Here is a 72,089-nt window from a genome sequence, read left to right as displayed (position 1 = left end):
TGAAAATTAAATTAACTTTAAAAATTGTTTTAAAAATTATTTTAAAAATTAAATTAACTTTAAAAAAAAATATATATATTTTAAAAATGAAACTAACTAAAAATTATTTTAAAAATGAAATTCCTTTAAAAATTATTTTAAAACATTTTCAAAATTACTTTAAAAACTCTTTTAAAAATCAATTTAAAAACTTTAAAAATTCCTTTAAAAATTATTTTTAAAACATTTTAAAAATCATTTTAAAAACTCTCTTAAAAAGCATTTTAAAAAAATTCTTTTAAAACATTTTAAAAATTATTTTAAAAACTCTTTTAAAAATCATTTTAAAAACTTTAAAAATTCCTTTAAAAATTATTCTAAAACATTTTCAAAATTATTTTAAAAACTATGTTAAAAGTCATTTTCAAAACTTTAAAAATTCTTTTAAAAATTATTTTAAAAAATTCTTTTAAAAGTCATTTTCAAAACATTAAAAATTCTTTTAAAAATTCTTTTAAAAAATTCTTTTAAAAGTCATTATCAAAACTTTAAAAATTCTTTTAAAAATTATTTTAAAAACTCTTTTAAAAGTCATTTTCAAAACTTTAAAAAATTCTTTAAAAAAAAAATTATTTTAAAACCTTTTAAAAATTATTTTAAAAAATCTTTTAAAAGTCATTTTCAAAACTTTAAAAATTATTTTAAAAGTCATTTTCAAAACTTTAAAAAATTCTTTAAAAAAAAATTATTTTAAAACCTTTTAAAAATTATTTTAAAAAATCTTTTAAAAGTCATTTTCAAAACATTAAAAACTCTTTCATTTTAAAAATTATTTTAAAAACTCTTTTAAAAATCTTTTAAAAACCATTTAAAACTTCTTTTAAACCATTGTAAATTTAAAAAAAAAAAAAATTTAAATTTTTTTTCCTTAAACATTATTTTTTTAAAACTTAATTTAACCTAACTGAATATTAAAACTTAAATTAAAACTTAATATTGAAATTTCAATTAAAATTTAAAATTTAACTTAAACTTCAAACTTAAACCTAAATTAATCACTGATATTAATTTTAATCTAAAATCAAAACTGAATTGAACGTATATTAATTGTCATTAAATAATTATAAAAATCATTTTAAAATCCTGTTAGAAATCCCTTAAAAATAATAATTATTATAAATTCATTTAAAACTTAGACACCTAACTTAAAAACTTAAATTCCGTTAACTTTAACTTTAAACTTAATTATGTAATTAATAAGTAGAACTTAACTATTTAAGTTTAACTTTATTTGAGAACTAAGCTTGATTTGATCAGAACCTAGGTTTAACCTTAGTAAAAATATTAAAATTACTCTAAGTCATTTTTCTTAATCAACCTTTAAAATATTAGTTATTTTTATTAAAACATAATTAAAGTTTGACTTAAATTGAACCTTACTTAACCTTGTTTAATAACGAGTTTAACTTCAAATTACCACCAACTTTAAACTAAGTCAATCCAACTTAAAAGGAAGTAAATGAAAAGTTCAATTATAACTAACACCTTCATCAATTAATACAAAATTTAGATTATAGCAAAATTTAATCAATAAATTATTAATATTGATCAATTATTGAATTAATAACAACTTATCTTACTTAACATTACACTAAAGGTTAATTTATTTCAACTTAATCTAACATTAATTACGGTTAGTCAAATTTAAATGAACAATTTTATAAAGATAATTATACAATCGTCTAAAACACTTAGGTACAAAAATATGTTACGGTGGTAAAATTTTATATTAAGGGGAAGTAATAAATAAGGGGATTAATAAATTAAAGGAGTATCAAATTAAGGGGGAGGTTTATTTTTTAATTATCTCCTTAAGTGTTATTTTTTAATCATCTCTTTAAAATCTCTCTAGAAAATTCTACCTCAATTTAAAAATAAATATATATATATATATATATATCTACTTTGAATATTTTTAGCAAATATTTTCAAATTTTATGTCAGGTTCAGGGGGAGGAATTAATTAAAAATTTCCCTTTATATAAAATATTTTAAATTTTGTTTGAAAAATATTTTCTTAAAAATTTATTAAACCTACTTTTGAAAACTAACTCTTATAAAACTAAGTTGTTTTTAAGAATTGGATTTTACTTTTTATTGAAAATTGATTTTGAAAATTAGATTTACCTTAGTTTTGAAAATTGTGGAAATTAGATTTTTCAAAACTTAAGTTTACAAACTAAGCCTCTCAAAATCATTTTCCTTAATTTTGAAAATCAAAGTTTAAAAATCCATTTTCAATATCAACTTGCTTAAAATTATGAAATTTTTTTCAAAATTGTTTGTTTTAAATCACAAACTTTTTATCCTTTTTACTTAGTCTTTGAAAACTCAACTTTTCAAGTATTTTAAACCATGGTTTTGAAACTAGTACTTTTGAACTTTAAAATTTTGATTTTTGAAAATTAGATTTAATTATTTTACTTTATCAAAATTAGTTCTACCAAACTCCTTTGAAAACTAAAAGAAAAGTTCAAAATCAATATTTGCAAACTGAAATTTGATTTGCAAAAACTCAGTGTTGAAAATTATGAAAGTTAGATTTTTCAAACTTAAATCATTGTCAAAACTTAAGTTTTAAATTAAATTGTTTACAAACTTAGAGTTGAAAAATAAATCAGTTTTTGGAAAAATAAATTTTTCAAACTTAGTTTTTGAAAACTTATGTTTAAAAATGAAACTATCTAAACTTAGCTAGCTTTCTAAAAGCTAAAAAGCTAATGCTTTAAACAAATTTTCAAAAGCTTAAATTCCCCCCAGTCAACTTGACTATTTTTTACTTGGTGTTAAAAATTGCACTTTTATCTTTCAAATTTTGACCAAACTTAGATATTTTTTTTACCTGTTACAGTAACTCTTCACTATGATTATTTACCTCTGTTCATTTTTTTGATGAATGCCAAAGGGGGAGAAGGGTTAGGTGGTTAAGTTAGCTAAACCAATTTGAAAACACAAACTAACTTTAAAACCAAACTAACTTTAAAACCACACAAATGCATGTTGCTTCTTGCATATGTTTTCACTAACTTAAACCAAGTTGTCATTCCATCAAAAAGGGGGAGATTGTTGGTGCGGGTAGCACTAACGGTCTAACCCAGGTTTTGATGAATGACAAATAGGTTAAGTTAGTTTTGTTGTTGTCTGACACTTTGATCAAGTGTGCAGGAAAAGTCCAGACAGGTCGACGGGCTGACCGGCTAGGTCGACGGGCTGACTGGATAACTGGCGAGAAGTCCAAGCGGGTCGACGGGCTGACCGGACGCTTGGCGAGAAGTCCAGCTAGGTCGACGGGCTGACCGGATAGCTGGCGAGAAGTCCAAGCGGGTCGACGGGCTGACCGGACGCTTGGCGAGAAGTCCAGACGGGTCGACGGGCTGACCGGACGTCTGGCAGGTAAGTGAGGTAAGTCACTGGAGGGGAGTGACTGCGAGGACGCGTTCCCGGGAAGGGAACATTAGGCGTCAATCCGGCTTAGAACTATTTCGGATGTCTAAGTCGAGATCGTGACTAGATTCCGGTCTCGGAAAGACGGAATCTAAGTCATACTACTTTTACTAATTCATACTATTATAAAATGTGCTAACAATCTATGCACATTTAAAACCAAACTAACTTTAAAACCAAACTAACTTTAAAACCAAACTAACTTTAAAACCAAATTAACTTTAAAACCACACAAATGCATGTTGCTTCTTGCATATGTTTTCACTAACTTAAACCAAGTTGTCATTCCATCAAAAAGGGGGAGATTGTTGGTGCGGGTAGCACTAACGGTCTAACCCAGGTTTTGATGAATGACAAATAGGTTAAGTTAGTTTTGTTGTTGTCTGACACTTTGATCAAGTGTGCAGGAAAAGTCCAGACAGGTCGACGGGCTGACCGGATGTCTGGCATGAAGTCCAGCTAGGTCGACGGGTTGACCGGATAGCTGGCGAGAAGTCCAAGCGGGTCGACGAGCTGACCGGACGCTTGGCGAGAAGTCCAGCTAGGTCGACGGGCTGACCGGATAGCTGGCGAGAAGTCCAAGCGGGTCGACGGGCTGACCGGACGCTTGGCGAGAAGTCCAGACGGGTCGACGGGCTGACCGGACGTCTGGCAGGTAAGTGAGGTAAGTCACTGGAGGGGAGTGACTGTGAGGACGCGTTCCCGGGAAGGAGACATTAGGCGTCGATCCGGCTTAGATCCATTTCGGATATCTAAGTCGAGATCGTGACTAGATTCCGGTCTCGGAAAGACGGAATCTAAGTCATACTCTTGTTGTTAATTTTTATTACTTAGCGTATCTATAAAAAATGTGCTTACAATCTGTGCTGCAGGGTTTTATTTTGCCTCGGACTAACACTGTTTTGCAGGTAGCAGGAGAAGGACTTTCTGGCGAAGAGGGGTCCGGGCGCCCGGAGGCAAGTTTTATCCCCAGAGCGACGTTGACACTTGGAGCATGCTGGTTGGGAGTGTTACGTCACATTCCAGGCGCCCGGAAGGGATCCAGGCGCCCGGAGTAGCATATAAAAGAAGCCCCAGGCAGGAGCTTCAAGACATCAGTCTTCTGAGAACTCTGAGTCCAATCACTCTGTTGCTCTGCGCTCCAACAACGTTCACAAAGCTCCGACGACTCACTCCGGCTCTCTTTTTAATTCATTGTTTGTCGGTTAGCTTTGTTTTCTTTCTTTTCATTAGCAATATTTGTACGTAAATTGTAATTATCCGAATTGCTAGTGAATTGCCCAATGAAAGTACTCAAGGAGTACGGGCCTTCGAGTAGGAGTCGTCACAGGCTCCGAACGAAGTAAAAATCAACAGTGTTCATCTCTTTACTTCTTTACTTTTCCGCTGCGTCTTAACTCGAGATTTTCGAATCGATATTCACCCCCCCTTCTATCGAATCTAACGGTCTTACAAGTGGTATCAGAGCAGGTACCGCTCTGATTTGGTGCAACCACCAATCAGACAAAGAGGGGGGTCTTTTTAAAGAAAAATTATATATCGTTCGTTTTTAAAATAAAACCTTACGCCTTTCGTTTTTTCCCTCCAAAACTGGTTTTGAAAAATACATCGTCATCTTTTCACTATTATTTAGTATCGACAAAATATTACATTTTCAAAAATTTGAGATAATATTTTTTATTAATATTTTAATAATATTTTATTATTTAAAAAAAAAATTTGTAGTGAAATATTATTTTTTTCCAGCACTGCTAATCCAAGACCAAGTCTTGGGATTTTGTCTTTGTTTCATTGTGTGCAAGAACAATGTCTTTTCAAGAAGGATGGAACCCCAATGAACCACCACCGTACGATGAAGATTTCAACTACTAGAGGCGAAGAATGGAATGCTTCTTAGGAAGCGTAGATATCGATTATATGCTAATATTGAAAAAACCTTCTCAGAACTTGGAGCTGAATAAAAACGTAAGTAAAATTATTTATAATATTTTACCTAACAATATTATATGTAGACTAGAAAAATACAAGAATGCATATGAGCTATGGACCCAGTTGATCAAGCTTCACGAGACGCCAATGGAGCTAGAAGATCAAGTTAAAGTTGAATCCGGACTCGAGTCAGATCCAACGGAGAAGCCTGCTGAATTAGGGGTTGCGCTCAAAGTTAGTAATAATTACCAAAACACCCTTGCTAGTAGTAGTTTAAAATATGTGCATGTTAATTTGGATATGTCTGAAAGTATATGTGAAAATAGTATACATGACAATACTTGCGAAAATACCCCTAGGATATTTTCTGATAAAATAAATATAATTAATTTAGAAAATACAGAAAATCTAAAAATAATCAATAAATCTAAAAATTCGAATTTAAGCCTAAACAAATTTGAAAATTCGAACAAAAAGGATGACAAGGTCAATATTAATCTAGACATAATTAATAAATTATTTAATAATCTAGACAATATCAAGCTGGAAAATTCTATCCAAACCCAAGATAATTTAATTAACAAAAAATTAAATTTTAATGATAAGACTTATTTAATAAATTCCACTAATTATATCAACTTAAAAGGTAAAGAAAATATAAGGATAAAATCAAACACTTTGATAAAATCAAAACAGAATTTAACAAACTTAAAATTAAATGTTAAAGATAACATATTAAACAAAAATAATCTAGAAATTTCAAAATTAACAATTAATAAAAAGCTAAAAGATAAACCATTAAGAAAATATAATTCAAACAGTTTAGTTAATTCAAATTTAAAAATAAATAAAAACTTAAACTTTAAAAATAAGCTATTAAAGAAAGATAATTCAATTAACCCAATAAAATTGAAATTGAAAGAACATTCAAATATTAAATACACTCTCTTAAAGAAAGATAAATTGACCAATTTAATTAATTCAAAATTAAAAACTTAAATTTAAATTACAAATTAAACATTACAACTTAACTAAAACCAACTCTAATTATACAAAAATCTTAAATTAAAGACCAATGATTTAGGGGGAGGCTCCAGAATAGCTGGCACCTCCAAAACTAACATACCCGACAGGGTAACCCAAACAAACTAACCCGGCAGGGTAATTAGGATTAGTTAAAAAGAGACCAAGTTTAACTTGAATCATGGTACTGGTGAAGTTTTTGGATGATAGTACGTTAGGGAAGCTTGGGCATCGCATGTCTAGAAAGATATGGTTTCGATCTGGTGCATTTGGCCAAGTGGAACTGACCGAAACTACCCTCAAATGGATCCTAACTAGTTAGACCAAGGTTTAATACTAAGCTCCGTGGATAGGACTATTCGGAAAACCTCGAAAGGTTGGCTACTTCTAATGACGTCCAAGTGACTCACCAAGCTTAGAAGTTTATCCGAAGAATGCCTATTTGTTGAGACCAAAGCTAAACCTGAATCTAACAAAAGTTAAACCAAACTCTGTAATTAAATCTAATTCATCTCACAAAATTATAGGATTCCTTGATAGATAATCTAGATCGGGTGAGATGAAAAGGATCAAATTAATTTTCAAATTAAATTAAAATTAATTAAAATTAAATTTCAAATTGAAATTCAACCAAATTGAATTTCAAATTAAAATTAAATTTCAAATTTCAAATTTCAAATTAAATTAAAATTAATTAAAATTAAATTTTGAATTTCAAATTAAAATTAAATTTTGAATTAATTAAAAATTAAATTTCGAATTAAAACTAAATTAATATATATATTAAATTAACTTTAAAAATTACTTTAAAAATTAAATTAACTTTAAAAAATTATTTAAAACAAAAATTAACTTTAAAAAAAAAATTAATTTTAAATTTAACTTTAAAAATTTTATATTTAACTTAAAAATTTTATTCTAAACTTAAAAATTATTTTAAAATTATTTCAAAATTTTTTAAAAAAATTATTTTAAAAACTCTTTTAAAAATCATTTTAAAAACTTTAAAAAAAAATTCTTTTAAAACATTTTATAAATTATTTTAAAAACTATTTTAAAAATCATTTTAAAACTTAAAAATTTAACTTAAACTTAAAACTTAAAGCTAAATTAATCATTGATATTAATTTTAATCTAAAATCAAAACTAAATTGAACGTATATTAATTGTCATTAAATTCCTGTTAGAAATCCCTTAAAAATAATAATTATTATAATTCTTTTAAATTCATTTAAAACTTAGACACCTAACTTAAAAACTTAAATTCCGTTAACTTCAACTTTAAACTTAATTATGTAATTAATAAGTAGAACTTAACTATTTAAGTTTAACTTTATTTGAGAACTAAGCTTGATTTGATTAGAACCTAGGTTTAACCTTAGTAAAAATATTAAAATTACTCTAAGTCATTTTTCTTAATCAACCTTTAAAATATTAATTATTTTTATTAAAACATAATTAAAGTTTGACTTAAATTGAACCTTACTTAACCTTTTTTAATAACGAGTTTAACTTCAAATTACCACCAACTTTAAACTAAGTCAATCCAACTTAAAAGGAAGTAAATGAAAAGTTAAATTATAACTAACACCTTCATCAATTAATACAAAATTTAGATTATATCAAAGTTTAATCAATAAATTATTAATATTGATCAATTATTGAATTAATAACAACTTATCTTACTTAACATTACACTAAAGGTTAATTTATTTCAACTTAATCTAACATTAATTACGGTTAGTCAAATTTAAATGAACAATTTTATAAAGATAATTTTACAATCGTCTAAAACACCTAGGTACAAAAATATGTTACGGTTGTAAAATTTTATAAATTAAAGGAGTATCAAATTAAGGGGGAGGTTTATTTTTTAATTATCTCCTGAAGTGTTATTTTTTAATCTTCTCTTTAAAATCTCTCTAGAAAATTCTACCTCAATTTTTTTAAAAAAAATAAATATATATCTACTTTGAATATTTTTAGCAAATATTTTCAAATTGTATGTCAGGTTCAGGGGGAGGAATTAATTAAAAATTTCCCTTTATATAAAATATTTTAAATTTTGTTTGAAAAATGTTTTCTTAAAAAATTTCTTAAACCTACTTTTGAAAACTAACTCTTATAAAACTAAGTTGTTTTTAAGAATTGGGTTTTACTTTTTATTGAATATTGATTTTGAAAATTAGATTTAACTTAGTTTTGAAAATTGTGGAAATTAGATTTTTCAAAACTTAAGTTTACAAACTAAGCTTCTCAAAATCATTTCCCTTAATTTTGAAAATCAAAGTTTAAAAATCAATTTTCAAAATCAACTTGCTTAAAATTGTGAAAAAATTTTTTGAATCACAAACTTTTTATCCATTTTTCTTAGTTTTTGAAAACTCAACTTTTCAAGTATTTTAAACAATGGTTTTGAAACCAGTACTTTTGAACTTTAAAATTTTGATTTTTGAAAATTAGATTTAATTATTTTACTTTATCAAAATTAGTTCTACCAAACTCCTTTGAAAACTAAAAGTAAAGTTCAAAATCAATATTTACAAACTGAAATTTGATTTGCAAAAACTCAAGTGTTAAAAATTATGAAAGTTAGATTTTTTCAAACTTAAATCACTGTCAAAACTTAAGTTTTAAATTAAATCGTTTACAAACTTAGTGTTGAAAAATAAATTTTTCAAACTTAGTTTTGGAATTCTGGTTTTTGAAAACTTGTGTTTGAAAATGAAAACTTAGCTAGCTTTCTAAAAGCTAAAAGCTAATGCTTTAAACAAATTTTCAAAAGCTTAAACTCCCCCAAGTCAACTTGACTATTTTTTAACTTGCTGTTAAAAATTGTAATTTTATCAGTATCTTTGAATTTTTAAACTAAACTTTTTATTACTCTACACTATGCTTGTTTACCCCTGCTTACTTTTTGATGAATGCCAAAGGGGGAGAAGGGTTAGGTGGTTAAGTTAGCTAAACCAATTTGAAAACACAAACTGACTTTAAAACCACACAAATGCATGTTGTTTCGTACATATGCTTTCACTAACTTAACCAGGTTGTCATTCCATCAAAAAGGGGGAGATTGTTGGTGCGGGTAGCACAAACGGTCTAACCCAGGTTTTGATGAATGACAAATAGGTTAAGTTAGTTGTGTTGTTGTCTGACACTTTGATCAAGTGTGAAGGAAAAGTCCAGCTAGGTCGACAGGCTGACCGGATAGCTGGCGAGAAGTCCAAGCGGGTCGACGGGCTGACCAGACGCTTGGCGAGAAGTCCAGCTAGGTCGACGGGCTGACCGGATAGCTGGCGAGAAGTCCAAGTGGGTCGACGGGCTGACCGGATAGCTGGCGAGAAGTCCAAGCGGGTCGACGGGCTGACCGGACGCTTGGCGAGAAGTCCAGACGGGTCGACGGGCTGACCGGACGTCTGGCAGGTAAGTGAGGTAAGTCACTGGAGGGGAGTGACTGTGAGGACGCGTTCCCGGGAAGGGGACATTAGGCGTCGATCCGGCTTAGATCCATTTCGGATATCTAAGTCGAGATCGTGACTAGATTCCGGTCTCGGAAAGACGGAATCTAAGTCATACTCTTGTTGTTAATTTTTATTACTTAGCGTATCTATAAAAAATGTGCTTACAATCTGTGCTGCAGGGTTTTATTTTGCCTCGGACTAACACTGTTTTGCAGGTAGGGAACAGTGAGGGTCCGGGCGCCCGGGATGGTTCTGGGCGCCCGGAAGTCCGGGCGCCTGGAAGGGATCCAGGCGCCCGGAGGCAAGTTTTATCCCCAGAGCGACGTTGACACTTGGAGCATGCTGGTTGGGAGTGTTACGTTACATTCCAGGCGCCCGGAAGGGATCCAGGCGCCCGGAGTAGCATATAAAAGAAGCCCCAGGCAGGAGCTTCAAGACATCAGTCTTCTGAGAACTCTGAGTCCAATCACTCTGCTGCTCTGCGCTCCAACAACGTTCACAAAGCTCTGACGACTCACTCCGGCTCTCTTTTTAATTCATTGTTTGTCGGTTAGCTTTGTTTTCTTTCTTTTCATTAGCAATATTTGTACGTAAATTGTAATTATCCGAATTGCTAGTGAATTGCCCAACGAAAGTACTCAAGGAGTACGGGCCTTCGAGTAGAAGTCGTCACAGGCTCCGAACGAAGTAAAAATCAACAGTGTTCATCTCTTTACTTCTTTACTTTTCCGCTGCGTCTTAACTCAAGATTTTCGAATCGATATTCACCCCCCCTCTATCGAATATAACGGTCTTACAAGGTGGTATCAGAGCTAAGTACAAGAATTGACAGATAAAGAAAATACCGACAATAGAATTGAAACAAAACCAGCACTGAGTCGGAGAGCTTTTCGTAGCGTCGCAAGAGCACAGAGCAGCAGATCTTGGATTCTTAGTTGATATAAAGCTCCACCCTTGCCCCTTCTTTTATATGAAGCTCAGGGCGCCCTGGATCCCTTCCAGGCGCCCTGGTGAGACGCGTATATAATTTACATTTCATTTCTTGAGTCGGCTGGCGAACTGATCTTCTGAAGATCCTGTTTGCTGAAGCTTTTCTTTTTCCTGGTGAACATTTTCCTTACCAGGTTCACCAGGTGTTCTTCGTCTTCAGAGTCTTGATCGGAATCTTCTTCAGATTCGGGCTTGTTCTTCTTTTCTTTAGATGAACCTGCAAATAAAGCTACACCTTTCTCGACCCTGACGTTAGTTTGCTCATGAAGTTCTAATTCACAAAAGAGTTCGTCCAATTTTAATTAGATAAATTTTTTGAAATTTTGTAGGCATCTACGATTGATGCCCACAAATTTTTTTGCGGAAAAGCATTTAACGCGTACCTGATTAAGTCTCGGTTCTCCATTTGGTGGCCTATCGCGTGGAGACCGTTGAGGATATCTTTGACTCTCGCGTGGAGCTGACTTGCCGTTTCTCCTTCCTGCATTTTTATATTAAAAATTTTATTTAATAGCAAATCTCTTTTTATTACCTTCGCGTCGCTTGTTCCTTCGTGCAGCTCGATTAGTTTATCCCAAATCTCCTTAGCGTTTTGATGCGGTCTGACCCGGTTCAGTTCTTCTCGTGTTAGTCCGCAGTGTAGAGTATTGATGGCTTTGTTTTCAATTGATGCCTTTTTCTTTATATCATTTGTCCAGTCTTCAGGGTCTACTATGTTCCCGGAGTTGTCTACTGGAATTTTGTAAGCCCTTGTGACGCTCATCCATTGGTCGTAGTCTGTCTTCATGTAGACCTCCATTCTCCTCTTCCAGTACGAAAAGTCATCCCCGTTGAATAGGGGAGGACGTACTGTGCTGAAGCCTTCTTGTTGAGACATCTTATCCTGCACACACTAAATTAACTGGAAAACAAAATCCCAAGACTTCGTCTTGGATTAGCAGTGCGGGAGAAATAGAAACTCTAAGTTGGTGTTGTACCAATTTAGATTTTAAATGCAACGAGAAAAAATCTTCCAAAAAGATAATAATATCAGTTTTGAATTGTTAAAAAAAATGATTTCACCCCCTGTCTGATTGGTGGTTGCACCAAATCAGAGCGGTATCGGCTCTGATACCACTCCCAGCTCGAGCACCATGACACGCTCCCCGCACTCTAGCCGACCGTATGACCGGACTAGAGAGAGCTATGGCGAGTCTCCAGCAGGAGAACTCTGACTTTCATCGGGACATGCGGCGAGAGGTTGCCGAGTTACGAGCTGCCGGAGTCACCCGACACACTGAGCTGATGACACTTCTTCGATCCTTGGGATCTGGACCACCCCCTTCATCATTGGGATCTGGACCACCCCCTTCATCATCTCAGTAGCCTTAGTGATGACCTACGTCTGTAGCTACACTACTTGTAAAATATTTTGGATTTATCTAGTAGCGTTTCAAACTTACATTGAATATGTTCTATCTTAATAGGCTAGAATCTTTCAAAAATACTTTCAAAAATGATTTTACCAACTTATAGGCTAAAATTGTTTGTTTTTCAAAACTTTCCATTCTTAGACTTTCAAAAACAGTTTTGGCCTTAGACTAGTTTTGAATCCTTAGAAAGCATGTGCCCATAAGTCTAGTTCTTGAGCATCTCACCAACACCTTAGGTTTACCTTGCTTGTGTTTGATAAACATAGAAAGGGGTGAGATGCATAGGCCAACTGTCTGGACTTAAGATGCTAATTTCAGTGCATCAACATAAGTCTGGACGTTAAATACAATTCAGATATTAATCAGATTAAAGTTCATCAGTCAAGTCAAACACTGACTGGTTGTAATTAACTTAATCTGACTAACCAAGTGAAAGCTACTATCTTTTGATAGTTAGTTAGTACCTAATTGGTTAGACAGCTGGTTAAAGTAATGTCAGGTTCAGGGGGAGGAATTAATTAAAAAATTTTCCTTTATATAAAATATTTTAAATTTTGTTTGAAAAATATTCTCTTAAAAATTTCTTAAACCTACTTTTGAAAACTAACTCTTATAAAACTAAGTTGTTTTTAAAAATTGGGTTTTACTTTTTATTGAAAATTGATTTTGAAAATTAGATTTAACTTTGTTTTGAAAATTGTGGAAATTAGATTTTTTAAAACTTAAGTTTACAAACTAAGCTTCTCAAAATCATTTTTCTTAATTTTGAAAATCAAAGTTTAAAAATCAATTTTCAAAATCAACTTGTTTAAAATTGTGAAAATTTTCTAAATCAACTCAAAATTGTTTCTTCACAAACTTTTTATCCATTTTTCTTAGTTTTTGAAAACTCAACTTTTCAAGTATTTTAAACAATGGTTTTGAAACTAGTACTTTTGAACTTTAAAATTTTGATTTTTGAAAATTAGATTTAATTATTTTACTCTATCAAGTGTTAAAAATTATGAAAGTTAGATTTTTTCAAACTTAAATCACTGTCAAAACTTAAGTTTTAAATTAAATCGTTTACAAACTTAGTGTTGAAAAATAAATTTTTCAAACTTAGTTTTGGAATTCTGGTTTTTGAAAACTTGTGTTTGAAAATGAAAACTTAGCTAGCTTTCTAAAAACTAAAAGCTAATGCTTTAAACAAATTTTCAAAAGCTTAAACTCCCCCAAGTCAACTTGACTATTTTTTAACTTGCTGTTAAAAATTATACTTTTATCAGTATCTTTGAATTTTTTATTACTCTACAATATGCTTGTTTACCCCTGCTTACTTTTTGATGAATGCCAAAGGGGGAGAAGGGTTAGGTGGTTAAGTTAGCTAAACCAATTTGAAAACACAAACTGACTTTAAAACCACACAAATGCATGTTGTTTCGTACATATGCTTTCACTAACTTAACCAGGTTGTCATTCCATCAAAAAGGGGGAGATTGTTGGTGCGGGTAGCACTAACGGTCTAACCCAGGTTTTGATGAATGACAAATAGGTTAAGTTAGTTGTGTTGTTGTCTGACACTTTGATCAAGTGTGCAGGAAAAGTCCAGCTAGGTCGACGGGTTGACCGGATAGCTGGCGAGAAGTCCAAGCGGGTCGACGGGCTGACCGGACGCTTGGCGAGAAGTCCAGACGGGTCGACGGGCTGACCGGACGTCTGGCAGGTAAGTGAGGTAAGTCACTGGAGGGGAGTGACTGTGAGGACGCGTTCCCGGGAAGGGGACATTAGGTGTCGATCCGGCTTAGATCCATTTCGGATATCTAAGTCGAGATCGTGACTAGATTCCGGTCTCGGAAAGACGAAATCTAAGTCATACTCTTGATGCTAATTTTTATTATTATAAAATGTGCTAACAATCTGTGTTGCAACACTGTTTTGCAGGTAGGGAACAGTGAGGGTCCGGGCGCCCGGAATGGCTCCGGGCGCCCAGAAGTCCGGGCGCCCGGAAGGGTTCCAGGCGCCTGGAGGCAAATTTTATCCCCAGGACGACGTTGACACTTGGAGCATGCTGGTTGGGAGTGTTACGTCACACTCCAGGCGCCCGGAAGGGATCCAGGCGCCCGGAGCAGCATAAAAAAGAAGCCCCAGGCAGGAGCTTCAAGATATCAGTCTTCTGAGAACTCTGAGTCCAATCACTCTGCTGCTCTGCGCTCCAACAACGTTTACAAAGCTCTGACGACTCACTCCGGCTCTCTTTTTAATTCATTGTTTGTCGGTTAGCTTTGTTTTCTTTCTTTTCATTAGCAATATTTGTACGTAAATTGTAATAAGTAGTACTATTTCCGCTTGGACTTCTCGGAAAGACGTAATCTAAGTCATACTACTTTTACTAATTCATACTATTATAAAATGTGCTAACAATCTGTGTTGTAGGGTAAATTTGCCTCCGGACTAACGTTTATCTTGCAGGACGGATTCTGCGGGAAAACAGGGTCCGGGCGCCCGGAGGTCCGGGCGCCCGGAAGGGATCCGAGCGCCCGGGAGGGAAATTTCATCTGATCGCGCGTCGCCACGTGGAGCTCGCTGGTTGGACTTGCCACGTCTCACCAGGGCGCCCGGAAGGAATCCAGGGCGCCCGGAAGGAATCCAGGGCGCCTCGAGCTTCATATAAAAGAAGGGTCAGAGGGGAGCTTCAGTACAACAACGAAAAGAAAAGTCTTCCACTGCTCTGCGCTTCTGCGACGCTAACAAAGCTCCGACACTACGTTCCTTTCTTGTCTTTATTGTCGGTATTTGTTTTTCATTTTCATTAGCATTTCTTGTACGCTTTTTGTAATCACATTCGAATTGCTAGTGATTGCCCAACGAAAGTGGTCAAGGACCACGGGCCTTCGAGTAGGAGTCGTCACATGTAACAGCCACTCTCCTTACTACTACTATGAAGGCGACCGTTACTATACTACTTATACTACTAAACTGGATTTCCCTTAACTTAAAGAAAATAAACTTGTCATGATATCTGTTGTTGTTGTTTGTTTTTTTTTTTTTTAGCATGCTATATTACTACTAATTATTTCAGTACTGCCAACAACCAAGTCTATCAATCATACTAAAATGTGTTAGCATGTTTCCATAATAGCATTTAAAACTTGTATGCATGTATATACTTGTGCATATTTCGGTCATGGCTGTACCTAAAAAAAAAACTGCATGCATAACAATTTATTACCAGCTCAACCTTTAAATGTTAATACTCTACAGTGTGCATAAGGAGAACTTCTGAGCATTTTAAAACCAAGCATTTTATCAAGCATCATCTATGCATTTAACCTTCCGAATGGTTCCCGAACCTACCAGCAGAAAACATCTGCCGACCAGTGATACCAGCAAATTATACCAAGCAACGTAATTCCAGCAGAAAGAATACATGCATTTCTTTCAACTCATATATTGCATTTCCAGTTTAACACATGAATACCCAGCAATGTAGAAATAGGGAAACTAAACTATGTAATTCCCACGGCCTCACGAAAACTGACAGCAATATAGATACCAAGCAGGAAAATTTTGAGCATTTCACAACAGGTTAAATCTTCCAGCAGTATCAAAAAGGCAATGCAATCAAGCGAAAAAGAAAAGAACTCTATGGTTTTAACTCCCACGGCAACACTAGGAAATTTCCAGATTTAAGCAATGCACCAAAACCGAATTTCATATAACTAAAACAATTCATATTGTACTCAACAGAACCAACGTAATTAATCAACTTCAAAACAGTAAAACAGGGAGAGCATAAAGAATCTAATTTTTATTAATTCTCCTAGTTATTTAAGAAGAAACCTAAATAATTTAACTTGCAGAAATTTAAAAACAAGGTCCCCAAATCTTCCATCACCGCCATCCACACACACATCACCAGTGTCTCCTTGTCGCCTTCTTCTATGCCATTTTAGCCTTTCCTTTATTTTTATCCATATCTGCAGTAGGAGGAAAAGTAGCATCTATAAGCTAAAAGCTTAGTGAGTGCTTTCTACTCACAAAATCCGATAAGAAATGCATATACGTAAAAGAAAACAGGAGGTACATGCTCAACATGAAATAGAAGTGAAACTACATCATGCATCTCTAAAGGAAACAACAATTTATCTTGTTAGAATCTTTCAATTTAGATAAAAGAAACTTGTTCTATTTGTTTCCAAAATTTAATACTTTTATACTTTAAAATAATACTCAACTTTACTTGGGCCTGGCATTGTACCACTTTGCGCGCCTTTCTTAATGAGAATTGAGGTAGCTAATCCCAAAACCATTAAGACACTTCTAGACTTTATGTCTAGGGGCAACTTGGAGCCCATCCCTTGGACCTTGTGTCCGGTACATGCCCTTTTTAAAAATAAAATACTTTTCTTTATATCTTACTTTAAATACTTCTTCTGATAAAATGCCTTGGCATATCTTTGAGCACTTGATATGCTACTAATCCCAATTCTTAAAAAGATTAGGGATTCTATTAAAAACTTTGGTCTCTTTTCTTTTTTTTAACCTTCTAACAGCAATACGGAAAACTAACTACAAACTCAAAATTTAATCAATCTATCTCATATTCATTGCTTATTAAAATCAAGCCAAAACTAATAAAACTTGTAAAGGAATATGAGCATTCTGATTAAGACTTTAATGTAGTTATCAACTAAAAGAATGCTGCTGTTATCATACTTTTAATCATGCACATTAAGCATATAAGGAACCAAAACCTAGCTCATTGCAAAATATTTCCTTAACTACTCTTCTAACTTCAAACTGTTCTAACATGGTTCTAAACTTAAGGAAATAAATTAAGCCATTAAAAGAAACCAACAGGACTCTCTCAAATAGGGTTGATCTACACCCATTGCATGGCACAAACTCAAATATGACTTACTCAACCATAAAATGATCCCATAATCCACCTAGCATATTCGGATTTAACAATTATGGCAGCAACCATTATAAACCAACCCGAAACCACAGAAACTATAGTTGGTTCTTCATAGATTAGAGATCAAAAATCTTGTATTAAGCCTTTGTCAAGTCTAATCGAAGAATTCTTTACAGATCAAACTCCACAAAAGGATTTTGTCTAACTCCTTAGAGTACACGGCAGTAAAACAGCAACCCTAGCATGCTTCACAGGAAACTCAAACAACCAGAAAACAAAAACAAATCGGAACTACTCCTACTGCAGGTGAGAAGCAACTCACCTTGTGTTCTTGAACTTACAACCGAAGGGGAAGTGCTCTACGGTTTGGATGAAGTGAAGGTCTCGGCGATCCCTTCCTAACCGCGTGTTCTCCTTGACGAGGAGACCACGAATCCGCGAACAACTCCCGGAAAGAAGTCCTCGCCGGCCGCCGGAGACGAGCCCTAGCGCCGTCGCCCCTTTTTCGCCCGAGAGGAGAAGGCGGCGTCGCGTGGTGAGGAGGGGAAAGTGATTTGGGGTTTTTAGGGTTCGGGAAGGAATTAACCTCCTTTAATAACTTGAGTGATCCGAAACTACCTATAACTCAAATATATTCGTTCACATACTTAATTAACAAAACGAGTTCAGCTCGGTTGGTTGGCCGTTTGCTGCTTGTTCCAAAGGAACTGGGTTCGAATCCCAGCTCCTGCACTTGGTTATTTCCCCTTTTTTTTTTTTTTTTTTGAAACTTTCTCCACTCGGTAAAAATACCAAACGGACTCCAAAAATTGCATAAAAATACTCTAAAAATTTCTAAAAATCTCTAGAATATTTTAAAAGCATTTTCAAATATTTTTAAAGATATTCAGAATTCAAAATAGGGAAAATTGGGTCGTTACATCACAGGCTCCGAACGAAGTAAAACAACTGTGTCTATTTTACTTTACCGCTGCGCCTACACTCTTGTTTTTCGAATCGATATTCCCCCCCCCCCCCCCCCCCCCCCTCTATCGAATCTAACGGTCCTACAACATATAATCTTCTTGGGCCTTACATGTGGAGTCTAGGTTGACTAACTCTGATTATTAATCTCCACATCACCTAGTATACATGTATAGTCGCTAGTGCCCCTCAATTATTAAAGTAACCATGTAATCATCCACTAATGACTCTTGTCAATCTTGATAGTAAATCTATTAGGGAAAAATTAGAAGGGAGCCTCTAATTATCAAGAGGTTGAAATAATACTTCATCATATTTTGATTTTTAAAATATTTTATTCCAGTGTTGTTATACAACTCTAAAGTAACTACTATAATGTCTAACAACTAGCATGGAGATACTACAATGTGTTAAAATAAATAATTTTTTATTCAACTTGGCCAAAAATATAATATATATAAACTTATATATAATTTTTTATCAAGTACTCAATCAAAATTAATTAAACTTTTTCAAAAAATATTTTAAAATTTTGCAATATTGTTACATTATTGTAGTAATTATTTTAATAATTATTATAATATTATAGTAGTTAGTAAATATCTACTATAAAAATTTTAAAATATTTTTAGCCTATTTTGATAAATTTAAATTTTGACCTAGTTATTAAAAAATATTTTATGCATAAATATTATATGTATAATATTTTTAATCAAATTGAACTTGTTTATTTTAATGACAAATATTAAACTTCCACACCATAAGCATAATTAATCGTCTACATCCATTCTTCATCTGTTAAAGGCACTTCTTAAATGGCAATTCAAAGGGTGACAATAACAAAACTTTCATAAACTTTTGCATTGTTTATGTAAAATCTTTTGATTTTGTTTTCAAACAAAATGTTGGAGCAATTCCAATGGTCCATGCAATCATATATTTTGATAATTGGGCAAAAAGTTTAAGTTAGAATTATTCTTGTATTTGATATGCGTATATGAGTGTACAACTTTGTAGGATACACATATGACTTAGTTTAATGGCTTCGGGTCCGGTGAAGGATGGAGCATCTGAGGGACCGTGGACAAGGCAATAAGGATAAGAGACGAGGGAAGCAACTTTGAGACATACGCGAAGGATGACATTGGGGACGAGCCGTGGGCTTGAATGCATTTGAGGGACGAGAGTTAAAGGAAGTATATATGCTTGAAGGCAAGAGGTCAAAGATAAGAAGAAGAGTCAAGTGAGTCGTAAGGGTTCGAGTGCCAGAGAAATATACTCGGGAAGGGAAACCCTAAATTTAGGGTTGTACCAGTCGATTGGTACTGAGGCCAGTTGACTAGGGCAAAGCACAGAGAGTTTATGTGCCCGAACGGCAGGGACCAGTCGACTAGTATTGACACCAGTCGACTGGTAAAGAGCATTTGGAGAGCTGTTGGCCAGACACCAGTTGACTGGTAATGGTAAAATAGTCTTGCTATTTTTTCCAAGCTCTATATAATGGAGCTTGGGATGACTGACCAAAGTTGATGAAATTGGACTTAGTTAAAGTCTAATTAGAGTCTCCAAACCTACATTGTAATCCGTGTGTTCTTGATCGAGTTGCGGCGAAGTTTCTCCATCGACAAGTAGGATTATGCTAGACGGAGTTTTCGGAGACTAATCCACTGATGGATAGGGATAGTCCACCTTACGGATAGTCGTGGAGTAGAATCCCTAATCTCCGAAGGTGGATTATCCCACGACTTATGATAATCATTTCCCACAACATGAGCATCCGACTTATGCTAGACGGATAGTTGTGGGATAATCATTTCCGAACGTGCTCTGATACGGCGATTAGGGCTTCTACTCCCACAACACGCGAGTCGTGGGCTATCCCACAACTTAGGAAATGATTATCCCATGACTTATCGATAGTCGTGAACTATCCCACAACATGCGAGGTTTCCCATGCATGTTAGGAAAAATAATGATAATCATTATGTAGCAATGAAAAATTTTAGTTTTAAATATCATGATAGAAATAGGGTCAATGTAGATCATAACCCCTAGGAAGCTTATGTATGATAAACCTAGACATGTTAGATTCTCATTACCTAAGGAAAAGAAGGTAATGGAGAACCTAGGCAAAAATCCCAAGAAGGAGAAACATATACCTAGAAAAATGGGTAGGTCTAGGAATGTCCAAGGTGGACATATTGACTCTAGATTTAGGAATTTAGAAAAGGAGAATCAAAATTTAAGGAAAAAACTTGATAAGTTAGAACAATTCATTAAGATATTCAATGTTGGATCTAAGGGATTAAGTATGGTATTGGGTAGCCAAAGACCTAACAACGATAAATCGAGTTTGAGATAAGATCTAGTTCCTCCAAGGTCAAGGAGAAATCATATGCTAAGGTGCAAATGATAATGGAAAGGGATGGTCATCTAAGGCTAAGGAAATGAAATATGCTAGGGTTGCATATAACTATGATAAGGATGATACGTCCAAAGTTAAGAAGATAAGGAAATCTTTTAAGGGACATCATTGTGATTTAGCCACAATAGATGAGTCACCTAGGGAGGTGACTAAGAGCTCTAAGGGGAGCTCAAAGAGTCAATTTATGAACCATGGCCAATGGATCTCAAGTGAATATTGCTTAGATTTCTAGATGAGCCATAGAATATGTCAAGTGATTTAGAGACAGACTTAAGTCTCAAACCAAGGGAATTGACACAATTGGTTTGTGTTTCATGCAAGGAAATATGACATTGAGGTCGTATAGCATGAAAATTGGTTTTGAATATATAGATGTCATGTAAACCAATGCTAGGGATGCATTGTGGTTTGGTATGGGCAAATACATCAAGAGGAAGCCAAAACTAGGACTTTAGGTAAAGGTTCAATTGAACCATTTAGCTAGTTTTGGATTTTATGTCAATCTTGGGATCTGAGATATGTATATTTTTAAATGTATTTTTTCCAAGTAGATACTGGTGAAATAGACCTCTCTACGAAATTTGAGGATTTTTGGATGTCTGTAGAATTATTAGTGCATTTATGAAGTTAGGTTCAGAATATTGAATTGAGCTGAAAAAGGGTACTGGTCGACTGGTGCAGTTACCAGTCAACTAGTAACAGTGTTTTTCGACCACATAATGTTTATGTGAGATTGTGTCGAAGGGAGCAGTCGATTAGTGCTTAAGGCAGTCAACCGATACCAGTTTGAAACTGTTTTTCAGCATTGATTTTGACCAGGTCAACTTGTATAAGTGTATGAGATCCTTGGGGGATAAAATATATGAGTTTAGGGTCAGGTTGATGATCAAGTTTTCGACAATTGAGATATTGTTGGAAGCTTTTTAATATTAGGCAAAGGAGGAGAAGTAAGGTTTAGTTGGAAAAACCTTAAGTATTTTTGCGTAGGAGGAGCCTTGTGATAGGTTCTTAAATATCTATGTGGTAAAAATTATAGCTTAATGGGGAGTTTAGGTGTAGGGGGAGCCTTGTGATAGGTTCCAATGCATGTTTGTATTTTTTTTTATTCGGCGGTGTAAATCCAAGTGTGTAGCCTTGGCAACGTAAGTCCATTCGGCGATGTAAGTCCAAGTCTGTAGCCTTAACAACGTAATTTTATTTGCTATTAGCATATTATTTTTACTATTATATTTTTTCTAACTTAAACGTATTGCTAAACATCAAAAAAGGGGGAGATTGTTGGAGCAGTCTCAATGATTCGTGCGACTATGTATTTTGATATTTAGGCAAAGGGTTTAAGTTAGGTTCATTTGATATGTGTATATGAGTGTGCAGGTTTACAAAATACACATATGACTTAGCTTATTGGCTTCGGGTCTGGTGAAGGATGGAGCATCACAGGAACCATGGACAAGGCAGTAAGGACAAAAGCCGAGGGAAGCGACTTCCAGGTATACGCGAAGAATGATATTGGGGATGAGCTGTGAGCTTGAATGCGTCGAAGGGACGAGCCAAAGGAATTAGGCTTGAAGACAAGAGGTCAAAGCTGCAAAGAAAAATCAAGTGATTCGTGAGGGTCTGAGTGTGAGAGAAATGTACTTGGGAAGGAAAACCCTAAGTTTAGGATTGTACCAGTCGATTGGTATTGAGACCAGTTGACTAGGGTAGAGCACAGAGAGTTTCTGTGCCCGAACGACAGAGACCAGTCGACTGGTAATGGTAAAATAGCCTTGTTATTTCTTCCAAGCTCTATTTAATGGAGCTTGAGATGACTGACCAAAGTTGACGAAATTGGACTTGGTTAAAGTCTAATTAGAGTCTCCAAGCCTACGTTGCAATCCGTGTATTCTTGGTTGAGTTGTGACAAGATTTCTCCACTGATAAGGAGGATTGTGCTAGCCAGAGTTTTCGAAGACTAATCCACCGACGGATAGGGATCGCCCACCTTATGGACAGTCGTGGAGTAGGAGCTCTAATCTCCGAACCACGTAAATCAATGTGTTGTGATTTGAATTTCCTTTCTTTAGTTAGTTTTCGATTTGCTTTATTTATATTTTCACTTGCACATTAACATTATAGAAAGAAGCGATCAATTAGGGACAATATCTATTCAACTATTTTTCTAACCGGCCACACAATCCCCAATGCAAACATCCTTGTGAGAGGGTGTTAGAACCCTTTAGCTCTAGTTCTTTAACTTTATATCCCAAAATTTACTTAGTCCAATTAAAATCTTTGTTCTCAAATTTCTTTCTTAAGCTAGCATAGTTGACTTGACTTTTTTTGTCCCTAGAAATAATCATATAACAAGAAGATAAGAACAAGTGTTACATTTCAGTTATAATTAAATTGTAATTTTCTATTTTATACAAAGACAATAATGCACTTAAATCTTTAAATGTAAAAAGTTACAAAAAAAAAAAGAAGATAATTTCACATACTAAAATTATAATTTTAAAAAAAGCTTCGTTAATTACTTTTTTTTCTTTTTTAAAGAGCATCTTATTAGGTATTCTTTTAATTGTAATTAACTAGAATTTGTATGCCATATTAATTTAAATTAATCGTTGAAGCCATATTAATTTTTATATAAAATATCATTTTAAATAAACTAATTGTGGAAGCCATATTAAAAATAATTTTATTTTTTCTAAAAATAAAAATCTTTGTTAAACCAATATCTTAAGAAAACATAAATTTAAGTTTATAAATTCATTAACAAATTTTAATTTAATTATATTTTTTATTTTTAGAAATCAAATTATAAAGTTATTTCAGAAATTTAAAGGCCAACTGATTAAAATTGTCATTTTTTTAAACTTGATTTCAAATTTCAATATTTAATGTTTTCTAAAAATTCTAAACACTAATTAATTAGTATAAAAATTTATAAATAAAAAATACAAATGAACTACGAGTAGAGCGTTTATGAATAAGCTTGGTGTTCAACTTTGTAAGAGCTTGTTTATGTTCGTTCAATATACACAAGATTAATTAAATAAAAAGCTTGAACAACTCGTTAAACTAAACAAATAACCGTGAACATATATGTGTTTAGCTCGTTAATGTTCGTGAACGACGTTCGTGAATAACGTTCGTGAACAATGTCCACGAACCATGTTCATTAATAAAACTCTTTTCAATATGCTAAATAAATAATACAATATAATAAAATAAATAAATAAGTTTAAATTATCAAGCTTAATAACCAATCAAACAACTAAAGTTTTCAAACAATCAAACAAGCTTGAATTGAGAGCTCAATAACATCTAAATAAACTAAGTTTGAATCAAGCTCAAGTCAAGCTCGAACCAAGCTCAAGTCAAGTTTAAATTGAGAGCTCGATAATATCTAAACAAGTAAAGCTCAAGCCAAGTTTCAAACAAGTTCAAATTCATAAAAAATAAACCAAGCCAAACTTGAACAATCATTTCAAAAACTTGGTTCATTTTAAGCTCGGCTCGATTATCTTATCAAACAACCTTAAACACCCTAAAACGCATACACAATGCTCCTATTAATAGATTGTTATAACACCTCTTTGATATTAATACCATTGTGAAGGGGTTTAAGATGACATGAGATGGGCTAGGATTGGCCCATTCCAAGAGTGTATTATTATTATTTTTAAATTTTAATTATTAAAAAATTCTAAAATTAAAATTAAGTAAAATGGATAAATAATAAAATATGGGTATATTTTAATATTATTATTATTATTATTATTATTATTATTATTATTTTTAAATAGTAATAATTTGATTTTTTATCTGCTTTTTTCGAGCTTCTATTTTATATTATTTTTTAATTTAAATTAAATTTAAAAAATATTTTTTAAAAAAATAATTTTTAAAATATATTTATTTAATATGATATAATTTTAAAATATTAAGATATTTATAAATAATGGATATTAATGTTAAAAGAAATAATGAAGGAAAAAAATATATTGTTACAGTAAATCTGTTTAATGGATTGATGTTTTTTTTTTTTTTTTTTTAAATGCGGCGATGGATATTAGAATGAGCGTGGGTGGGTTGTGGATGATTTCGGGTCGAACCCTCACCGCATCTCCGGTTCGATGGTCCTAAACTGAACACGGCAACGTCCCCTCTCTTCCTCTCACTTCTCATCCCATCATCGACCCGCTCGGTCCCCGATTCCCTCCATCCTTCCTAGGAAGTTGTCCATGGCTGGAGTTCTCCCCTCGGCTCCATCCTCTCCCTTCCAGATGCCTCCGCCGACTCGCAGAGGATCCGTCCGGCGACGAACGGTCCTCTACGCCGAGCTTAGCGGTACCCCCTCTGCCATTGGCTCCGTGGAGGCCAGCGTCGATCCGTCGCCTTACCCCACGCTCTCTCCTCCTCCTGGTTTTAAACCGCCAGAGCCTAAGAGATTCGCCATTCGCCCCGACAAGCTTCTCGACATTTTCTCGGCGGCTCTTGCTTTGCCCTTCCGCCTTGGCACTGGAGCTTTTGCGCTAGGGTTTGTCATCTTCCTTTTTTTTTCTCTCTGAAACGTTTTGTTTGTGCAGGAAACTTCCAAGTTTAGGAGGGTTGCGTTATTTTATGTACTCTTAATGTTTGTCCTAGTTCAAAAAGTTTTTTACACTTCACAATAGATTTGGGATCCTTGCTACTGGGCGATAATATTAAGTCCAATTGCTTGCAAAGTGACAATTGTTGTACAATATATTTGTAGTAGACAGTTTTTTTTTTTTCTCTTTTTAAATTTTTTATTATTTTTTGTCGTAAACGAAGCTCATTGATTTTTTTTTTTTCAAAACTATTTTTTATATCTTATTTAGGTTCATATTATACGGATATGAAATCAATCTGAAAGATGTCTTTTCTGCATGCATATGCTCGAGGTTGATCCATTAGAGAACAATCCAAAGAGATCTTGATACTCCTTATTTTGTTTGAATTATTACAGATATTCTGTATCCTTGGTTTCTGAGGATAAAATCCCATCAGACCAATATGCTATGGGTATTGCAGGTACGCTTGCCATTTTCAGTAACAACGTTGAGTTTGAAGGATTAACACATCCATACATCTGCTGTATTTTTTTGGTTTGTGGACTATTAGAATATAACTGAAAGATACCTAAGATTATTGAACAAACCATTTTTACTCTATTGCAATGTTATAGGTCTGAAGTTGAAAGAGACATCAAAACTGGGTCCCCGCCCTGAGAAGCCTATTGAGATTTATGAGTTTGAAAGGTACCTGTTGCATCATGGCTTACCAACTTTTCATACTTCATTGTAAGTTGTAAAAACTTCTCTAACAGTATAAGCCTAATTCAGTCACTTGTTTTCTTCATGGGATGGACAATGATGGATCATAAATAAATTTCAGTTGCCCATTCTGTCGGAAGGTAATACCATTGTAGCTACCGCAGAATTTGGCAAAGAAGAGTTATTTCGATGATTCATATTTTTCTAGATCACATTGTAGAGATTACCTTTTCTTCTGGTTTAATTTGTTTTCCCTCTGGAATTATTCTGATTTGGCTTTAAATCTAGACAATTGTAGGTAAGGGAAATTCTCAGCATACTGTCTCTTGATGTTCTGTATTATCCTTGCCCAAGGAATGGTCCAAATTTCCGACCCAAAGTTCTACAGATGGGTGGGAAGCAGCAGTTCCCCTATATGGTAACGTTCACTAACAATGTGACTTCTCTAGATTAGGATAGTAACATATATATTTAGATCTTTAAAACATGCTATAAACTATGAATAGATAGTAAATCTGTGTGTGGGTTGAGGGGTGTTGCACTTTGTAAGTCTTCTTACCCAACCCGTTACCATCCTGGCCAAGTCTTGTTAATTTGCCTCCATTAAATAATTTCACTTCTATTGCAGGTGGATCCAAACACAGGTGTCTCCATGTATGAATCAAATGACATTATAAAGTACTTGGTTGACAAATATGGTATAGATAATTTTTCTTTGTTAAGTTATCTGTTTTTTTATATTTTTCTTATTTGATATCAAATTGTGTAGATACCACAATCTGATAGTTTCTAATAGATTGTGACTTATGTTTGATACTATTCCAAAATAGTTTGGATCTTGGTTGTTGTTTTTTGTTTAAAATCTAGTTTGATTCTTTTAAGGAGTTGAGACACATTTTCTTTTTGCTATCTTTCTTATTAACTTATGAAGCTTTTATTTAATTATGTGTATACCCTAGTCTGTCTTGATGTTGTTATTGTATTTTTCAGGTGATGGAACCATCCCTTTTATGTTATCCCTTGGTCTGTTAACTGTAAGTCTTGCAGTTAAATGAATACTTGCAGAACTAGGATCACTATTCTTGGGCATTTTTGTAATTCTCAAATATGATGGTTGTGGGCTCATCTGTGAGCTTCTAATTGTCGCTCTTTTCTAGACTTTGACTGAAGGATTTGCGATGATCGGTCGCATGGGAAAGGTAAAAGTTTTAGCTTAGTTTTGCATTGAGATTTCTTAAGTTTTCGTATAGTGGCACAAAAATAAATCCCTACTGATAAACAAGAGTTTTATAGGGGATTATATCCTCCAAAAATAGGAACAATTAATTTCTTTACAAGAGCTTTTGTTTGTTGAAGATTTAAGATCTGCATATATTTCTTTCTTCAGGGTTCTTTCTATACCCCATCAAAACTCCCACCTTTGCCCCTTGAATTATGGGCTTATGAGGTCAGGTTCTTGATTTCTGCAATGTAATACATTTCAATCAACTCACGGTTTAGAGTATTGTTCTGTGTTTGAAGTTTAGCCAGCAGTACAATTTTAGTATCATGCCATTATGCTATTTCTACACTTGGCATATTTTAGCACACTTACAAAGTGTGTCAAAATTAACTCATTAGTTTTAATATTATTCTCTTCCATTTAGTTTATTTTCCTCTAAATATAGGCTATAACAATTAGAAAATTAATTGATGAAAATTATAAGCAATAAGATACAAAAATATAATAAGTATCTTAACAAAGAATTATCACTTGCTATTATTAAAATAAGTGTTGTATATAAGATGATGCTATTGATTCTTATAGCAATCAGAAATCTAGTATTGGGTTTAACTACTACTCGTTTTCATAAATCTATCTTGGCTAACACTTGGAGGATTACTTGAATTGACACAACTTGAACTGGAACAAGCATAGTGTGTTGAGGATATATCCCAGTTACTTCAAGTTTAGTGTCAGTCTTCTTTTACTACTGTCGGTGCTACAATATGTGCTCCCCACTTCCCCTCTCCCTCTTTTTATATGGTGTTATGGAAAACAAAATTTAAGTTAAATCACAAGAATAAAATTTTTCCATCTTGGTCGATTTTGGATGGTATCAACCAAGATAGATTTTGTCTTGGTACTAATGCAATTGTGTGGACAAGGGTGACCATAAGTGTTGACTGATACCAATGGACATTTGAAACCATAAATTCACTTATTACTAAGAGGTGTAAATATTGTTTAACGTTCTTTTTTATCATTTTAATGCCTATATTTAATTTGTGAAGGTGTTTATTTACAGCCTTCCCCCTATTGTAAGCTTGTTCGGGAGGTTCTAGTTGAATTGGAGTTGCCACACATTCTGCACAGGTTAAATTTCACTTATTTTAACAGAAGCTGTACTTTGGACATAACTTATTTGGCATAACTTTCAATGCATTTTAATCTCTCTCTATGCTTTTGAGATGTGATAGTTAATATAATAACAATTGTAGTACCTTTTTGCTAGTTCAATGTTGTTGAATTAAAGGCGTTGGAATGCAAAATTCAATCTAATATCATTGTATGACTAGTCTTCAAAGCTCTATAGTGTTGACAAATTTTTGAACCACCACAGGAAGTTAAATTCTTCCATTTATATTCTTTTTTCAAATAAAGACTGCTCTTTGTTAAGTAGTTTAGTGCTTTCTCTTATTGTTTTTGGGTTGTAAATTAAATGATGTAACACCAGGGACTTACATGATAATAAACTTGTAAAATAGATTAAAAGTTTATTGAGAATTGAGATGATTGAAAAAAGGGGTTGGCGTTTCTTACTTTCTTTTATAGGGCCAACAATCATCTTGATCTCAAAAAAGAGATTTTTATAACATTTTTTAGGTTTTCTACGACCAGTAGTAGGATAAGGATAAACCTTTACAAAAATTCTAATCAATTACAATTATATTATTCTCCTCCGTTTGGAATAACTCAGCTTCATCAAATGAGAATGGAGATCTTGACAAAGTGAGAATGGAGATCTTGATATGGCTATTTGATGTTATGCATAGGTGTAACTTGTTGGATCTCAAAGAACATTTGGTGCCTTTTGATGAAGATCATCATTTGTGATTCATTATTTATATTTGAGGGATTTTTTGATGGACCAAATATCTGTGACCTTCCATGTGAGGTTAGCAATGTTTGTATATCAACTATATTCTCAAGACCTAAGGCGTTTATTGTGGTATTGAGGAGAGTGAAATATTTGAGAGACAAGGATGATGGCCTCTTGATATGACAGGAACTCCGTTAAATGGAAAATTGAACTCATGTATGATTCAAATGGCAAGTCAAGTTAACAATCATTAGTGCTAATTTTTCTCAAATTATGAAATGTTTGTTGGAGCAAGCATAATGTTTGCACTCCCTAATTTAGGATATGTATCAGCATATAATATTCATTATAGATGCAATTTTCCAGTAACATCAGCTCAAATCTCTCGAATATGCTGGAGAAAGTGTTGAGGCAATAGTAGGAAGTGGTTGGTAAAATCAAGTCAATAGGTTGATGTGTTTTAATCCATAAATAACTTTGAGAAGATATATAGTTGATCTATCTTTGAATTGTTATAGGTAAATTTGAAAACCTTAGTTTGACCATTAAGTTGTGGATGAAATACATATGAATACTTCAATTGGGTGTCAAGCAATTGCCTTGGGAGTTTTCAAAAGTAACTAGCAAATTTGACATCTCCATTGGACAATATAGTTGTAGGAAATGTATGCAATCTAATAATTTCTCTAAAAAATAATTTTAACCATGTAATATAATTGTTATTTTTATTACATGGAAAGAAATATGTCATTTGTGGAATCATGATTTTGATAGGCATCCTAAGTAGTTTTGAAGCAAAATCCATACTAAGGTTGTTATCAAGGTATTGTTATGTAAAGGTTTGGTGACTTTTGTTTTTTGTTAAGTGGGACAATAGGATGCAATCTTTACAGCATTTCACTTTAAGGATATGCAAAGAATCTATCAATTACTAAGGTTGTAGACTTGTAGTCTATCTTTCCCAATTTATTTACAAGTCCACATACTTGTATTTCCTATACTAAGAAGTCAACTATGTTTACATGGAGGGAGTGAGAGTAAGGATAGTTGATAAGGATGAAATACTGTATATTGATCATGAGAGACAACTATTATTTGCTATACAAGACTTAAAATAATACCCTACATTCCTATAACTAAAACATCCAATATGAACTAAATTTACAACTCCAATAACCCAATAATGAAGTTCAATAACCCACTAACTTTGACACTTTTCATCAAGTTGAAACATATACACTATGTCCATCTTGTTGCATTAAGGAGACTCACAAAAAGAAAAGTTTAAGTGATGAAGACACATGATGAGAATGAAGAAGACATGATATTATTCCAGTGACAAGAAAACACAATGCTCTAGATTGATTTTTAAGGTGTTATAGATGGTTATGAAAACATATCTTCAAATGGTCGAATAAGTTATAGCTTTTAAAGGAAAGGAGAGGAAGAAAGTTATGGTTTATGACAATGGAGAATTGAGAAAGCAAATTAGACTTTTACAATGATGGAGATAAAAGTGAAAATAATTGAGTTTATGAAGATCGAGAGAATAGTGAGGAGACTTTGGGTTTATGATAGTGGAAGGAAAATCATGTCTTTAAGGCTTCCCCTTTCTCTTTAGGGATTGAGGATGAAGAATCTAACCTAATAACTCTAACTAGGTGAAAGTTAAGGGAGGAGAGGGTGAGGCCAATAGCAGGCTTGAGAAAGCATCAAAAGTTGTTTACTTTGGATGAGGAGGAAAGGAAGTGAATAAAAAAAAACAATTTCATATGTACCCTTCTTTAACCTCTTGTTTAATCTATGTTGGGAAAGTGGTAGCAATATTGATAGATGATGATGGTGAAAGTCTAGTGGCATTTCATGATGTTTGACAATGGTTCAGTGGTGCTACAACATATGGTGATGGTTGGTCGAAAAACGAAAAATGTTTTTTTTTTATTATTTGTCTTTTCTCCCTCTATTCTGTAAGAGATATCCCGGTTCCTTTTTTTTCCGTCAATTCACATAATAAAACATCTTGGTCTTGCTCTTTTTCTCCTCAACGTTTTAATTTTGACTCATTGGGACTTCATCCATTGTATCTGCAATAACTTATTAAGTATCTTGCACTTATACATTTGACAAATTTCATCAATAAACATAATGTTGGCTTATGTTAAACTCTTTGTCAAAACATCAAAACTAGTTGATTGAACTTGACCACTTGGGGCATGATTGCACCAACGTGGATGGTGGATGGAGAAAATAACAGAATAAAATTTTACAAGATTCCAAAAAGGATTCCTAAAAATTAGAAGTCCTACTTATTGCTGTATTAGTAGCTGTCAAGTTCACTAACCTTGTATGAGAATACTATTTTGTATTACTTAATTGATCGCACGAGGGAATGCAAGTGTGTGAAAATGTACGTAGTAGTCTTTAAGCTACCAAGTTCTATTGATTTGTATTTACTATGATTGATCTTGAAAAGTTAATCTTGGCTTTTGCAGCACTCCTAGAGGCAGCCCAACAAGACAGGAGTTATATGAGAAAGTTGGAATTTTTCAGGTTTAGCTATGCTTTTTTATTAATTCTCTTGATTCCTCTATTTGTTAAAAATTTCTTTTTTGATTAAAGGATTCCTCTCTTTAGTTATGTTTCGACTTAATTTCCTGGTGATTTAATTTGTGGTTGTCTGGAATATTTTCATTAACTATTTATTCATCAGGTACCTTACCTGGAGGATCATAATACTGGAGTGAAGATGTTCGAAAGTGCAGAAATAATCGAGTATCTTAGGGCGGTATATGCTACGTAAGAATCACGAATTTTGATGAGCCATCTCAATGTTGCCGAATTTTTCAAATTAAAAAAAAAATCGATAGGCAGTTGCAGGTGTTGTGTATGCATCACACAAATTACGTCTTTGATTTAAGAATATAGTACCTTTAGAATATGGAATAATTTTAATTATATGTGTATAAATTAAAATATGAAATAATCTTCATTACAATATTTACATTATAGTCTCCATCTCATGGTAGAATAGCAATATATATATATGAAGAGAATAATCAGCATGGCCCAATAAAAGTTGATTGTTGGGACATTGATTCTTTTTTTTACTATAAAGTCTTATGGTATTGTTTTGTTTGTTTGGAAGTGCAATTAAAGTTAAACATTTGTATTTGATGAGTTGTATAAACTGTGTAGGATTTTATGTAAATTAGAGATAGATATAATAAAGTTCAAACGTTGAACATTATGATCATTAAGCTTGGAGGACTCAAAGAACAATATGTTGATTGCGATGTTGTAACCATAGGATATGAATGGTTAGCTAGAGGAGAATGAATAGACTTTCTTGTAAAACCATCATTCAAATTCCTTATTAGTAGTAAATGTGTGGCAAAATGAGGTGTGCAATAATTGAAACAATTTGCAAAGACTAAAATAAAACAATGTTAACATGGTGGTTTAGGGTTCAGATACATCTTTTAATCCACGGCCCTAATCACACCAATGTGACTTCCCTGGAACAAAATCATTATGAAGCTCCATAGCAATAGGGTGTGGAGCAAACCCTAATAAGATTATCCAAAAGGACAAAAGCACTTTGCTCATTACGATATTAATAACAAATTCTTAGAACCATAAGAATTAAGTTCTCCTAAAGAATGAACAAATATGAGAGAGTCAACAAATTTCATTCCACTCCCAAGAGAACATAGACGAGCACATTGGAATGAACAATGTACGTAAAAAAGAGCCAACAAACTCCACTTCTCTCTCTAGGAAAAGCAAGGACACTTCTAGAGCTTGGGAACTTGAGAGGCTTGAAGCCTTTATGATTTCGTGTCATGGAGTTGTTTAGCGCACTTGAGACCAAAATAATGAGATTTTTTTTTGTTATTCACCCACATCCAAACACCTTCAAATGACACCTCCATTTGATTGGATAAAGTGATCTAATTGATTTGAAGGCTCAAAATTTTAATGTCAGGGTCAATGACACTATGTGTTGTCAATTTAAGGAGGTTTTTAAGTGTGGGGCTTTAATCTGGAAATCTGGAGTTTAAAATTTAACTGGGATATATTATAGAGGATTTTTTTTTAATGGGTAGTCGATTCGAGAATGTTAACTATCAAGATGGATTTCTATATGTATTTCTTCGATTTATCTAAGTGGTTGGTGAGAAATTGGACGACCATCTCAAGATTAGTTGAGCGGCTTAAAAATCCGGCGCCTAACTTAAAAAAAAACAAAACTTTTAAGCAATTAGATTGACAAGGAATTTCTAATTGAGTCACGCTCGTACAAGAATATTTTGTTCCTTCAAATCCTTAGAATAGTTAACTACCCAGTGAACTTCTCAATTAGCGCATTACTCAATTTAGTCAATTGGAAATTAATTTAGTGAGAAATCACCTTAGTCAGCTTGTGACCTTGCAAGCCACTTTAAGGTTTGAGACCAAGTCATCAACAAGAAACATCTAGGAAAATCTCTTCTAGTCAAATCAATTGCTTAAGCATATCATTGATTTAGTCCAAAAGTTGATCTCCAACTCCTTACGACCGTAGGTAATCGATGACGTTTGGACACATAAGTCCATGTAAGTACTCAATCAATAACATAATTAAGTTACAAGACATAAAAGGAATGGAAAGCTCTATATAGCTGTTCCGGTCTGATCACTGACGAATGAGCTATTAGACAGTTGTCTTCTAGGTTGATGGGGGTGTTGAACACCAAGGGATGACCCGATTGATAGTTACGCTTGCAGAGAGAGAGAGGAGAACAAGGGGGTGTCCCGGCTCATCCAATCTGACGCTCAAGTCAAGTCTTCGACAAAGGAGGTGGAGAACAAGAATAGAAAATGAGACGAAGTGACAATTTGTTAGTGTACATGCGTGTATCTTTGCCTACATGATACTTCTTTTATATTATTGTTGAAGGAATGAAATGAAATCTCTCCTTCAGGTTTTGATTGATGGGGGCATCATACCCAATAAGAAAAGTGTCACATCATCACATTAGAGGATCATGCACCCATGCCCTATACAGTAAAATATCGTGTGGGGTCATCCTATGTCAACCATGTTGTTCCATATGCTATGTCTCATGTGTCATGTTAACTCACTTGCTATTAACCAGCTCAAGTAGTGGGCTTGGAGGAAGAGATATTAGATTGACGGAGTTGAGAGGGACTGATGTGTATGTCTTTTACATATTTTTTAGCATTGTTTATCATACATTTTGTGCATTTTATTAGCGTATTTCACTTTTTCACATATTCCTTTTTGTTTTTTTTTTTTTACTATTTTAGTTCGGAGAATTGCTCTTTGCTAATTTTCATTGACAGAACGTAGTTTTGGAGTAAAAATTAGAGCATTTATGATGCAAAAAGGTTGGAACCGCCAACCCAGCGGCCCCCTCACCCCGGCCCCACAAGTATGAGAGGGAGTAAATCACGGTGAATACGGGCCCAGTTATGACATGACGGTCTTAGGTGTTTAGCACGGACAGATATTGATGTTATCGCAATTGCTGCCGCAGACCTTTGACCTCCCGACTCATGATGCAAGAATACCATGTCATAACCGGCTGATCCCGCCCGTGGGGGCAAAAAAATAAAAATAAAAATAAAAATAAAAAAATAGAGCATTTAGACTTTAGAACAAGAAGTCATAGTAAGAAACATGCTCTAGTCGTGTCTTATGACACGAGCATATTCCTTGGATGAATATAATTGAAAAATGGAGCTTTTAGTGCTTAACACACCCTGGTCGTGCCTCACCTGAAGTTTCCAGTGACCTTATTGTTAGAGTAATCTGGGTACCCTAGGTTTTGATGTTTGTACAAAGATTTAAGTTAGATTTACTATTATATTTGATATGCATTGTGAGTGTGCAAAATATAGGTAAAACAAGGAAAGTCCAAGTGTGATTTTGCTAAAAGAGAAAAGTCTAAGGGTGAGTCTTGGCAATGTAAGTTCAAGCATGTAGTCTTGGCAACGTAAGTCCAAGTGTAACCTGACAATGGATGAAGTCTCAAAAGCACGATTTTTTGACAAAGGAAGACCCGACAATAATGACAAGGCCAATGGAAGCTCCAAAAGGCAAGACGTAAAGAATGAGGAGGTATCCGAGGGACGCGAGGTTGATGGAGGAGACTAGAAGGCTAGGTCTAAGTTGTGCGGACAAGGACGAGTGCATGAGAGATTGTACTTAGGGTAAAATTCTAAGTTTAGGGGTTTATTGTAGCAATTACTATAGCAGTACTGTTGGATCGATCGCACGTGAAAGGGGGGGTGAGTCACGTGGTTTTCAATAACTCATTTTGTCAGTTTTAAAATTACAAGTATGCAGCGGAAAAGAATAAGAAAACAAACAAACACCAGAGAACACAAGCAATTTTACTTGGTTCGGAGTCTTTGGCGACTCCTACTCCAAGACTCAAGTCCCGCGGATCTATCGATGGGTAATCCACTAAAAACTTCTTTCGGTACCTTCGGAAGAGGGAATCGAGTACAAGAATAGGGACAGTGTAACAACCTACACTACCCTTTTTAAAGTAGTAATCACGTACACAAATGAAATGTAATTGACACTTTTATAAATAGAAGTAGGAGCACTCGTGTGTCGGTATCGGTCTACCATCCGTGATCGGAAGTTCTCGGAGCAGTTGTCAGGGACAGCAGCTTCGCAGCAGAGTCGTAACAAAAGCCTGGGGCAGTCGGAAGCTCAAAAGGATGCACGGTAGCTCGTATCTCAGTCTTGTTCCAATGCCTTCTCGAGACAGCCTTATAAAAGGCATGGAAGGCGCCTCCAATGAAAGAAATTTGATCTTGAACATCCCAACACTTATCCACGACTTTGGCCAAAATTTATCCTATGGAAGACACCTTCCATAGCCATGGAAGACGCCTTCTATGAATAGTACGAAGGCGCCTTCACTGCTTGAGGGTGCCTTCGGTACTATTCATCCAAAGGCAACTTTTCTCCTTTTGTCCTGCAAAACAACGTTAGTCCAAATAACCTACAACACAAGTATTAGGACAAACAATAATTAATAATAAAGGCTAGTAATTAGTTCTTGTCCTCCCAGGACCAAGAACTAGTCAAGGTTTCAGCTTAGGGATCCTAAATATACCTAAATTGGACTGACGCCTGCTGTTCCTTCAACCGGGACGCGTCCTCACTTGGTCACTCTCCTCTAGTCACTTACCTTAACTTACCAGTTTTCCAGACATCCGGTCAGCCCGTCGACTTGTCTAGACTTCATGCCAGCTATCTGGTCGACCCGTTAACCTAACTGCATTTCTTGCCAGATGCCCGGTCAGCCCGTCGACCTATTTGGACTTCATACCAACTTGGTTGGCCTGTTGACCTAGCTGAATTTCCTGCCAGATATCTGGTCAACTCGTCTACCTATTTGGACTTCTTTTGCACACTTAATCAAGTGGTTAGATCACACCAACACCTAACTTAACTTGTTTGTCATTCACTAAAACCTAAGTTAGACCGTTAGTACAACATGCACCAACAATCTTCTCCTTTTTGATGCAATGACAACCTAGGTTAAGTTAGGAAAAAAACTATGTAAAGTAAGCAAAAAATATAAGTAAATTAGCTTTCGTTGTGGGGTTTAAGTTGTTCTGAATTTTCTTTAGTTTGCTAACTTAATCCCCCTAACCCTCCCCCTTTGACATTCATTAAAAATAAGAGTAAATAAGACAATACAAAAAAAAACTTGTTCAACCTGATTGAAAAAATATTGACATTTTAGCAATAATAAAAATTTCAGAGTTATCAGGGGAGTTTTAAAAGAATTTTAACCTTTTACACAAATAGTTGTTAAGAGATAATTTTCAATGTGTACTAGCTTTTCAAAATACTTTGGATAGGAAAGTTATAAATATTTTGAAAATGTTTTAATCATGAAAAAAAATTTAAGAAAATTTTGAAATAGGTTTTGTAAAAAAAATCTTCAAGGAATACTTTTCAGGTTTATTTAAAAGTCATTTATAAAAATTAAAGTAATCAGTTTTCACAAACCGTCAGAATTTTGTAAAATATTAGATATTTCAAAATGTGTCAAGAAGGATTTTTTAAAAATAGAACTTTGAAAAGTATAAGTGTGGTTTCGAAAAGCATCTTTTAGAAAAATTAAAAAAAATATTTTTGGGAAATATCTATTCAAAGCAAAGATTTGAAAGTTATTTTTAAATATCCTCCCCTTAAATATGAAATTATTTTAAATTAATTTAATCAACTATAAATTGTTCTTGATTATCTAGCCGTTAGTTATTAACTAACTATCAGAAGATAACAGTATTCACTTGGTTAGTCATGTTAAGTTTTTTATCCAGTTAGTATTTGATTAACTTGATTACTTAATATGATCACTATGAATTTGATATTTAACGCCCAAACTTATGTTGATGTACTGATATAAGCATCTTAAGTCCAGACAATCTACCTATGCATCTCACCCCTTTCTAAATTTAACAATACACAAATAAGATATCCCTAATGTATTGATGAGATGCTCAAGTTCTAAATTTGTAGGAACATACTTTTTATAGAGTTGATCTAGACTAGGAAAAAATTGATTTCGAAAATTCTAAAAATAAGAAAATTTTGAGAAAATGTTAAAAAAATTTACCCTAGAATTTATAACTTATTTAAAAAATAATTAAAAATAATGGTCATAGTCTATTAAACACAATCCTAATTGTCAACATAAGTTGCTAAATTCACTTTCAGGGAGGGATTTGGTGAATATGTCAGCTAAATTTGACTTGAACTCAATGTACTTGAGTTCAATGCTACCTTTAGTGGCATGATCCTTGACAAAGTGGTGTCTAATTTCGATGTGTTTGGTTCTTGAATGATGCACATGATTTTTTATTAAATTAATTGAGCTAACATTGTCAATTAATACTTTTGTATTTGTAAAGTTTAAGTTTAAATCTTTTAGAGTATGCATCATCCATAACAATTGTGCAATACATTCTCCTATTGCTATATATTCTGCCTCAGTAGTAGATAAGACAACACAATGTTGCTTTCTACTAAACCTGCTAATAAGTGATGGTCCAAATCACTGACATCTACCACTTATACTCTTACGATCTAGTTTACAGCCAGCATAGTCTGAGTCAGAGTAACCTATGAGTTCAAAATTGAGTGTTCTAGGATACCAAATTCCTATATTTGATGTTCCTTTTAGATATTGAATTTTTTTTTATGTTCGCTAAGTGAGATTCTTTAGCACAGGTTAGATATCTAGCACATGTACTAACCGTAAATAGAATATCAGGTCGACTTGCGATTAAGTATAGGAGACTATCTATTGCACTCCTATAGTATTTTAGGTCTACGAGTTTTCCATTTGAGTCATTATCTAAGGTTGTGTTAGTTGTCATTGGTGTTTTTGTTTCCTTGGTATTTTCCATTCCAAATTTTTTAAGTAATTCTTTGATATGCTTTTGTTGGTAGACATAATTTCCTTCCTTAGTTTGTTTAATTTGTAGACATAAAAAAATAAGTTAGTTTACCTACTAAGCTTATTTCAAATTTTTGTTCAATTAAGGTTAAGAATTCTTGAAAAAAATTCTGAATTAGTTGAACCAAAGATTATGTCGTCTACATATATTTGGGCTATAAAGATATCTTGGTTGATTGATTTTACAAATAAAATTGGATCAATTTATCCTTGGTTGAATCCTTTGAAAATTAGGTAAGAAGTCAACCTCTCATACCAAGCCCTAAGTTCTTAAGTTTAAAAACATGGTTAGAATGGTCTAGACTCTCAAACCCAGGTGGTTGATCTACATAAATTTTTTCTTTTATTTTCCCATTTAGAAAGATGGATTTAACATCCATTTGATAAAGCTTAAATCCTTTAGGGGCCGCATAGCTAAGTAGCATTTTGATAGATTCAAGCCTAGCTACTGGGGCATATGTTTCATCATAGTCAAGTCCTTTTACTTGACTAAATCCCTTAGCTACTAGTCTAGCCTTGTTTCTAATATTTTCTCCATTTTCACTTAGTTTATTTCTATTATCTTTTTATTGTTAGGTGGTGGTACTAAGTCCCAGACTTCGTTTCTTTCAAACTGAGCTAGTTCTTCCTGCATGACTATGATCTGGTCTGGGTCAAGTAAGGATTCTTCTATCATTTTGGGTCAATTTTTGAGATCAAAGATATTTGACTTAAATTTGTAAAGGACGATCTAGTCTGAACTCTTAGGTCTGGGTCACCAATTATTTGCTCAATTAGATGGTTTGGATTAACTCTTACAGTTCTAGTGGGTTCATTTACTTGAGGTTGATCTTCTTCTTTGTGACTTAGGTTTTCACTAGCCCCTCCTTGACTATTGTTACCTTGAACAAAATCAATTGTTTGAATCTGGGTTTGTTCTAAGTTTTAGTTGGTCTCTTCAAATTTTATATTTGCGGTTTCTTCAATTCTCAGTATGACTTTTTTATATACTCTGTAACCTCTACTATTTAATGAGTAGCCTACAAAGATTCCATTTTTTACTTTTGAGATAAATTTTTCTAAGTGTTCTCTTGTGTTTAGTATGTAGATTGGGCATTCAAATACTTTAAAGTATTTAATATATATTGTTTAATATAATAGAGTTTAAATGAGGTTTTATTATAAGTTTTATTTATTATGGCTATGTTTTGTACATAGCATGCTATGCTAACAACTTCTGCCTAAAAATGTTTTGGTAGTTCATATTATTTTAACATTATCCTAGAGGCTTCAAGTAGAGTTCTATTCTTTATTTCTACTATTCCATTTTGTTGGGGTGTACTAGGGTAGGAAAATTCGTGATGATATACATTTTTAAGGCAGAATTGATTAAAGTTATGATTTTTAAATTCACTTCCGTTATCACTTCTGATTCTTTTAATTTTTCTATCTTTTTCATTTTCAATTTGTTTGTAAAAATTACTAAATAATTCAAATATTTCATCCTTACTTTTTAAGAATTTTATCCAGGTGAATCTAGTGTAATTATCTATTATTACTAGGCAGTAAAGGATTCTATTTATTGATTTGATTCCATGAGAGTCAAATAGGTCCAAGTGCAATAATTCTAGTATAGAATTTGTTTGAAGTTGATTAGTTGATTTGTGAGTTGACTTTGTTTATTTTCTTTGTTGACAGACATTACAAATTATTGTGTCTAAGTTGTGTAACTTTGGTTAGCATCTAACTAATCCATTTAATTTACTTAGCTTTCTGAAGTTTGTGTGTGACATTCTTCTATGTCATAACCATGTTTCTTCTCTTTGTGTCAAGTGACACTTAAGTGAGGAACCAATTAGGTTGATTGTATAGATATTGTCCTTTCTAAACCCTTTTAATTTTATGGTAGAGTTATCTATGTGCTTAATTAAACATTTAGAGGATAAGAACCTAACCTTATATCCAGAATCACACAATTGACTGATGCTAAGAAGATTGTATTTGAGATTTTCAACCAGTAATACTTTCTTAATAGTAAAATCAGTTTTGAGTTCAATATTGTCTATCCCAATTACCTTGAGTTTGTCGTTGTTTCCAAAGGCAACTGTTCCTAAGATTTTGTATGTTAATTGAGTGAATTTGGTGTGATCCCCACACATGTGTTTGGAACAACCACGTCCAATATTCACTTGATTTCTTATAGCAGGTAGGAGTTAAAACCAATTTAGATAACCTTGTTTTGGAATTCTTTAAGTTTTAAAATTTAAGTTTTAATTTAATTTATAGTTTTAATGTTAATTTTTAATTTAATTTTAAATTTTAAGTTTAATTTTAAATTTTAATTTAATTTAAATTAAAATTTAATTTTTTCTATTTTAATTTTTAATTTAATTTTTAGTTTTAAATTTAATTTTAAATTTTAAGTTTAATTTTTAATTTTTAATTTTTAATTTTTAATTTTTAATTTTTTATTTTGAGTTTAATTTTAATTTTAAATTTAAAGTTCTTAGTTATCTCACCCGATCTACGTTTTCAATCAGGAAATCATATAATTTTGTGAGATAAGTTAAGTTTAATTTCAGGGTTTGGTTTAACTTTGTGTTAGATTCAGTTTTAGCTTTGGGTTCAACAAACAAGCATTTTTTGAATAAACTTCTGGACTATGGCGAGTCACCTGGACATCAAAAGAGTAACCATGCCATCAAGGTTTTTCAAATACTCCTATTCACTGAACTTAGTACAAAATCTTGGTCTAACTAGTTAGGATCCGTAAAGGGTAGCTTCAGTTAATTCCACTATGCCAAATTCACCAGGTCGAATCCATATCTTTCTAGACATGCATAGACAGAGTTTTCCTAACTTACTATCATATAAAACCTCACCAATACTTTTGTCAAGTTAAACTATTGTCCCTATTTTAGCTAGTCCTAATTACCCTATCAGGTAAGTTATTATTTTGGAGGTGCCAACTAATTTGGAGTCTCTCTCTGAATTATTGAACTTGATTTTCAAGTTTTGGATATGTGTTGATTACTTTTGTAATTATAATGGAATTAATGGTAATTAAATTTGTTTGATTTTATTTTATTTTTAATTTCAGAATTCAGTTTTACAGATTTATTTTGGTTTCAATTTAATGTTTTAGTTGGATTTGATTTTATGTAGTGGATCTCATTTTTAGGTACATAATATTGGTTGATTCCTACTTACGTGGTTAGACACGCTTTTGGAACCCAAGCTTTAATTTGAATCTTATTTTGATTAACTAATGATATAAATGATTTGTTGGTTTAGCTGGACTTGTATCCGTTTCCGGACTTATTGTATACAGTTCTTTGTGACCCAAGTATCATGTTGAGATACTTAGATATAGTTGTGAATTTTTGTAGTAATTCTTTTAATTTAATTATTTTATTTTTCAGCCTGGGATTATCCTCCTTAAGTTTTGCAACTTGAGTTGAGATTTCAGCTTGAATTGGTTCATTTAATTGGTTCATTTGTTGAACTTGATTTTAATTGTTCATTAAGTTTATTATTTTCTTTTGTTAGTTCATTTATGCAATTTTTAGAGTTAGTTAATTTCTTATTTAAGCATGTAATAATTTTGAAAAATCTTTTGCTTAAATGATAATATACCTCATCGGAACTTTGAAAACGAGTATGGACTCGTGGCTTGATTCGGGTTCGGACCCGTCTTCCAATTCGTCTTCGATTCTGTTTCATAAGCCATCAACGCGAGATAGTTGGAGTGCTTCGATTCTCCGCCGTTTGATTCATCTCCGGACGATTCGTCCCATGTTGTTAGGACCAAAAGTAGCTAGAGGAGGGGGGGTGAATAGCTCGTCGCGTTCGCTCGGTGCTTGGCGTTGCTCGGCGTTGCTTGGCGTTGCTTGTTTCTTCAAGAATATGCAGCGGAAATACAAAGAAACAATCACACAACGCTAACACGGTTGGTTTACTTGGTATCCACCTCACAAGAGGTGACTAATCCAAGGAACCACACCAACACACACACCCTCCACTAAATAAAACTCTCCTTTATGGTAACTACCAAGGGCGGAGAAGCCCTACAAGACTCAATACAAGAAGAGAGGGAAAGGATACAAGAAATACAAGCTTACAAGCTTACAATGAGTATAAACCCTAACCCTAGCTTCTCTTCTTGGCTTTGATCCGCCTCTTGACTTGGAAAACTTCCAAGATCCTTCAAGAACTGATGTGAGTGCTGTGGAGGAGCCGGCGAGAAACTGGAGTGAATCGGAGAAGAGATGCCGAAGGAAATGAACGCTGCGGCCTTTATCGACGCCAACGGCCGGATCCCGATCGATTCAATGTTCCCAATCGATCGGGAGGCTTTGGATCGACTCACGGATCGATCCAGAGCGCCTGCTCGATCGCCGGATCGATCCACGGATCGATCCGGCCATCGAAACAGCAGCGTCCCAATCGATCCACCGATCGATTGGAACATCCGGATCGATCCGAGCCTCTGCTCGCTTGGGAGCTCCGGATCGATCCACCGATCGATCCGCCTCCGGATCGATCCACCGATCGATCCAACACTTGGTTTTGCCCAAAACCAAGTTCCAAGCCTCTCAAACCAACATCCGGTCAACCTTGACTGTTGGTACATTATGCCTAGCATCCGGTCACCCTTGACTGCTAGGACTTCCCACTAAGTGTCCGGGTCAACCTTTGACCCACTTAGACTTTTCTATTCATGCCAAGTATCCGTCACTCCCTTGACCTACTGGACTTCTCAACATCTGATCAACTTCGACCTTCATCAGATTTCCTCGTGCCAAGTATCCAACAATCCTTCGACCTACTTGGACTTCCCAACACCGGATGTCCGATCATCCTTGATCCATCCGGATTTTCCCCGGCTTCACTCACCGTGACTTTCACCTAGCTTCACTCACTAGGGTTTTCCATCTGCCTAGCTTCACTCACTAGGGCTTTCACCTGGCTTCACTCACCAGGACTTTCACCTAGCTTCACTCACTAGGGTTTTCCTTCTGCCTGGCTTCACTCACCAGGACTTTCACCTAGCTTTACTCACTAGGGTTTTCACCTGGTTTCACTCACCAGGGCTTTCACCTAGCTTCACTCACTAGGGTTTTCCTTCTGCCTAGCTTCACTCACCAGGACTTTCACTTAGCTTCACTCACTAGGGTTTTCACCTGGTTTCACTCACCAGGACTTTCACCTAGCTTCACTCACTAGGGTTTTCCTTCTGCCTGGCTTCACTCACCAGGACTTCCCTGTCAAGTATCCGGTCAACCTTGACCTACTTGACTCTTCTTCAATCAATTTCTTATTGTCAAACATCTAAACTCAAACCAAGACTCAGCTTGGTCACCCAGGTCAACCTTGACCTGAGGGATGTTGCACCAACAATCTCCCTTTTTTGATGTTTGACAATACCACAATAACACTTACAATACCACATGTAAGTTAGGCTAATCCTATAGCCTCAATCTTCATGCCACTAGGTAATGAACATATAAATTAAGCTCTTCATTCTCCCCCTACGAGGGCACACTCCCTCTAGGTAATGAAAGCCTAACTTACACCCATTCATAGGTCCTTTCATTCTCCCCCTATTGGCACACATCAACCCATATTTGGGCACACATCAACCCATGCCCCAATTTTGGGTACACATCAACAAATCCATTTGTTGACGACTCTTCCCCTGAAGAGTTACTCATCATTGTTCACAACATCACTCGTTGTGATCAACACGATAATGAAGGTCCCATACCCTTCATTTATCCTTAACTTCTCCCTCAATGTAGACAAATACCCAACCTTGAGCATTATCTAACCACTTGAGTTCCCACTTGAAATAATGAGGATATCCACTCCCCATTTCAAGTTCAAAAGCTCATACATGAGCATTTTCTTTAAAGAAGGTTAACCACCTTCCAAGGTTCATGAAAAGTAATTTTTCATGTCTTTAAAGAGTCCCTCCCCCTAAAGACATGGTGGTGACTTCTGTCATTGTACCAACAATGACTTGGAATCCCTAAACCTTTAGGAAACCCAAATTTAGAAGTTTTGAGGTTCAAATACTCAAAATTTGAAACAAACCTCAACCTAAACTTCAATGAAGCCTTCCTTAACCAATCCATCCTTGTTTTCACATGAAAACACCCTTTGTATGTATACAAATGTATTTTAGGGGTTTGGAATGGTTACCTAGACTCAAAGAGGTTCAAAGATGCTGAAATCAAGCCTTCCCAGCCAAAATCAGCAACTTGGATCGATTGGAGTTGGGTTCCAATCGATTGAACCTTTCTGAATCGATCCACTGATCGATTCAGACTACCGGATCGATCGGTCGATCGATCTAGCGAGTTCCGTCATGGAGACTTGTTTTCCGAATCGATCCACGGATCGATTCGGCACCCAATCGATCCATGGATCGATCGAGCTCGATAGTTGCTGAAATTCCATTTCACTCAACTTCAGAAACCCCTAGAAAAATCTACAAAATTCAAAAATCATGAAATTTCGTGTAGACATTATTTAGGCATACTTAATCATGGAAAAATAGCTTTCTATGAAAATACATCATATTTTCAAAGATTGACACAAACTTGAAAACTTACAAAAACTTTAGTGTTTTTCTTCAAGTTTGTGTCTAACTATTCAATGGTGATTACTATCAAAAGATAGCCTTCACCAAGGTTTTCCAAAAACATTTTAAAAACATTTTCAAAACCAATATCCCATCATGTTCCTTGGGCATAATGCACATGACTTGTACATTAGCTTTCCCAATGATGGGAAAACACATAACTATGTGTTTTGATGAACCTAAAAACTCAAAAGAATGCACTAAATCAACATCTTGAGCTTTGTTCATCATCCTAACATCTCACTTGTATCTAATGTGCACTAATCACATACAAGTCACCTTATAGTCTTTGTGAGATGTAGATTTTTGGTTTTTGCCCTAATCTAGGGATCATGCATATCTATCTAGGCATTTTAGAAATATTAGACATCCACCTAGGATGTCACTTGTCAATAAGTGTTGTTAAATGTCATTTGTCCTTAATTACAAGGAATTAAATTTAACGCATGATTATGTTATGGCATACATCAAAATAAAAAAAAATTCAAAAGAAAAATATTCTATAACTACATGATGTATGAATGTCATGACATGGTATTTTTGGATTTTCATAATAAGGTATGAGTGCAAGAATAAACATGATGTCATGGCATATGATGGGCAAGCAATCATGGCAAGTTTTAACATAAATAAAAATATACCTAGATTCCCTATCTAAGTATCCTTAACCACTTAGCTACCTTAAAAGGTTAAACCTAGATTGCCCTAAATGCTTCAAGAAAATGCCAAAACCTAAATTGACATTTATATTTCTCTTGATTTGTTTATGCCAACTAAAAAATTAAGCATATCCTCAAATGCTGGCATATTCCATTTTTCCTCAAGAATAATCACATAAATCAATGCCCGGATTGCCTTAAATTTCTAAGAGAATACCAAAATCCCAACTTGGTATTTCTCTAGGTTTTCCCTATTTATGCCATTTTAAGATAAAATTAATTTTTCACCATTAGACACATTTTACTCTTTCAAGGAGTAAATAATAATTCAATTTCATTTTCAAAGGTTAACTAAAACCTTGAAAATGCTCCTTGAGTGTCAATTTCCTCAAAGTTGGGTTAACTACCCTTCTAATCGGAGTTGACACTCTCTAACCCATCTATGGGGTAAAGAAGATGCTCCTAGGAACCCAACACCTATTGGTGCTCCTTGGATGCTCTAGGTACTCACTAGGGATAACTTCCCTAGATACCTTCCTAGTGACCTTGTTGGGCTTCTTAGAAGCCTTGGTCACATTTTCTAGGTCAACTCTAGGGATAGCCTCCCTTGTGACCTTGTTAGTGACTTTCTTAGACTTCTTAGAAGTCTTAGTCACTTTGGTTGCAAAGATACTTCTAGGGATATCTTCCCTTGTATCTTTGACTTGACCTCTAGATTTAGGGTTTGTTCCATAGCTATATGGAACCCTATGATAACTAGGCACATCCTTTTTAGCTTTGGGTTTGTATCCCAAACCTCTATAGCCATTGGATGACCTTTGTGCTCCTAGCCCTAGGTATTGCTCATTTTGCCCTTTAAGGATATTCTCCATCCTTTTTAGGGTCTTTTCTAGTTTGTCAAGTCTTGATCTCAAGACTTGATTTTCTATCATTAAATCCTTAGGTTTTGGTCCATGAGCATTTTTGATCTTGGGCATGTGTCTATTTTGCTTAGTGTTCCCGCCCAAGTGTCTATCTACCTTCCTAACCTTAGGTTGGGTAGTTTTGGCATGTAGGGCCACATGTTTTTCCTTAAAGCCCTCATGCTTTCTATTCTTATGGTAAATTGCATTAAAATGATAAAAGTTAGAACTATCATGCTTTTCACCATAATGTAAGGGGGTAGGCTCAATAAAAGATACCTTCTTCTTTACCTTGGAGGCTCCCCCTTGACTGGTGCCTCCTTGAGCCTTGACCACCTTCTTCCCCTTGGGGCATTGACTTCGGTAATGCCCCTTTTGATTGCAAGAGAAGCACACAATGTGCTCCTTGCTCTTCTTTGTTCCGGGAATGGTCTCCTTGAGCTTCTCCTTTCCTTTTTGTGCCATTTGGCCCTTTTTCTTGGCCAATTTGGGGCACTTGCTCTTGTAGTGCCCATGTTCCCTACATTCAAAGCATATAATATGATTTTTATTATTAATTGAAATGTTTATACCTTCGCTTGTAGAGATGACATCTTTTCCTTTGGATCCGGAGGTGGAAGCTTCCTCTTGATCGAACCTTGATTCCCCTCCATTTGATTTTTCTTGACTTGTGGAGGTAGAAGCTTCTTCATCCTCTTCTTCTCTTGACCCGGATGTAGAGGATTCTCCTTCATCTTGATCCGGCGTCACCAAGGATTGCTCCCCCTCAATCCTAGAGGTGGAGGCTTCATCATCTTGAATATGAAACAAGGAGTATGCTCCCTCCTTGTTCCCTTCGTTGCATTCCCTTGAAGATGAAGCTTCTTCTTGGACTTCTTCTTCGGAGGTTGAGCATCTCTCAACCTCGGAGTCCTCCTCTTGGTCTTGATCCAATGAGTCGCCCTCTTTGGATTCTCCTTGATTTGGTACAGTGGAGGGGATCTCATGAATTCTTGCCAATTTGCTCCAAAGCTCCTTGGCATATTCAAACTCTCCAATTTGTTCCAAGATGTTGCTTGGCAATAAATTGACCAAAAGCTTGGTCACTTTGTCATTGGCCTCACATCTTTGGATTTGGTCTTTGCTCCACTTGCTCCTTTTGAGTACTTTGCCCTTGGAATTTGTGGGAGCTTCAAAACCTTCCATGAGAGCAAACCATTGCTCTATCTCCATCATAAAAAAATTTTCGATTCTTGATTTCCAAGAATCGAAGCTTGTAGATGAATATGGTGGAGCCACCCTTGTGTCAAATCCAAGTCCATCTTGGAATTGCATCTTGAAGTTGAGCTTGATAAAATCTTGAACTTGAAGAATTTGCTCCAACTTCTTCACCCTCTAGCTTTTCTTGTTATGCTTGACCCTTCCGGCGATGATTCCGGTGAAGAGCGGCCTCGCTCTGATACCACTTGTTAGGACCAAAAGTAGCTAGAGGGGGGGGTGAATAGCTCGTCGCGTTCGCTCGGTGCTTGGCGTTGCTCGGCGTTGCTTGGCGTTGCTTGTTTCTTCAAGAATATGCAGCGGAAATACAAAGAAACAATCACACAACGCTAACACGGTTGGTTTACTTGGTATCCACCTCACAAGAGGTGACTAATCCAAGGATCCACACCAACACACACACCCTCCACTAAATAAAACTCTCCTTTATGGTAACTACCAAGGGCGGAGAAGCCCTACAAGACTCAATACAAGAAGAGAGGGAAAGGATACAAGAAATACAAGCTTACAAGCTTACAATGAGTATAAACCCTAACCCTAGCTTCTCTTCTTGGCTTTGATCCGCCTCTTGACTTGGAAAACTTCCAAGATCCTTCAAGAACTGGCGATCTGAGCTTTGTGAGTGCTGTGGAGGAGCTGGCGAGAAATCTGGAGTGAATCGGAGAAGAGATGCCGAAGGAAATGAACGCCTGCGGCCTTTATCGACGCCAACGGCCGGATCCCGATCGATTCGAATGTTCCAAATCGATCGGGAGGCTTTGGATCGACTCACGGATCGATCCAGAGTGCCTCTGGGGAAAACGCCCGGATCGATCCACGGATCGATCCCGCATGCTAAGCAGCGTCCCAATCGATCCACCGATCGATTGGAACATCTGGATCGATCCAGGCTCTCGCTCGGGGAAGCTTTGGATCGATCCACGGATCGATCCAGCCTCCGGATCGATCCATCGATCGATCCAACACTTGGTTTTGCCCAAAACCAAGTTCCAAGCCTCTCAAACCAACATCCGTCAACCTTGACTGTTGGTACATCATGCCTAGCATCCGTCACCCTTTGACCGCTAGGACTTCCCACCAAGTGTCCGGTCAATCCCTTTGACCCACTTAGACTTTTCTATTCATGCCAAGTATCCGGTCACCCTTGACCTACTTGGACTTCCATCGAGTGTCCGGTCAATCCTTCGACCTACTCAGATTTTCGTGCCAAGTATCCAGTCAATCCTTTGACCTACTTGGACTTCCCAACACCAGATGTCCGATCATCCTTGATCCATTTGAATTTTCCCTTGCCTGGCTTCACTCACCAGGACTTTCACCTAGCTTCACTCACTAGGGTTTTCCATCTGCCTAGCTTCACTCATTAGGGCTTTCACCTGGCTTCACTCACCAGGACTTTCACCTAGCTTCACTCACTAGGGTTTTCCTTCTGCCTGGCTTCACTCACCAGGACTTTCACCTAGCTTCACTCACTAGGGTTTTCACCTGGTTTCACTCACCAGGACTTTCACCTAGCTTCACTCACTAGGGTTTTCCTTCTGCCTAGCTTCACTCACCAGGACTTTCACTTAGCTTCACTCACTAGGGTTTTCACCTGGTTTCACTCACCAGGACTTTCACCTAGCTTCACTCACTAGGGTTTTCCTTCTGCCTGACTTCACTCACCAGGACTTCCCTGTCAAGTATCCGGTCAACCTTGACCTACTTGACTCTTCTTCAATCAATTTCTTATTGTCAAACATCTAAACTCAAACCAAGACTCAGCTTGGTCACCCAGGTCAACCTTGACCTGAGGGATGTTGCACCAACACATGTCACTTTGAGGGTCTTCTTCTTCTTCAGATTAGGGCAGACGGTCTTGTAGTACCCCTTCTTGTTACACCCAAAGCAGGTCACATTCTTGTTGTTAGAGTTGGTGGTGGAGTTGATCTTCTACAGGTCCTTTTTGCTAAAATTCTTCTTTCTCCTGGTGAACATCTTTCTTACTAGATTCACCAGGTATTCTTCATCCTCTGAGTTTTGGTCAGACTCAACTTCAGATTCTGGTTTGTCCTTATGTTTATCTTCTTTTGAGGGTCCTGCAAGAAGAGCAATACCTTTCTCGACTTGCTTTGAGTTAGTCTGTTCATGGAGTTCAAGTTCACAAAATAATTCATTTAGTTTTAATTTAGATAGGTTCTTCGAAATTTTGTAGGCATCCACGATGGATGCCCATAGTGCATTTCAAGGAAACGCGTTTAGGGCATATCTTATCAAATCACGATTCTCCATCTGGTGGCCGATGGTGTGAAGTCCGTTGAGGATGCCTTTTATCCTCGTGTGTAGTTGATTCATAGATTCTCTTTCATGTATTTTTATGTTAAATAATTTATTTAAATAAAGATCCCTTTTTGTTACCTTCGCATCGTTGGTTCCCTCGTGCAATTCGATAAGTTTATCTCATAGCTCCTTCACATTTTTATGTGGGCTGACATGGTTCAGTTCTTCTTTCGTTAGCCCGCGCTGGAGTGTGTTGAGAGCCTTGAAGTCGATCTCATCCTTCTTCTTCATTTCCGGATTCCACTATTCCGAGTCCATTGGAATTCCGACGGTGTCGACGGGAGCCTTGTAGCCTTTGGTGATACTGAACCATCGATAGAAGTCGGTCTTCAGGTATACCTCCATTCGCTTCTTCCAGTACGGGAAGTCATCACCGTTGAATAGGGGAGGACGAACGGTGCTGTATCCTTCAAGTTGTGCCATTTAAGTGCTGAAAAGATAAAGTAAAGAAGGTACAAAGACTTGGTTTTGGATTAGCAGAGTTTAAGATATAAATGTAAAAATATAGAAAAATTTGAGAGGTGTTGCACCAATCTCAAATTAAAATTGAACGAAAAAATTATCTGAAAAGTTTTACCAATTCAAATGGAATGCAAAGAAATCTGAAAGCGATTCCCCCGGCTTGATTGGTGGTTGCACCAAATCAGAGCACAACCTGCTCTGATACAATTTGTTGGATCAATCGCACGTGAAAGGGGGGGTGAATCACGTGGTTTTTAAAAACTCATTTTGTCGGTTTTAAAATTACGAGTACACAACAGAAAAGAATAATAAAATAGACAAACACTAGAGAATACAAAGCGGTTTTACTTGGTTCGGAGCCTTTGACGACTCCTACTCCAAGACCCAGGTCCCGCGGACCTATCAATGGGTACTCCACTAAAAACCTTCTCCAGTACCTCTGAAAGAAGGAATCGAGTACAAGAATAGGGACAGTGTAACTGCCTACACTACCAATTTTAAAGCAGTAATCACGTACACAAATAAAATGTTACCGATACATTTAAAAATAGAAGTAGGAGCACTCGTGTGTCGGTGTTAGTCTACCAGCTGCGATCGGAAGTTCTCGGAGCAGTTGTCAGGCACAACAGCTTCTCAATAGAGTTGTAATAGAAGCCTGGGGCAGTTGGAAGCTCAAAAGGATGCGCGGTACCTCGTATCTCAATCTTGTTTCAATGCCTTCTCGAGATAGCCTTATAAAAGGCATGGAAGGCACCTTCCATAGCTATGGAAGGCGCCTCTAATGAGACAAATTCGATCCTGAACAGCCGGACACTTATCCATGACTTCGGCCAAAATTTATCCTGCAGAAGGCATGTAAGATACCGTAAAAATTAAATAATAAATGTTATGGGATGAAAAATCTTATTGGATTTTTCAAGAATTTTTAGAAATTTTCTAAGAATTTTTCGGAATTTGTACGATGGGTTTTGAGGGGATGAATTGGCGGCACGGATAAAGCCTGTTTAGGTTATCCCATTTAAGTGGAGAAATGTTTTATTTATAAATTCCTTTTTCCCCAACCCATCGCCGAACCCGAACTCGTGCTTTCTTCTTCTCTGCGATTTCCCGATCCTTTCTCTTCCTCGACACTTCTCTTCCTCCTCTCTCTCGGTTCCCACCGCATCTCTGCCATGATGTCGGCGGTTCTTGATCACGCCGGTGATGTCCATCCCGATCACCGATATCGAGCACCCGATGTCGCTGATTGCAGCTCATCGCTGATGCAGCCTAGCAGGGGTACTCATCTCGATCCCCTCCCTCCTCCTCTCACGACTCTGCCCTAGATTGCCGACTGTGCCTCCTCACGCCACCGCACGTCGACGCCACCGCCGATCTTGTGTTCCGATTTCCCCTCTACCTCTCCTCTACCAACACGAGCCACTCGCGGGGTGATTCCGGCGCCTTGATCCAGTGCCAGACCTCTCCCTCTCGTGTCTCTGCTGATGTCGTTGTCGCAATCCCCACTGAGTTGTGCCCTAGTTTCCGATCCGCAACCATTCTTGATCGCCTCTTCATCAACCTCTCCGGATTTTCTCAGATCCCGCCGCACCGCTTGACCATGGGTCGTCGCTGCCCGATCGTCGGCGTCGATCGGGAGCCCTAGTTGTTCTTGCGTCATCACTGCCAACACCGGTGGACACCGTTGGACGTCAGGCTGCTATTGATTAGTGCCCTAGTGTCGATGTCTCACTATCCTTTGCCTCGGCTCATTTTCACAACAGCTGTTAGTATTCATTCAAGAGGTAATTGGTTAATCCTAGCATTAGATTTGGGTATTTAATCTTTATGTAGTGTTGATTAGGGGTTATTGTTGGTGGCAGTGGTTACATTTGGTCCCGGCAGCATGCATATCTTCGGTTATGGATCACCACCTGATCTTCCGGGTTTAGGTGAGTTTTGAAGATTTATTTCATTTCTACATTTGTTTGGATTAGTGGAGATGGATTGTAGAAATTGTTCTAAGGTGTATTGGATTAATTGATGATTGGTAGATTATGTTTGGAAAGATTTAAGGAGTTACGAGGAGATTTGATTAGTGATTGATTAGTGAGAATTAAGGAATTGATTTGATTAAATGGTTCTTGATGCTTAATGATGTATTTGATAAGAGATAATAAGATGATTATGGATGATTGGATTTGATTAGTGTGATGATCAGTGGTGATTATTTTGGGTTGGATTAATTGAGATAGATGGATTATGTAAGATTGATTTTGGATGTTTAGTAGAGATGATACAATGGATTGATTAATAGATTGTGGATTATGTTTTCGATTTAGTAGGGGTTGGATTAAGGATGGATTTTTCATTTAATTGGATCTTTAGGGGGGATTAATCAGAGATCAGATTTAATTGGAGTGATCCTAATTGTGTTAGGATTTTATTTAGCTATTTAATTCATATGAATTTAGCTAAATAAAAAATATATATATTGATTAATGCAGGACTTGGATTCGGGACGAGCGTCTCGATGCGGGATTACTTGATACGATCTATATTTTAAGGCGAGTATTTTTTCCTTGGCTTCTATATATTTCTTTGAGCTTAGTACATGGTTATTATTCTATGGATTAGGCTGCTTTATCTTATATCATGTTCGTTTGCTGCTTTCCTGCTTGATACCTATGCTTGATCTTTGAGGTGCTCTAGTTATATCATATACATCCTCAACTTTTGATTTTTACTCTGTTGTGTATACACGTGTAGAGTATGTAATGTAGGGATGGTCTGGTTGATCGGATTACCATGCTGATTATGTATATGATGTGGATTGTACGTAGGTTGGTATGTGTTATAGGAGTCATCATGTTGACCGTACATTTACATGTTGTATGCACACACGTATTTGGTTATGTACTTTTGGAGGAGTTGTGTTGATTGTATGTTTGTGGTTTATACACGTGTCTGATGTGTTTATTATTGGAGGATACATGTTAATTGTACTTATGTTCTGTGCATATGTGTCCAGTGAGATTATTGGAGATTTTTGGTTGATTATACGTGTGTAGTTATGTACATGTGTTTGGTGGGATATATGGATTTATCATGACAATTATATTCATGTTGTGGAGTGCTTATGTGGTTTGGAGGTTGCATTGATGATGACAGTGTTGGTATCATGATTATATATATATATATATCATGTTTCATCATTCATTGCATCTGATGATTATTGTCTCCCTTGTGGTTGAGAGGATCGTTAGTCTTTTATAGTTGTCCTTTCGACCACTGATGGAGAGTGGTAGCTATGTCATGTCTTGTCGCGCTTACTCAGCTGCTTAGTGTTTTTACTCTGTCAACCTCGACCACTCTGGAGTAGTGGGTCTTGAGGGTACAGTAGTCAGGGGGCTTGAGTTGTGAGTGAGCAATGACCCTTAGCTATGTAGTTAGATAACTACATAGTATACTGTCGCCTCAGTCGCTTTATAGCTGTTACGCGCATGAGGCTTATACGATTTGTCACGGACCCAAGCCTCTCGGCCATACCGGGGTCGTGGTGTCTGGAGAGGTGGCGGGGGTGACCATGGAGCATGCATACGCATTTTTGCATATGATGCACGATGTATTTGTGGAGATATATTTGCATATATGCTTAGTAGATACTAGTTGCATGTGATTGTATTTGTTGCACTTGTTTTGGATATGCTTGTTGCATATGGTTGTCATGCTGCATACATGTTATTTATTTTACATGTATATGCAATTGCATTTATATTGCACAGGTGTCATGAGTGGGTTTGTTGCAGATCCGGTGAGTTTACTGATCATTGTACCATGTGTCGTTTCTAGATTGGGTATGTGTTTATCATTTTGTCAGTTGTAGTATGTGTAGTTTTTGTATGTCAGTTATGATCGTTATACCATGTGAGATAGACTGGTACTGGTAGTTATGTTTATTGGATATGTTAGTATGATTATGTTCTTTATTCTCCACTGAGACTGTATATTTTGATCTCTATGTTTATTTATGGACCATGCACTATTCTTTCTATTACCCGCTGAATTACCTATACTCACAACTGCATGTATATCTTTATGTTTTCAGGTAGCTTGTAGATGGTTGGTGTGTCGCTTAGAGTATCCTGTCTGTCGGGTCCTACGTCACATCCGAAGACGGTTTCATCTTGTTTTTGTTTTCTTTTGTATATCCTTCTATTATTTTGGCATTGTATTTGTGTTTAACCATGTGACTATCTTATGGTTTTGGTGATGTATTTGTATAAAGCCTAGCTGGCTAGCAGTGTTTTGATTTGTTTTGTATGAGCTTGTTTTTATGTTTTTCCGCTGTGTTGGTTTTAATTACAACCGAGTGGGCTGATAAAAATATATATAACTGCGTGATTATTGTTATATTTGTCCAGCCGTGTAGGCTGAGATTATTAACTGCGTGGTTGTGTATATATTCCAGCCGCATGTGACTGATGTATATTTTGTATGTATGTATGCTTTGGGTTGTCACCGGTACAGGGGAGATGTTGCCAGATTTTTGTCTAGCAGGAACTCCTCTAAGGGCGTGACAAGGCGCCTTCTATAGCCATGGAAGACGCCTTCTATGAACAATACGAAGACGCCTTCATTGCTTAAGGGCGCCTTCGACACTGTTCATCCGAAGGTAATTTTTTTTTTTTGGTCTTGCAAAACAGCGTTAGTTCAAATAACCTACAACACAAGTATTAGGACAAACAATAATTAATAATAAAGGCTAGTAATTAGTTCCTGTCATCCCAGGACAAGGAACTAGTTAAGGTCTCAGCTTAGGGATCTCAAATGAATCTAAACTAGACCAACGCCTATTGTTCCTTCAATCGGGATGCGTCCTCACTTAGTCACTCTCCTCTAGTGACTTACCTTAACTTACCAGTTTGCTAGACATCCGATCAGCCCGTCGATTTGTCTGGACTTCATGCCAGCTATCCGGTTGACCGGTTGACTTAGCTGGACTTCTTGCTAGATATTCGGTCAGCCCGTCGACCTATCTGGACTTCGTATCAGCTATCCGGTCTTCGTATCAACTATCCGGTCGGTTCATTGACCTAGATGAATTTCTTCCCAGATGTCCGATCAACCCGTCGAGCTATTTGGACTTTGTACCAGCTATCTAGTCGGTCCGTTAACTTAGCTGGATTTCTTGATAGATATCTGGTGAGCCCATCGACCTATCTAAACTTCTCCTGCACACTTAATCAAGTGGTTAAATCACACCAACACCTAACTTAACTTGCTTATCATTCATCAAAATTTGAGTTAGACCGTTAGTACAAATTGCACCAACAAGTATTGTAGTAGTCGACTGGTAGTGAACAGAATCTCTTTATTCGCTCAACCCATGTGGAGTAGTCAACTGGTGTTTTCATCAGTCGACTGGTATCGAGTTGTTGGCCTTTAACGGTTGAATTCCACTTAGGACCAGTTGACTGGTGTTTTTACTAGTCGACTGGTGGCGGGAAATACAGCTAGGTGTTTCCTCCCGAGCTCTATTTAAGAGAGCTTGGGGTGTTTAACCAAGGTTGACGAAATAGGCTTGATTAAAGTCTATTAGAAGTCTAGGAGTTGCAAACACCAAGTAGAAGTCTAGGCAGGTCGAAGATCAGACGTCTAGCGGAAAGTCCCGAAGGTCAAGATCGGATGCTGAGTAAAAGTCCAAATATGTCAGGAGGACTAGATATTTGGTAACATGTAAACTCTCCTAAGACTAGGTGAGGATGTATTGCCCATTGAGGGAACAACATGCGTCGGTTCGATCTAAGGTTTCAACGAAATATGAAAGTCAGGACTGGACATTCCCTAGGCTGTCTAAAATGTTTTTGTACATTTATTTCATATTATATTTGTTTTGCTAACTCTATGATACAGAAAATCAAAGCTGGAGTTAAGACATTCTAGACACCCAAAATGGGTCTAGGTGCCATGAGATCAAGGTGACCAGAAAGGATTTAGTTGCTTGGAATAACTCGAATCTAGCCACATAAGAAGCTGAGTTGGCATACCTTGGTTGGCTAGCACACGTTAGCTTCCAAGTACCCGGGAAGGGATAGAGACGACTTGGATAGAGGTTCACCAAGGTACAGCCACATCAGCAGTCCAAGCGCTCGGAAGGAATAAGTCAGCGACGAAGGTGGATCAGATAAGCTTGGGTGGAGACGTAGGGATCAGGTCCAAGCGCCTAAAAGAGGTTATAAAAGAAGAGTTCAACCAACAGCTCGGGACACACATTCTATACAACTTTCACACTCGTTCACTGCTCCAAAACTTGCTCTACGATGTCGAAACACTACTTCAACAATTGACACTCAAGTTACTACATTCTTCATTTGCCAATATCTTTTTTATTTACATACACTTTGTATTCAATTCATCTGTATTCATATCGAGCTTATAGTGAATTGTCCAACGAAAGAACTCAATGAGTGTGAGTCTTGGATTGTCATCGCCTGGCTATGAACCAAGTAAAAACAAAGGTATTCGGCTTGTGCGTATTTTCATTTCTTTATTTCCGTTGCATATTCTCATATTTTTTGAAAAAAGTGAAAAATGATGAGTACTATCATTCAAAGTTGTTTTCAATCCTATACTTGTAATTTTATAAAAAAATATGTCATAGTTAGGAATTGAATGGTATATATTTGGATGGGAACTAATCTTTTTTATCATAGTTCCAAGGTATTTAAAAACTATTAGATGGGTCCGAGATCCGAGATCCGAGATCCGAGATCCGACCATGCTTGGCTCTGGATTAGATGGGGCTCGCCTGACCCAGCGCAACGATCTTTCAATGGCCATATCACACGCCAGGCTAAGGCTAGGTCGGCCAGGTCACGGATGGCTCGGCCAGTTTGACACTTGCGTTGAAACAAATCGGGCTAATCAACTCCATGCGGCCGGAAATCCTGCAAAGAATTACCATTGAGCTGAAGATCAATTATATTTGGAGAAGCAGGCGAACTGGAGGGGAGGGGATGGCGGAGGAAAGAACACTTGGGAAGAGCGGGGAGCTTACGGAGACGGCGCCGGGAAAGGCACTCACCGTGGAGGTCGAGGAGCTCCCTAAAGCTATCGTGCGCCGGGTTGTGAAAGATAAACTTTCCAAGTTGTCTTCGGGAGGAGGGGAAGAGGAGATATTGGTAAACAAAGATGCACTGTTGGCCTTCTCTGAGAGCACTCGCATCTTCATCCATTACCTCTCCGCCACGTGAGACTCCTCTCCTGCGGTTGCTGGGAGCTTCTAGGGTTTATGTTGTTTAAATTGGAAAGTAGGACCGCGATCTTCCTTAGACAGACGGCGCCTATAACTTAGTTGCGATTTGTTTATCTTTTTATTCTTATCATCTGCTCGGTTAAAATTTTATGTTATGTATTTTACAATTTTAAATGTTTGTAGTTAATGTCCTCTAATTGCCCGTCGTTCGTTAATGATTCATTCCCCCCTCCTTTTTTTTAAAATCTCTATGTACTGTGTAGAGGAAAATGCTGGCTATTGATTCTTATCGACTGAAATTTGAATGATTACTCTATGTAGGGCAAATGATATCTGCAAGGAATCAAAGAGGCAAACAATCAATGCTGATGATGTCCTGAAGGCGCTTGAGGAGATTGGCTTTGTTGAATTTGTTGAGCCTTTAAAAGCTTCTTTAGAGGGTCAGTAATTTGCTTCCTTATATTAGAATCATTGTTTTAATTATCTCGTACAGTTTACTATATTATACATGTATATAGGTGATTACAGCCACACTTGTGAACATATTTCTACATATATTATTTATCTGTGAATGTTTTGACTCTTGGCATGCTGATGGTCTCTTTTCATTATGATGGCTGTGGCCATTATGGACCTACAAGGTTGCAACATATGAGATTTTGTTTTCGAAAAATATGCAAGCTGTCTCTATGGTTCACAAGTCATTTTTACATTTCGTGAAGATGGAGAACTAGAATCATAGAGTAACTCCTTCTGTTCATTTATGTGTTAAGACTGAATATTGCATAACTTTGTAGATAATCATACTGTGTAGGCGAAATGTATCGGAACATTGACAAAATACCGAAATAGTATCATTTTAGTCAAAGGTCAAAACTCTAGTATGGTTCGAGATTTTGAACCTTGGTAGATGTTTTCAAGCATTTTAAGTTATTGACCTTTGGTTGCTTTACCATCCTATGTTTGTTTGTTTGCTACATCTTTTGGTATTTTGATATAGTTAGGATTCTGTGAGAAAACATGACTTCGTTAAAGTCTAATAAGTCTTTAAAATTTTGTTAGATTTTTTATTAGAAATATATGATATCAAGTATAAGTCATTATATGAATATATAAAAAGAGCTTAGGATCCTATATATTAGATAAGTTTTTAAAATAATACAATGTTCAATTTCTAACATGATATTAAAGCAAACCTTAGCCGCTCTCCAAACCCCTTAGCTGTCACTCTATGGTGGCGTTTGGTTTAGGGGTTTGGGAATGATGGAATAGATTTATTCCCAAACCTTGTGTTTGGTTGATGGGAATGAAATCAAGATTTTGGAATAAAACCAAAAAATTTGGGTATGAATGAAACCCATCCTCTCCTTTGGGTTTTGATGGAACGGGAATGAGAATTAAGTTTTAGACGAAAATACCCTTAGTATATTTGTTCAATTTTTCTTTTATTTCACTCTCTCCTTGTTCTCTCTCATCATACTTTCTCTCTCTTCATTCTATCATCACACTTTCTCTCTCAACATACTTTCTCTCTACTCATTCTCTCTCATCACACATTCTCTATCATTTTCTCTCTATATTCTCTCCCATCACACATTCTCTCTCCTCATTTTCTCTCTCTTCATTCTCTCCTTATTTTTCTCATCATACTTTCTCTTTCCTCAATCTCTCTTATCATATACTCTCTCTTCATTTTCTCTCTCTTCATTCTCTCCTCATTTTTCTCATCATACTTTCTCTATCCTCAATCTTTCTTATCATCCTCTCTCTCCACATTTTCTCTCATCACACTTTCTCTCTCTTTATTCTCTTCTATCACACTCTCTCTCCTTATTTTCTCTCGTCACACTTTTTCTCATCACACTTTCTCTCTCTTCATTTTTTCCCATCACATTTTCTCTCTCCTCAATCTCTCATTTTCTCTCATCACATTTTCTCTTTCTTCATTTTTTCTCATCACTCTTTCTCTCTCATCATATTTTTTCTCTTCTCAATCTCTCCTATCACGCTCTCTCTCCTCATTTTCTCTCATCACACTTTCCCTCTCTTCATTTTTTCCCATCATACTTTCTCTCTCATCACACTTTATCTCTCATTATTCTCTCTCATCATATGTTTCTCTCACATTCAACTTTCTCCCCAATCTAATTTTTTCTTTTAGGTGACGTTTGGTTTATGGGTTTGGGAATGAGGGAATGGATTCATTCCCAAACCTTGTGCTTGGTTGATGGGAATGGAATCAAGATTTTGGAATGAAACCCAAAAACTTGGGTATGGATGAAACCCACCTCCTCCCTTGGGTTTTGATGGAATAGGAATGTGAATTAAGTTTTAGACAAAAATACCCTTAGTATATTTGTTCAATTTTTTTTTTTAATTTCACACTCTATCTCCTTGTTCTCTCTCATAATATTTTCTCTCTCCTTATTTTATCATCATACTTTATCTCTCAACATACTTTCTCTCTCATCACATATTCTCTACCATTTTCTCTATATTCTCTCCCATCATACACTCTCTCTCCTCATTTTCTCTCTCTTCATTCTCTTCCATCACACTTTCTCTCCCATTACACATTTTCTCCTTATTTTTTCATCGCACTTTCTCTCTCCTTAATCTCTCTTAACATACTCTCTCTCCTCATTTTCTCTCATCACAGTTTCTCTCTCTTCATTCTCTCTCATCACACACTCTCTCTTTATTTTTTCTAATTACACTTTCTCTCTCAGCACACTTTCTCTCTCCCCAGTCTCTCATTTTCTCTCATCACACTTTCTCTCTCTTCATTTTTTCCCATCATTCTTTCTCTCTCAACTCACTTTCTCTCTCATCATGCTTTCTCTCTCATCATATTTTCTCTCTCCTTACTTTTTCATTTCCTTTCATAATACTTTCTCTCTCTGCATTTTTTCCATCACTCTTTCTCTCAGCATATTTTCTCGCTCTTCAGTCTCTCATTTTCTCTTATCATACTTTCTCTCTCTTTATTTTTTTCCATCACCCCTCTCTCAGCATACTTTCTCTCTCCTTCTCTCATCATACTTTCTCTCTCTTTATTTTTTCTCAACCCACTTTCTCTCTCATCGTACTTTCTCTCTCGTCACTCTTTCATTTTCTCTCATAATACTTTCTCTCTCTCCATTTTTCTCAACACATTTTCTCTCATCACACTTTCTCTTTCATCATTTTCTCTCATCATATATTTCTCTCACATTCAACTTTCTCTCCCATCTAATTTTTTCTTTTATTTTTAGAGCTGTTAGACGGGTCAACCCGTGACGGGGCGGGTCGGCCCGTGGCAGGCCGATCATTTGGTGGGGTGGGGCGGGTCGACCCATCAACTTTGTGGGTTGGAAAATTTCCAACCCAACCCAATCCAATGCGGGTTGCGGGTTTGGCGGGTCAACCCGCGGGCCTATCAATCAATTATTTTATATCTTCAACGCTTTACTTCGAAAAGGTTCATCAATCAAATATATCTATAAACGTGTATTTTAAATATAAATGAACACAAACTAGTACTTATGTTGGATAAAAAGTACTATTTTAATTTTAAAATTATAACAAAGAAAGATAATAAATTAGCATAAAACTTAGCTTACATGTGTTTCTCAACCGGGTCAACCCAAGCCCGTTGCGGGCCGACCTGCACGGGTCACGGGCCTAGGCGGGTCGGCCTGAGGCGAACTTGGGTTGATAAAATTCTAACCCAACCCGCTTAAATTATGTGGCGGGGTGGGCCAACCCGACGGGCCTAACCCAAATTGACGGCTCTACTTATTTTCCTATAAGGGTAAAAAAGGAAATCTAAGTTTATTCCGATTGAAAATATTTAACTAACCAAACATCATTTTTAAGAATGATACCTAAGCTCATACCCATTCCTATTTCGATTCCTAGGAGAGAACCAAACGTCCCCTTATTTTTCTCTAAGGGTAAAAAAGGAAATTTAGGTTCATTCGGATTGAAAATATTCAATTAACCAAACGTTATTTTTAAGAATGATATCCAAGCTTATACCCATTTCCATTCCACAATACTATGATACTCATTCCCATTCCGATTCTTAAGAGAGAATCAAACGCCACCTAAATCCTAGTTGTCTCTTCTATCGCAACCATTAAAGGATGTTAACCCTAGCCTCCTCTTCCCCTATTGATTAGTGTCGACAGTCTTTACCATCCATTGTTGTGAGCAAGCATCTGATCCCCCTCCTCCCCTATTCACCATTGTTTATTATTTTATTATGTGTTCTAAAGACAACAAAATATTTCTCGTACCTACCTTCACATTTTCCCTGCTTTCTCTTTGATTTTTTTTGTTGTTAATCAACCTTCATTGTTGATTTTTCCCTATTACCAGCTTCATTGTTGGGGTTTTCCTTATTACTCAGCCTTCATTGCTAATTTTTCCAGTCTCTCACCAGATTTTTCTACAAATTTTCACATATAACAATGTCAGAAGTTGTAGAAACAACTGCTACAATACAATAAAAAAAGCCTCATTGCGATAGTTTATGGTGCAATTATTGTAAAAAGATATGTCATACTCATAAATGGTGTTGGAAGCTTCTTGAAAAACCTCCCAGGTGTTGGAAGCTTCTTGAAAAACCTCCCAACCAAGATTGGGACATAAAAATAAATAAATAAGGATCAGTAGTTTTATCAATAGTCATATGCATATGGCGAATACACAACAACATGAAGCAACATTGAATACACAACAATATGAAGCAACACCAAAGAAGTCAGGTGGATTCAACTAAAAAGAGGTTGAGATCTCTTATTCATAACATTGACAAGCCTTCAGGTACTTATTCATTGGTGTATTCGGTTATATTTTCATCCCCTATTGGATTAAATGAATTGGGTACAACTTTTTTCAACTCTTGGATCATGCATTTAGGAGCTACTAATTATATGATCCACTCACGAAGTACCTTTTCCATGTACTCCTACAATAAAAAAATATCCACAACTAATGACTTATGATTTCTGTAGCAGGTGTAGGAGATGTTAAGATAAGTTCATCATTAACATTTTTTATGTCCCCAAATTATCCACAAACCGTATTTCTATCCAAAATCTTGAAATTTATGTTGCAATGTGATTTTTATCATAGTTATTGAGTATTACAGGATAAGGATTCGAGAAAGATGATTGGACATGCTAAAGAAAGAAATAGACTACTATCTTGAAACTTTGGGTCGATCAAGCATTAACAAAGATAAGATACTTGCCACTTTAGTTTTATAACTTTACCGGTTGAAGATTTGGCTCCACTACCACCTACTTGGACATCTGTCATTTGAAAACATTTAAATTTTGTTTCCATGTTTATTCCAAAGTATAAATATGGAGAGTTTCCATTGTGTGTGAATTTGCTAAACACACACATCTGAATTTTTATTAAGTAATACAAAAAGTTGCCCCTTTTACCTCATTCGCATCCTTCTACTATTAATGTTAGTAATGTCCTCTTAATTTTTTATTTGATGATTAATAACCAATCTGGGGTTATCAAAAGGTATGGGGCATATAATGCTAGAAGATTTGGCTCCACTACCACCTACTTGGACATCTGTCATTTGAAAACATTTAAATTTTGTTTCCATGTTTATTCCAAAGTATAAATATGGAGAGTTTCCATTGTGTGTGAATTTGCTAAACACACACATGTGAATTTTTATTAAGTAATACAAAAAGTTGCCCCATTTATCTCATTCACATCCTTCTACTATTATTAAATTTTGTTTCCATGTTGAAGATTTGGCTCCACTACCACCTTCTTGGACATCTGTCATTTGAAAACATTTAAATTTTGTTTCCATGTTTATTCCAAAGTATAAATATGGAGAGTTTCCATTGTGTGTGAATTTGCTAAACACACACGTGAATTTTTATTAAGTAATACAAAAAGTTGCCCCTTTTATCTCATTCACATCCTTCTACTATTAATGTTAGTAATGTCCTCTTAATTTTTTATTTGATGATTAATAACCAATCTGGGGTTACCAAAAGGTATGGGGCATATAATGCTAGCGATTATTATTTAGTATTAATTTCTTATTTTAATAGTAGGTCATCTTGTGTCAATACACCACAACAAAACACAATTGTAGAAAGAAAAAATAGTCATCTCCTATGGTCAATCCAAGCTCTTTTATGCTAAAAATTATGCCTAAATCTTTTGGGGGAAGCAGTTCGTATAACCGTTTATCTTATAAATAGTTAGCCTTACAAAATCTTATGGTTTAAGAGTTAAATAGAAACACTCAACATTGTATCCAAACATACATATTATAAAAATCTTGTCCTAAGATACTTAGGCGTGCGTCATTTGTTCATGGACATAGTCAAAATAGAGGGAAGGATGCTAAAATGTGTATTTGTGGGTTATTCTTCAAGTTAGAAAGGGTACAAGTGTTATCATCCTTCATCAACGAAGTTGTATGTGTTAGTGCACATTACTTTCAATGAACAAGCATCTTACTTCACTACACCTCATCTAATGGGAGAATTATTGAAAGTTAAGGATAGGTATTTCTTACTCGACTTGTCCTTATGTCCAATGTCTAAGTGAACATCCGAGTCCATGCCAAATCCTATGTTTGAGTTTATGCCAAATGGCGTGTCTAAACCTATGTCAGATTCTATTTCTCAACTTGTGCTATTTCTCAACTTGTGCCGGAATCTATGCCAAATCCTGTGCCTGAACTTGTGTTTCAATTAATTTTAACTTTGCCATTAAAAATATAGACTTGACAATGCGTACCTGAGGGAGAAGATGGTAGTTCTTGAACTAATGCATGCCCAAGAATCCAACACAAATTCTAAGAATGAAGTAACAATTTCTAATTCTTCATTACAAATTAAAATTGAACATCATGTGGATGATGAGGACTTAAATATTTTCAATGCGGTCAGAAAAGGAACTAGAGTCCTTTTATATCCTCTTGCAAACTTCCTATCTTTTAAATAGTTTTCACATCACACAAAGCCTTCTTGATTAACTTGAACACTATTATCATTCCTACCACCTTAATCTGAGGCATTATACAATGAGAAATAAAAACAAGAAATGGAAGCATTAGAGAAATATAAAATGTTGGAATCAATGAAGTTATTGGCTGAAAAGAAACCTTTAGGGTGTAAATGGGTCTATGGATTGAAATATAGAGCAGATGGACTAATAGAGAGATATAAAAAAAAAGTTGGTAGCCAAAAGTTGCACTAAAACTTATTCAACAACAACCAAGCCTTATCCCACTAGATGAGGTTGACTATATGAATTCTTTTATGCCATTGAGTTCTATTTCCTATATATCATCATCTATACTTAAATAAATTTTATCTTGTTTTATTATTGCTAATCGAAGTCTTTTTTTGTTTTCCTCATTTGATATGCGTGTTTGCCATAGTTTCACATCGTCTAACTGGAGTACATACTCATACCATTTTAAACGTGTATCTCAGAGTTTTTTCTCAATAGATGCAATTTTGACTTTTTCTCTAATGCTCTCATTTATGATTCTATCCATTCTTGGATGTCCACACATCCATCTTAACATCCTTATCTTTTGTTCATGTGCTCGAGCCCAACATTTCGCTCCATATAACATAGCAGGTCTAACTGCGATTTTATAGAATTTTTCTTTAAGTTTTAGAGGTTACGGTCACATAAAACACCTGACGTTTTCCTTCATTTCAACAATCTTACTTGTATTCTATGTAAGACATCTCTCTCAATCCCTCCATCATTTTGCAAGAATGATCCTAAATATCTAAAGTTCTCGTTTTCAGGCAACTCGTCATCTCCTATCTTAACAATTGTCTCATTATGTCTAATATTGCTAAACTTAAATTTCATATATCCTGTCTTTATTCTACTAAGCCTAAAATCTTTCCCTTCTAGTGTTTTCCACCAAGATTTTAGTTTAGCATTTACTCCTTCACGTGTTTTATCTACCAAAATAATATTATTTACAAATAATATGCACCATGGTACTGTCTTGAATGTGTATAGTGAGATCATCTATAATTAGTGTAAAAAGATAGGAACTTAGAGTTGATCCTTGATATAACCCTATCTTTATTGGAAATGCTTCAGTTACTCCACCTGAAGTCTCAATTCTAGTCGTTATATCCTCATACATATCCTTAATTAGTTCAATATATGTTACGCTAACACCTCTCTTTTCTAGAATTCTCCATATCATTTCTATTGGGATTCTATTATAAGCTTTTTTTAAGTCAATGAATATCATGTGTAGATCTTATTTTTGCTCTGATATTTTTCAATTAATTGTCTAAAAAGATTTATAGTTTCTATTGTCGACTTTCTAGACATGAACTCAAATTGATTTTCGATCATCATGGTCTCCTTAATTTTTTTCTATTACTTTTTCCCAAAGTTTTATGGTATGACTTATTAGTTTAATATCCCTATAGTTTACATAATTTTGTACGTCTCTCTTGTTTTTATATAAGGGAACTAGAATACTTATCCTTCATTAATCAGACATTTTTTTCGTTTTTAATATTATGTTAAATAATTTTGTAAGTCATTTAATACCTTGTTTCTCTAGGTATTTCCATACCTTTATCAGAATATCATCTAGTCCATGACTTTTCCATTGTGTATCCCATTTAAAGCTTATTATACTTCTGAAGTTTGAATTTTACGATAAAAATTTAAATTTTTATGCTCATTTGACCTACTTAAATTACCTAAGTTAAGTTAATCACCTAAACGTTCATTAAAAAGTTGATGAAAATATCTCTTTTACCACTTTTTTATTTCTCCATCGTTTATTAGTACCCTATTACATTCATCTTTAATACATTTTATTTAGATAAAATCTCTTATCTTCCTTTCTCTCACTTTAGCTATTCTATGAATATCTCTTTCCCTTTATTTTGTATCCAACTTTTGATATAATCGTTTAAAAGTTTCATTATTTGCTTCATTCACTACTCTCTTAGCTTCTTTCTTGGCTATTGTATATTTTTTTAAACTTTCCTCGTTTTTACAAATATATAATTCTTTATAAGCTATTCGTTTTTTCTCCACTTTTTCTTGTACTTTCTCATTCCACTACAAAGATTCCTTACTTAGTGGTGCATGCCCCTTTGACTCACCGAGGATACTCTTAGCTACTATTTTTAACTTTAATATCATCTTGCCCCATGTCGTATTAGAATCACAATATATTTCACCTAATGCTTGTACTACCTTATCTTTAAATATATTTTGCTTCCCATCCTCTAACTTCCACCACTTAGCTTTATGAGTCGTATATATTTTCTTTCTATTGATATTATGTTTGAGACGTATATCCAACACTACTAATTTATGATGGGTAGTTAAGATTTCTTCGGGGATGACCATACAATCTTTATAAATGTGTCTGTCCTTCTTCGTAACCATAAGAAAGTCAATTTGAGATTTATTATTTCCACTTTTAAACGTGACTAAGTGTTTATTCTCTTTTCTTAAAAAATGTATTAGTTAATATAAGGTCATATGTTATCGCAAAATCTAATATAGTTTTCCCTTCCTCATTTCTCGCTCCAAACCCATAACTCTACCCTCTTACATTCCTTATTTTTCACTCTGACATGCCCATTTAGATCACCTCTTATTAAAATCATTTCATTTGATGGAATGTTTTGTAATATTTCATCTAAGTCGTCCCAAAACCTTGATTTTATAGCTTCATCTAATCTTATACGCTAATTATGTTCATAGTTTCTTTCGTCACTATTATCTTAAGGGTTATAATTCTATTCCCTTTTCTAATTACTCCTACAACTTCATCCTTTAACAAACTATCTACAGCAATACTCACTCCATTTCTTGCTTTACTTTTCATGTGTACCATAACTTAAAACCCGAGTTCTCTATCAGTTTTGTCTTCTCGTCTACCCATTTTGTTTCTTGTACACATAAAATATTAATTCTTCTCCTAATCATCATATCTATCAATGAGGGTTCCTATGTTCCATGTTCCAAATCTTAAATTATTAATTTTTCTATCATATTTGTTCTTATCCAACCTATGGTGTGAGAACTCTTGCCTATTTAACATTACACCCAAGTTCTAATGGAGATATAGTGGTCCTTGTTGATACGTTACAGTTGGATCTTGCAATGCGAACTCTTGTATATTTAGCGCTATATTCGAATTTTGGAGATGTAGCGGCCCTTGCTGAGATGTTACAGTCGAACACTGCAACGCGTTTCTTCCGGAGAATAACATAGCATTAGCATAATAGTTTAATGGATCTATTAATTGAATATTTGTCACAGTTTCAACTCTGGCCGACAACCGAACGCAACCCTTCTCTTTTATATAGGCTTGAGATTGACCATGACTGGTTTATCACGGGCGGAATTGTTGCACTAAAACTTATAAGATTGAGTATCTAGAGACTTTTGCTGTAGCTGCAAAAATGAATATTGTCAAAATTTTACTATCATTGACAACTAATTATAGTTGAGAGTTGCAACAATTTGATGTCAAAAATGTAATTTTTTTATATGGAGAACTAGAGGAAGAAATTTATATGGAAGTCCACTATGATACGGAAATAATTTGAATGCTCATATTGTATGTAAATTAAAGAAAGCCTTATATACAAATAAGAGGTATGATTATCACAGGGTACAGAGAAAATCACAGGGATTAAACATTGTTTATTAAACTAGTCACAACTTTCTTGGTGTATGGTGATGATATAATAGTTGCTAGGTCAATAGTTGATAGGAGGTCAACCACTGGTATTGCACCTTTCTTTGTGGAACCTTGTGACACGGAGGAGCAGGAAACAGGATGTTATTGCGCAATCTAATGTAGATGTAACTTTCTGAACAATAACTCAAGGTGTGTGAATACTTTGGTTAAAAATCATCTTGAAAGATTTGAAGATCAAATGGGATGATCCAATAAGACTTTATTGTGATAATGTCTGCAATTAGCATAACTCACAATCCAGTACAACATGATCTAATGAATCACATTGACATTGATAGACACTTCATCAAAGGAAAAACTAGCGAGATTAGGTTAATTTGTACCTCTTACATATCTACATATGGACAAGTTACAAATATATTTACTAAAGGAGCTATGTGTTTCAAAGTATCCTATTCAACTAGGAATGATAAACATCTATTCTCCAGTTTTAGGGGGAGTATGGGAAATGATAATTTTGTAGAAGTGTTTAGTTTTAAAAAGTCTTTAGGGTGTTTTATTAGAAAAGTTTGTTATGAAGAATAAGTCAATGTTATGAATAAAAAAGAGGTTAGAATCCTGTTGGATAAGTTTTTTAAATAATACAATTCTCAATTTTCATCATATTCCTTTTTGGAAGTAAACAAACAGCGTAGTTATGTTGGGACATGTAAATCATTGATATTGAAAATGCATCTCAGGAGAAACTTGTTTATCAGTATTCAAGTGAATGCTGTAGGACAAATGGATTATTCCAAATGCTGTTGATACTGGAACTTTTTGTTATCCCATACCTGATACTGACGCTTCAGTTTGACACTTGACACTTCAGATATTCATCCCCTAGCCGATGAACAAATTTTAAGTTGTTTGTACTAAGAATTGAACTTTGAAGGCATATGTTGTATTTTCTAATTATGAGTTCCCTTTAGTTTAGTGTCTTGTAAATCAAAATAGTGACAATCTGTTTGCTTAAACCACATTTGATGTGCCAATAGGATCCTCAATTGTAATAATCATTACTGATCTGTGAATACTTATTCCATGGAGTTCTTTAGCATGATAATTGAGGGCTCTTTCACCACATACGAGAACTGAGAATATGCATATATTATAGAACAAAATAATACACAGTACTAAAAAAACAACAAATAATATGATTCATCCATATTAATAACAAAAGTAAGGGCTCAAGTTCAGTGCAAGGACCATCCTATGCAGTCAGATAATGTTTATTGATCTGTTGTCAGCTAAAACTCTCTTTACTGGAGAGAAATTTCCACTAAGCTGCCTCTGATGGTGATAGTGTATACTGATCTGATGCTATGTAGAACTCTGTAAAAGAGATTTCACAAAGCGACAACTTTGTTTGCTATAATGCCCCGACTCTGAAAGATACTTTTAGTTATGTTCTCTATCGTCAACAGGCAGCCCTGTTCTCATATAATGAAGCTTCTTGACACTAAATTTCAGCCACCCTACTGGACAGTTTTTGCGTGCTTATATATCCATGTATGCAGGAAACCCTTTAACATTTATGCCAACCAGTTAATTTGATAGATTCTGCAACTGGACCATCAGTGTTTTTTTTTATTTGAATGTTACTATGTAATTAGCTTTTCCATGATACTGCAAAGCATTATACAAGAATTCTGAATAATCACCAAGCCTTTGATACTAACAGAGTTTAGAAAAAGGAATGAAGTCAAAAGGTCTGGAGTAAAAGGAAAAGAGACTGCTAAGAAGCGGAAAATAGAAGACACACCCAGCAAGAATGGTAGAAAAGAGTAAATGGTTGTCAGAGAACAGGGAAAGTCTACTCTTTGGTGTCTATGATGTTACGGACAATATTGTAGGAGGGTTTGTTTCTTCATGAGTCATTATAAATGGTGAAAAAAGGTTCTGTTGCATTTAGCTTGCCAGATTAGAACTTGCCTAATTTGAATGGCATGATTATTCTGTAGGGTGTCTTTATGATACATTTGTAATAGACTAATTGCTTTTACTTCACCATCACGAACTAATTGCTTACTTTCTCACAATTTACAGTATGCATGCACAGTCATTAAACTCCCAGGTCCATATAGGGCACATGAATGTGATTGGTATCTATGGAGGTTGTCCCCTAGTACAGATGGAATGAAGATTTGTAATTATATATTATTTCATCTCATGCTGTAAATGTTGGTCATTGTCAATCTTATATGTTAAATTTATCTTCAATGTAAACTTACATAAATGTCATGTGTACAAAATTTGTATAATATTGTCTAACAACATGATAAGCTGTATGGACACTCTCAGGTAGGCAAACATTGTTTCTATGACAAATTGCTTTTAATTGGAAGGACGCAAATCCCTGTCGGATAGAATGAGAATCATGTTTTGATCAAATTCTGTGTTCGTACTATTTAGTTTTTTTCATGGTTACAAATTTCAATCCCTTTAATTTACTTCACACGTTAATAAATTGGCATAAAGAGCAGTATAAAGTTAATGACTCCTGAATTGGATCATCTGATCTAACACCACCTTATCTTTATGTCAATCTTTCATGCACTATATAATATTTTTATTGGATTATTGATTGTTGTGGAAGAGAATAAGAAATGAGAATTAATTGATAGATTGTTGACCTCAAAGTTTATCAAATGAACTTATAAATTTATAAATTTGCGTATTCATTTCTTAGTGGCAACATGAGTTATCAGTAAGATCATGCTAGATATTTTTTAGAATCTTCTTATAATGAAAATATTTAAATATTTTATAGGATGTGTCCAACTATGCAATGAACACTGTTTGATCAATTTGATTTAAACAATCTATTTGGGGATGATGCATATAAATAACTTGCTTCACCTCACTATAAATCATCCTCAAGAATATCAAGAATAATAAGCTCTCTACTTACTAATTCTCTTAACTCAATTTTATGAGGATAAGTTGTCTAAGAGTCGTACGAGTGCGACAATGATAGTTGATATCAAAACTAAGTTCCCTTCAATCAATCATCTAAGGATTGTGCTTAGGAGCAAATATCGTTGGACGCCAATGCCGGAAATCTATCTTGTGCACTAAAGGAGCAACACACACAAGGTAGATGCGATAAGGCTAAGGCAATTGAAGCGGATACTATTGAAGCATAGGTTGCTACCTTGGAGCAAGTTATCTTCAAGGTATAGTACACCATAGAGGCAATTAATGACGGTGGAGAAAGACACCTATGAGGTAAAGTCTGTTGTTTGGATCTTACTAAATGTCTAGATGGGGGTAGAGACATAGTATGATGAGTTAGCTGTTGTCACCGAGAAGGTCATCCTCGACTCTAAGAATGCTTACCATGTGGAGCTACAAGTCATTACTCAACAGTTTTGATATTGACAAATATTCAAAGTTAAATTTTATTATGATTTGATAGCTTAATCCAATATACAAGTAGCTCAAC

The 72,089-nt window shown here is 35.4% G+C and overlaps 2 protein-coding genes across 3 annotated transcripts; both read left to right on the top strand.

Annotated features, from left to right (window-relative positions):
- Positions 1-24,677: 24,677 nt before the first annotated feature.
- On the top strand, positions 24,678-31,959 carry LOC122041065. The gene is made up of 12 exons (XM_042600610.1): positions 24,678-25,111; positions 25,562-25,626; positions 25,781-25,853; positions 25,990-26,008; positions 26,167-26,286; positions 26,497-26,566; positions 26,859-26,902; positions 27,026-27,067; positions 27,256-27,315; positions 28,157-28,224; positions 31,444-31,501; positions 31,662-31,959. The coding sequence occupies exons 1-12, from the start codon at positions 24,816-24,818 to the stop codon at positions 31,749-31,751; spliced, it is 1,005 nt and encodes a 334-aa protein (XP_042456544.1). The 5' UTR covers positions 24,678-24,815; the 3' UTR covers positions 31,752-31,959.
- A 25,609-nt stretch (positions 31,960-57,568) lies between these two features.
- Positions 57,569-70,962, top strand: LOC122041063 (DNA polymerase epsilon subunit 3-like). Of its 2 annotated transcripts, none has more exons than XM_042600608.1 (3): positions 57,569-57,900; positions 58,228-58,346; positions 70,691-70,962. In XM_042600608.1, exons 1-3 carry the CDS (start codon positions 57,584-57,586, stop codon positions 70,708-70,710), a joined length of 456 nt encoding a protein of 151 aa, XP_042456542.1. In that variant the 5' UTR covers positions 57,569-57,583; the 3' UTR covers positions 70,711-70,962. The 2 variants fall into 2 exon arrangements, with proteins under 2 accessions (XP_042456542.1, XP_042456541.1); XM_042600607.1 differs by lacking the exon at positions 70,691-70,962 and adding an exon at positions 70,326-70,683.
- The last annotated feature ends 1,127 nt before the right edge of the window (positions 70,963-72,089 follow it).

This window comes from Zingiber officinale, chromosome 2A, assembly GCF_018446385.1.
Source record: "Zingiber officinale cultivar Zhangliang chromosome 2A, Zo_v1.1, whole genome shotgun sequence".
Lineage (NCBI taxonomy): Eukaryota > Viridiplantae > Streptophyta > Magnoliopsida > Zingiberales > Zingiberaceae > Zingiber > Zingiber officinale.
Note: the sequence above shows the minus strand (reverse complement) of the source record. Positions and strands in the feature narration are given on the sequence as shown.

Bases quoted from the DNA above. Each gene is read 5' to 3' on its own strand.
- LOC122041065 (XM_042600610.1), top strand. From the start codon at position 24,816: ATGGCTGGAGTTCTCCCCTCGGCTCCATCCTCTCCCTTCCAGATGCCT. The intron at 26,287-26,496 runs GTAACGTTCACT...CTTCTATTGCAG, and splicing joins AGCAGCAGTTCCCCTATATG to GTGGATCCAAACACAGGTGT. The intron at 27,316-28,156 runs GTCAGGTTCTTG...GTTTATTTACAG, and splicing joins TTGAATTATGGGCTTATGAG to CCTTCCCCCTATTGTAAGCT.
- LOC122041063 (XM_042600607.1), top strand. From the start codon at position 57,584: ATGCGGCCGGAAATCCTGCAAAGAATTACCATTGAGCTGAAGATCAAT. The intron at 57,901-58,227 runs GTGAGACTCCTC...TACTCTATGTAG, and splicing joins ATCCATTACCTCTCCGCCAC to GGCAAATGATATCTGCAAGG. The intron at 58,347-70,325 runs GTCAGTAATTTG...TGATACTAACAG, and splicing joins TTTAAAAGCTTCTTTAGAGG to AGTTTAGAAAAAGGAATGAA.